Source organism: Pelecanus crispus, chromosome 15 (assembly GCF_030463565.1).
Source record: "Pelecanus crispus isolate bPelCri1 chromosome 15, bPelCri1.pri, whole genome shotgun sequence".
Classification (NCBI taxonomy): domain Eukaryota; kingdom Metazoa; phylum Chordata; class Aves; order Pelecaniformes; family Pelecanidae; genus Pelecanus; species Pelecanus crispus.
In genome coordinates, this window is record NC_134657.1 from 5,349,320 (window position 1) to 5,414,123 (window position 64,804).

The following is a 64,804-nucleotide window of genomic DNA, read 5'->3' on the forward strand; positions in this document are numbered from 1 at the left end:
CCGAACGCTGGAACTGTTCAGGACAGGCAGAAATATTGACCCGTGTGTTTACGGGGTTGCGTGATTATCAGGAACTAAATTTGCTTTTCTGCGTAAAACTTGGAAGGATGCTTGTAAGAATTTTTTTCATATTTAGACTGTGGAAAGGGGAGACCCCCAAGAAAACAATCAACATCTGTTAAGTAATCCAGCTCATCTCTTGTGCTAATGTGATGTCATCTGTGATTTTGCAGTTGCTAGGCTACTCCAGCTGCTCTGGACTTGCATAGCAAAGCCTCCTTGACTTTAAAGGGGGATGCACGTAAAATACAGTGGCATAGGTGGTGCTTTATGTGCACTTGCTTTCTTAATGCTTCTAAGGGTCACTACTCTCTCCTTTTTTTAGTGTAGAAGTGTTTTTCAGAATCCTTGCAAATGAAATCCTTCTTGTAGAGGCTAGTAGTTCTCATGCATTTAAAAAAAAAATCGACATGGCAACTTGTTAATTCAGAGCTGGATAGTGCTATATATCTTTTACATTTTGATCAAGATAAAAACAGTTTGTGGAGGAGATGAAAAGGGAGATGACTGCAGGGCTTCTGAGTGTTGGCAACAGGGTGCATCAGAGCAGTTTTTGATGTAGTTCTGTAAGATAGGAGGCCTGCATATGAAAAACAAACTACTGCTTGGTCCTTAATGTTTCCTCCTTTGAGTACGTGTAATAAATAAATTGTGAAGTGTATAAAAATAAATGTAGTTGCATTTCATAAGCATTGATTTAATTTTTAAGGATATTAGCAAGGGGAATTTACAACCTTCTCTTCTCCCCTGGTTTTTTTTGGCCACTTTTCCTTCTATATTGCAACTAAAGAACAAATTAGATAACTGAGAAATGGAATTCATATAACTATAACAGACGAGCAATTTTTATTAGTCCTCTTTCTCTAACCTTGTATGCAGATGTATAGGCAGAAGTTGCTTCGGGCACAAAGCCGAAATCTGCTGCTTGATGTGCTTCAAGTAAAAGACTAGAGAATTTTACATGCTGATGCTCCGTCCAAGTTGAATCTGAACTTTCCAAACCCCAGTACGAGAATTCTGTAGAGCTGATCAATTACCTGAATGGGACAGGCAGTTGGTGTTGCTTTTGGCATTTCCTACTTTGCTTAATCCTTTAATAAGAAGCTTTGAAGAAAAACTTATTAAGCAAAATTATCCCAAGCAGACTGAATGAATTAACAAAGGCCAAAGTGGTCATTGTAAGTCATCTGTTGCACTTAAACACTTAGGATCATTTGAATGGAGGAAACAATTTTTAGAAATTGTATAGACAGTGACTGGAGGATTCATCATATTTTCTAATCAGATAAATGCTGTTAGAGGATCTACAGATGAAAGAAAGCACTTACTTTTATCTGACTTTCTTGGGGATCAAATTTTTACCAGAAATTAAAAATACTGCACTCAGCCCTTCAGGGTTGTTTTCCAGTTCTTGTCTTGACTAGAGATGTTGATTTAAACCACTGCTTTGACACTTCTGTATGATGTATTTTTATTTCCATATTGTCCTGAAGACATTTCTCTTTAAGTGTCTGTTAGGCCACGCTCTATAGTTAGGAAGTCCAGAGAGTGAATTCTTTTTCCTGAAGATCTCAAGGTGTCTTTTTGAAGAATGAGAGCTTAGCATGGCATGTTCTTTAGAAGCCTTTATCAGACATCGTTCTCAAGCCATTTAGGTCTTTCTACTATAAATGCCCGCTTGAAAGACCACACAAGTTTGCAAAGACATGGATATGGTTATAGGAAGGTAATAACATCTTTCTATCTTTCTGTGCTTAGGGGACATGAGTTTTGATGGTAACTATACACTGTTGATAGCCTCAATTGGGAAAAAAAAAAATCCAGTAACTGAGAAAGTCCACACACTGAATTCTTCTGGAAAAGATTTCTTCAGGCTAGGGATAAAAGCATTACTTAGCAAAGCTGTATCTGTTCCCTGGGCAAATGGAAGCCTTCAGTTTGAAAGAAAATACTGTACTTCCATTAGAGAATGGAACGTTTTAAAGACATGTTAGTTTATAAAGGGTGTTTAAGTGATTTTCAGTGGGAGGGGGAGGCAAAAACCTATCATATGGCCTATTAAAACAATTTTTATTCTTAAAAGCAGGGAGTAATGAATATCTAGATGTAAAGATAAAGTGAAGAATATCTAAATGTCACCTAAAAAGTACAGTGTGATGCATAGAATAGGGCAGTACAAGTTTTATTGAACTGTTGAGTTTCTCATACTTCAGAGAAGTTCAGTAAGTCTCTTATGCAGTGCCAGAGTTCATGGGGGGGGGGGGGGGGGAATATTATCTCTACGTGTCTTTGGTGACAATCCTATGAATTCTTTTTTTTTTTTTTTTTAAGTCTTGCTTCTTAGAAATGTGTGAAAGCAAGGAATCCTTGGTTTTCTTTAAAAAAAAAAAAAACAAAAACAAACAAAAAAAACACCAAAACCCCCAATTTCCTTAGGCTTGCAAAGGAACGTTTTAAATCTACTGTTGAAATGTTTAGGCCACTTCTGGTTCCAGTCCCAGAAAAATAAGAAAACATGGCTTTCTCTCTTTCTATCCTCTTTTTCCTTTCCAATTGATTTTATGTATGCGTAGGATGACAGTTTGGGTACTGCATCTATCCACTGTTCTTTAAAGGAAGTAATTATGGCACACATTTTCCTGTATCCGTTGTTATTACAGGTGCTGAGGATGTTGTGATGGCATTTTCCAGATCAGAGACAGAAGACAGAAGACAGTAACTACAAGGATACCTGAACAACACAGAACTGGAGAGGATAGTGAGATTCCTGAAGATGGAGGAGGATGGCTGAGCATTAATAAGTTCCTTTGCCCACCCTAATTGTTCCTTGGTATTCCTTCTCCTTTGTAATTTTGTTTTCCTTTGCCCAACCCTCAGAATGCATCTCACAGCCATATTCCTGTAAGTTTTTGCTACTCAGCTGGGCTGTGTTAATTAAGGACAAACCTAAAGGTGTATTTTTGATTGGCTCAAAGGGACAGGCTGTGATTGGCTAAAGGAAGACAATTTTTCAAACTTGACCAATGAAAACCTTTTCTCTTGCATTTTATTTTATATTTTAAAGAAAGTCTCTTGACATCCTACTTCTAAAGACGCTTTTCATGCTGTGGTGCTTACTTAGGTCAAACTTGTGAATTTGAAGAGGGTTTGATTTGGCTGCATAGAACTGGAAGCAACTTGTGGTTGGTTGACAATGCAAATGCTTTCTCTTCGGTTGGCTTGCAGGTATTTCGCTGACTTTGACATTTTCATGCAGAAAGCTGATGTTTTGGTGCATTGGTTATTTCTTTATACTTACTGACTTGGGGGAAAAAGACAAACGTGCTTTGCAATATTTATTACATCTACACACATATAATTGCTTGCTTTTTTGGGTTTGTTTTGGTTTTTATTGGCTTTGAAATCATGTTTTTGATTTCCTGTTGGCTGCAGTGTTTCTGATGCAATCAGTTTTTCCATACTCATCTGCTCTGTGGCCTCAAGCTCTTTTGGGAGCATGTGTCAAAAGCATATTTAGTTCAATAAGTCTACCTGTTTAAGCTGGCATATGGAGATCAGCAGCCGTTCTGTGCTACTGTGTGGGCTGTACTACGAACTCCTGGTAGACCTGGCTGTTCAGGTGGCTTCTCTCTTTGCTTCTGACAGAGGAGCTGTAGATATTTTGCAGGAATTGCAAGAATGAGATCTGTGGCTGTGACATGAATTTGCCAAATTTGTATAGAGAATATGTGACCTTGTTTAAAATACTACATATAGTTCCACTTTAACCCTTTAATTGCTGCACAAGACGAGCTCTCACGTAAGGAAAAATTAATGATCATTAACTAAATCCAACTTGCACTGGGCTTTAATAAACTAAGTTTCTAGTCACTTGAAAAATTGTATGTGGTTTGGCTCCTTGCAACCGTTCAGTGATATGGAAATTATCTGGATCCTAAGATAATACCATTTTCTTTAGGCACTGTTCCAAGAGGCAGTAGCGCTGCATTAAGCTGTCTAATACTGAGTGTACAGGTGACACTCTCAGGTTTACTCTATTAGTAGTTGCAGGGACTTAACACACGCACGCGCATTTACAACCTGAAAAACCTGCAGTGAAATTCCCGAAGTGCACTGACTGTTCAGGAATCTGCACATAAAATTTCTAGCACTGCTGTCTAAAACCTAGCACTTCGTTGTCTCTCATATGTGCAGGTCATTTTTACAATACTTCTAGGTTTTCCTGTGGGTTGCACTGACTTTAAGATATTTCAAAATCTATTAAAGCAGAACTCCATTCACTTGTTCCTGGTTCCTTTTGTATGGTTGTTAATTACTTGAAGTAGCAATTCCAGAGTCTGACTGTGACAACGTGACCGTTTTCATGGCAAGAAATTATGATGACAGGATGCTGTTATGGTCTCAAAATGGGGAAGAGGCTTGAGAGAAACCACGGGATGTATGCAAAAGGAAGAACGGACTTGTGAGCACAAGGAGGGAAATTATCTTGAGCAAATAAATACTGTGTAATGAGAACGACTGTACCTGTATTTATGAAAAAGATCTCTTTGATTCAGTTGCAGCTTTGTAAAGTTTAATGTGAAAGTAAATCTTTTACCCCTGTTTTTTGGGGCCAGATAAGAAATTTCTTTATTAAAATAAACCAGGAATGAGCCCAAAAGATTCTTTAAATTTTGAGCTGGTTGCCGAAGAGGCATTTAATTTTAACTTTGGTGCAAAGGGGGGCAGCCCTTAAAGGGTTAATTTAAGGGGATACGTGTGTTTCTGGCTGCTGGCTGGAATGAATGGGCTGGATTGTGGTGGCCTGTCGTTGTCAAGCTAACATGCATCCTCCATGTGTATCTATGGCATTTCTGACCTGTTAAATCTTTTCAAGGAGAAAAGTGAAGTGTTTATGTGGTTTAATCTTTTCACTAAAAATGTAACTGTTGGGGGGGAAATACAGTTTTTAATAGCTACTCTTGTTTCTTATTGATTTATTATACTGTTAAACCGCCAAATGGAAAATACTTGTTTCACCTTTGTGAAAGACTTCCATGTAGACTCCAAGTTTGGAGTAGTATGTTGAGAAGGATATATTGAGAAAAGCAATGTGTTGTATAACAACATGACTGGGGATTCAGAAACCAGAGGGGATGTGTAGTCTCTTGAGAATATTTGTGTTTGCTTTGTCACCTGTGTGCTCTCCCCCTCCCCACTGGTGATTCCTTAACTTTAAATTAGGGCTGCAAGATTTATAGTAAAGAATTCATATATAAATCGGGGAGAAAGTAGTGGAAAAGAGGGTTTTCCAATGTTCTTCTTGAATTATATTTCTAAGTATTTATCTTCTTGCTATGAAAACTAAATCCCTATTACCACTGTGGAGCCTGGATTAATTGGGAGGTAGAGAATCCCGCACAGAGTACGTCAGCATGGTTGACTTGTCTATTGTACGTACAAATTTCTCTAGCTTTACCGTTGTGCTTTTGCCTTCTCAAGCAAACCACTACTAATAAAAATAAGAAATCCAATGTCTTAGAGGTCAAAGGTGAGTATAGAAATAGATTTGTAAATAGAAAAGGCTGTATAGTTCAACTACCAACCAAATAGTGCTTAAGGCATCCAGTAAGGGATCGTAAAAGCTTTAGAGGCATCTTCCGGAAAAGCACGCATCCTTTGGGTGGTCTTTTGGGGAGACGTGTTCCTTTAGATATTCAAAATGTGCTGTTGTACTTCTTCTCTTGCCAAGCTTATCATCTGCCTCTCCTAACACTGTATTTTCCAGAGCTTGAGGAAGAGATTTAGAGCTGAATCAGATACTCCTCTCATCTCTCTCCAGATGGGCAGCAATTGCTGTAACTGTCAGTAGGTCATTGTGTCTGTGATCGTTGCCCATTGTAAATGAAAATGAGATTCCACCATTCACATAGGCCTTTAGATTGATTCTCCCAAATCCTAAAATAAACCCTGGTGTAACAGAACATGTGAGCTTGTGGCACAGCAACACTTTGGAAGGAGCTATTGCCTGAAGGAAGCTGGACCACTAATAAAATAAAATAAGCTCTTCAGATTTTTTTGTTGCTATTCTTATTGAAGGTAAGTAGTTACTATAAGTTGTCGTCTTCTCTTGGCTGTTCGGTGGCCTGTGTGAAAGTTTCTAATGCTTTACCATTAAATGTGTCTCAGTTCCATAAGGTCTGTATTTCTAATTCACCAGCAGCCTAAATAGTTCTGGTGAAGGCTAAAGATTAAATGGCCCATGAAATTCAAAGACCTCTGTCACCTATAGAAGAGATCATCCTAAATAAGACTTCAGGGTCATATGTGGGATAAATTTCTATAGCTATTGAGAATCTGTTACAAAAATAGAGCAGTGCCATGGCTGAAGTTACTGGTGTTTTATAATGCAAGAGGGGGGAAAAAAAAAAAAAAAGGCCAGAATTTGAAAGCTTTGAATCAAATACATATAATGTGTGTTAGAAATTATTTTATGAAAGACATACTGAGTGCCTGGGCAATGAGGGGAATGTATGATTTGGATTACTTTAAGATTAGTCCTTCAGCTTTCTTTTTGATCTCTTGCCTCCTAAAGGACTGTGTGGCAGAGCTGACAGCAAAAAAGGCTGCGGGGCACTGGGACCAGCAGAAACCAACAGTGCAGTAAGAACAATTTCTGGAGGTTTAAGAAATCTTCAGTTGTATTCAGTCTCTACAAAAGAAAGAGTCCTTAGTGAGTAAGCATCTCTCCCTCACTCTTATTCATCAGTAACAAAGTGTTCCAAAGCTTAGCTCTTAATAAAGAGCTTTTAAGAAGCTTTGTTAAAACTGCAGAATAGTTGTTTTAGGTGTAAGAGTAACTGGAGCACGGAAGTGTTGCACAGTTGCTGCCTTGGTGGGATATTTGCTGAATGCAGTTGATTTTTAAATTAACTGACAGCAATATGGTATACATCTAGCCTCAGCATCAACCTATTCAACACTCAAATGAAACTGGACTTATTTGTTACTCAGCACTGCGGTCAGGTGTGCGTTGTATGCAGGGCAAATCCTTTCCTGTTCACAGCATCACCAGGAAATAAAATTTATTGTTTAATTTCTTTTAGATTAAATGTTTTCATTTGTTTTATTTCACCTTGTGCCACAGAGTAGTGCTAAGGGTCCTGTCAGTTAGGCCTGGATTAATTATTTCAATGAACTTAGGCAATATGAATGACCTGGCACAGAACTAGCTTTTAAAGGTGTTAAAATGTGTCAAGTTTTGGTAATCATGAGCCAGGCATAGTGCTGATGGGTGTTGGTGGACAGACTTTCTTTCTTGCAGCCTGAGGTGTAGCATGATCGGTTTGCTATAGTGCTTGCATCCTGCAAAGTTTCTATCCTGCGTACCTGTGACGACTTCAGTGCTGCAGTAAATAGGTCACTGGATTGCTGTGGTTCTTCCAGATCTGCCTTAGACTTGCCGTGTGAATACAGCAAGTCTGTACAGATGCTTTGCACTACAGCTCCCCTTAAACCTACTTGTTACTGGTGCTTTTCAGTTTTACAAATATGAGTGCTGTATAACAGGGAGGAGCGTTTTTATTACTTACCAAGGTAAGAGAGGAGCTTGGGTCTGTTCCCTGTCAGACTGGAGCAGGTTCCCATACAAAGACAAAAAAGAAATCACCTACTGTCTTCTGAGCTCTGCTTTCATTTTCTCTGCAGCTGATTTGCCCTAAGCAGAATTCCTGCAGTATGTTATAAGCAACCTGGCTAGCTTCCTTTGTAGCCTGAAGCACTTCAATTTGGGGGATTGTTTATTTTGGAAAAGAGAAAAAAATTTTTTTAAGTTTTATAACTTGGCCTGCTTACAAGCTGCCTCATGTATCGGCATGAAATAGTTATATACACAGAGCTTTTTGCTGTCTTGACATTTTCCAGGTTAACTCTCCTTGCTACTAAATGCTGCTCTGTGACCAGAGGCATGTGAAACTCGGAAAATAAACTTTCAGCCTTTGTTTAACAATTACAATACTAACTCCAACCCAGATGTGGATGGATGCATCTATACTTTTCTTTAGCTTTTCACCTCTGATGGAGTTAGAGCAATCGCTGCAGGGTCAGAAGGTGATCCTGCCTGTACCCTTGATGGAGCAGCTGGAGACACTTGCTGGATGCCTAGTAAGCACCCTCTCCCCATGTGTTGGGCACCTCATTGCTGCGCAGCACCTGAGCTCTTTAGACCCCCGCAGAGAAAAAGGCCCTTTACCCACTCTGTGAGTAACACAGGTGGTTAATAACTAGTTTTTTCCAAGGTTGTAAAATACTTCTGATTTAAGTGGGTTGAGCTGAATCCTAAGGTTACATCTGCATTCTGAGTTGAGACTTTTACAATATTAGGGACCTGTTTAGCTAGATTTATGCTTGAATGGGTCTTTAATAGTGTTCTTGGCTTAACTGTTAAGGTTTTCACCCCAAGCGAAGAGTTAGTTCCCTGTGTTTTACTTACACTGCACACCACTTTTGTATAGCTAACTTCAAATTTCGGAAGACAGAAATCACTATTAAGTTATTCAGACATGCAGAGTTTGCTGTTTGTTTACACCATAGTCCATGCGTTGTCTTGTAAAACACATTCCCATTTTTCAGTGAGGTACAAGTTATTTTACTACCCAGATATGGCTGTAACTCAGTACTCTCCTGATGCTTGCAATATTCCAACTGATGGAAGAAACAAGGACGGTTGTTCTGGAAATATCTTTCCCCAAATGAGGGGAATGTTGTGAGATAAGCATGGATAATGTAAGTTCACATCAAGACTTAATGTAGAGATACACCAGAATAAGAATGTGGCTCCAAAACCTTGCTCTCTATCTATTCTACTTGTGGGGTTTTGTTTTAAGCTGCCACAAGCGCTCAAAAGTTGGTTTTGTTTCCCGCCCTTAGTCTGTTCCTTCAGAGAAGCTAAATGTGGAATTGTGGTCCAAGACTGCAGAGCAACTTGTGACTTGAACTGAAACATAGCTTAATCATGTCTAGTTTGCAAACGGGAGCCCTGTGTTCAGCTTGAGTAGCAAGGGGGTGTGGCACTGGAGCTAGTCGCTGTCTTTATAGTGTAGGGTAAGACTGTGATGGTCTCACTGCTTTCTCGCTGATGGTTTTGGGGTTTGGTTTGGGTTTTTTTAATTGTGTGAAGGGATAGAAAGTTTCCGTGATCTCAGAAGAAGGATTCTGCTTCAGAAAAGAGCAGCTTTGGACATTATTTGTTATGTACATACATTTGTCCCATGAAGTAGGAGAATGCATGAAGTTACTTGATCATGGAATGACGTAGAAGCTTGTGTTGCTGCTGACTGTGCACTGTAATCCATTTTCAGCTTTACTTGTGACCTCCTAATCAAGGGCATAGTGTAAATTGCATTGAACATGATTGGAATGGACAGTGGTAGCCAAGCATTTTCCTTCAGTCTTTTGTCATGTATCCCAAGCGCCCGGAGCAGACAGAATGTCTGTCTGTGTGTCACCTGATTGATGTCTGCAGTCAATGCCTGAAGTGTGCGCCTGATGCCTGGTCGCAGCTAGGCACGGAGTTTTCTCGTGCAAGTAGAACAGTTCACAACATAGTCTGTACTCTATTTTATAGTTTATTTTTTCATGGCTAGATTCTGCTAAATCTGTGGGGGGTGTGAGGAGGAAGATAGGGGCAGGTCAGGAATGGATGAATTTCTGTAGGTGGAAGCCTAAGAGGAGGATTCTGCCTCACTGTTGTATTCTCATAAGCTTCTTTGAGCCTGGAGAAAGATGGTAATTAAACTAGACAGAATCTTAAGCTTTTGACTTGCCTCGCCAGCAACACGAGACTTCACAGTCTCCCTCTAAAAGGAACTGTGCTGCATGCTGATTCTGTAGCATGCTTAGCTGCTTGTACCATATGGGCATACAGTAGAGCCTTTTGTTTTAGTCTGGCCTTGACCTTGAGGTTAGAGTCTTCTGAAACTAAAGGGGACATTTGGACTTACCCTGGCTAGTGTAGCTACATTGATCATTTTTACTCGATTTCCTCCCTGCCCCCCCAATGTAGCAAAGTCTAGATGTCAAGAGGATTGGAGCAGTGCAGGGACTTAAATGAAATCTTTTCACTTTGAGTGCCATTGTCAAAAGGAGGAGGCAAAACTTTGATAAATGAGAAGTGTTTAGATTAACTACATACCAGTAATAAACAGGAAAAGCTTTCTAAGGGTTCTGCAGACACCAAAACCAGTAGAGCTCAGATAGGTACCTGCGCTAGTAAATAGTACACTAGCATGGTAATACTGCTATGTATGTGAAGACTCACAGCTCGTATCCTACTATAGAGAACGCCCTTTCCTCTGTCCTTAGAGGTTTAAATAGAGAATTTGTCAGAAAAAGCACTGTGGCTTAAGTACTGGTGAGATGGATCACAGAGTATGAGGTCTTTGATATAGCAAGATCCTAGACCTGGTAGTGCCTACAGCTTAAAGTCAACACCTTGAATTCCGCTCAGAAGGAACATTAAACTCAACTGTGTCAGGCTGCTGTAGAGCAAAGCCACCGAAATACCTCTGAAAGAAGTACTATTAGATAGATATCACTCGGGGATCATAAGCAACATTCAGTCTGCAGGATTGGGTAGTGACTTAGTTGAGCGTCAGCCACAATTAAATTGGTTCTGTAATTCTAAAATGAGACATACTGACATCTTTGCAGGAGAGGCCACGCTGCTTTTGTGATCTGTTGTTCTGCCACCTGGGTAGAAAGAAGAGGTCGTGTGTTGTTTCTTTAGTTCTCTATCTTGACAGAGTGCAGAGAGTTGGCTCCTGTCTGGGCCTGAATAAATCTTTATGAAGGTTGTTAGCACCATTCTTGCTTAAAGCTACTAAAAAGAGAGGGCGAGCAGTAAGTGGAGGGGGGGAAGAGAGATTAAAGGGGAAAACCCAGTAGGTTATAAATGCATTTTCCTCTGTGCTGGAGGTTAAATAATATTTTATGCATGTGACAGAGATACTGTGATTAAGGAGTTGTCAGGCAGAATGAGAGCTGGGCAGCAAAGGGAGGAGAGATGCTTGAGGGAGAAGGGTATGAAGATGTTCTAATGCTGAACTCTCTTGTGCCTATCTAGTGTATGATGTGTGGCTTTGTGTGCCTTTCACTGAGGAAAAAATGGCTATTCTACAGGGTGTTTTTTCCCCTTCATTGCTCAAGTATCTTTTCTGTCTGTCACTGGTTACTAGTGACATTACTTTAGAAAATGGTCAAAAACTCTAATCTGCGTTGTTACTTCAGGGTCTAGGATTAGGACTGTAGAATGGCATATGATAATCTTGTACCTAAATCATGGCTTTAACAGATGGAAAAGATGTCACATTGTTCCATTTATCCTGTTTACTCTGTTGCAGAAAGACTAGGTCCTCTGCATCTTGCTCAGTTTGAGGACTCCTCAGTCATTCCAGAGCCTCTGGAATTTTAGCTGTCATCATATACCTCCTGTTCAAATTGGCGAAAACTGGGCACTTATTTCTAGATCAGGTCAATAAATACTTGACCTATCCTGAGTTGTATTTTCATGTAATGTTACACAGACACCAGCCATTCCCAGAGGCTCTTCCTCACGCTGCACGAAGCTGCCTGTGTAAGCTGAGCTTCAGACAGGATGATACGCCTGTCTTATCTCATAAGCTTTTTATTTACACTCAGTGAACAATGTATCATTGAAGCAGCAGTAAACATGAAGAAACGTGTGCTGTTAGAATGCAGTGCAAGCACTGTGCTTCAGTCATTTAACACGACATGGGATTTACAGCCCCCCACCCTGCTTCCTTTGCAGAAGACAGTGTGTCATTCCACTTACTCAGCTGGTCCACTTTTGACAGACACAGAAGAACAGTGGATAGACCAAGAAGGAGAAAAGCTAGGAAATCTTACATCAGAGGCTCATAGTCCATGCTGAAAACAAGAGAAAACCTGAAATGTTAAAAGGTACAGGTGGAATAGAAATTCGTGGCTGCTGACTGTTTGTCTAGGCAGTAGGATGGTCCTTGAGCTCATGTTGGGTCCAGCAGAAGTTGATCCCACAGAAGAAGTGGGCACATAACCTTTACAAAACAACTCACTAGAAATGTTTTATCTCCCCTCACTGAGTAGAGGAAAACATAGAGTTAACAATCTAATGGATACATTAAAGCAGCGCGTGTTGGGATGGGGTAATTATTCTAAATCACTCAGATTCACTTACATATATTAGGTTGCTTGCGGGTGGGAGGGACATCCTTCGTGCTGAGTACAAACCATGGCGATGTTGGTTCTGCTGGGTACATGAGCCTTAGCTCTGAATGTTTATTTGTTTCCTCCTTTGTTAAGACCATACAGCTCTTTGGTTCCTTTTTAAGGTCAGTATGTCCATAACACCTGTACAAAAGCCACTGAATAGAATTCTGCTCTTTTCCTACTGGTGGTAGGTCAGTGGCTGAGTCAGTGATAGAACCAAACCTCTGTTTATCCTTGGTTCTTTTCCCAGAACAGTATTCCACTTCTTTAACACAACCTTCCCACCTCAGGACAGTTTGCTGTCAGCATTTAACCTCCTTTCTAGTGCAGAGTAGCAATGGAAAATGGCATCTAGCTTTAAAAACAGAAGACAGACGTGTCCTTGTAGGGAGACTGTCTGCCTTGGAGCTCCCTACGGGGAGGCAATCAGCCCCTGCTGTTGGCAAGGAGCTCTCACTCACTCACAGCATTAATCAGGGCTGACTGTTCCTCTTAATCCTCTGATCCCTTCCATACGGACGAGAACACAAGCATCGCATTTGCGGGTTATGCTCTTCTTCACTGAAAATAGGGCTGGCTCTGCAGCTTGCAGCAGGCAGCGATTAGATGGGTGGGTGATCAAAACATTATTAGCAAATCTGCAATTACAGTGAAGGCCAGGAGGGCAGTGGCTTACTGCAAGGAAGGGTCATAACCGGTATCTGTCAGAATAGAAATAAATAAGTGAAATGACAAAGGATTTAGCTGCACTCTTGTCTGATGAGGCTGTAACTTAAGTAGCCAAGGCACTGCTAGGAACAAGCTAGGCCTTTTGAAAGCACCAGAGATAGTTTATGTAGCTAAAACACAGCCTCAGAAATTGGGATGTCTGCATCAATTCTAAACTTTGTCCCAGACGCTTTTTGTGACTGATATCCAGGAAACTGTTCATTTTCTTCAGCAGCTAGACAGTAAAGGTATTGACCATGTCTTGCAGAGGTTTGTGAAGCTTTTAGTATACCAGTGTGTGAAATGCTTTGAGACTATGTGGAAAATGTCTGGCAAAGCTGCAGACTGTTACTGCCAGCTGTGATGACTTTGAGCAGGCCAGGAGTGGAGAGGAGTTCCTGTCGGATACTACAAGTAGAGGAAGAACAACAGTTTGCTTGAAGCCAATTGCAAGACAAACAGTAGCATGTTTTTAGCTTATTTTTGTTGTCTTTAAAAAACCTATGCGATGTGGAAAATATGGCAACCAGAACTCTGTCTCAGAAGAACTAGTTAGTAAAATTGATCCTGTTTTTCCACATCTAAATAATAGTATTCACATCAGCTTCAGAGACAGCAAGGTTGGGCCCATTTACAGCACTATGCAGTTCACTGTTTTCTCAGGAGTAGGAGGCACTTGCGTGTAATGATATGAAATCTAATATTGCATGATGAAAATTCAAATTACACTTTCAAGGTCCAGGGAGATCTGGGAAACTTATAATCCATGGTCCAGATCCTGGAAATCAATTCAGTGATACCAACTAATTTAACTGGGGTCTGTGCAAGCAGAGGGACTTTTCTCAGGACTCTGGCTGCAGCATCGGCACCTATTATATGGTCCCACTGAGCATCCATTCAGCACACTGCGTAATTAAGGGGAAGAAGTAGGTTGTTTGACTAGGGAGATTATGCACACTTGTGAAGAAAATTATGGACAGCTGTTTTTAAAGTCCAATCACAACCAAAAGGACTTCAGTACTTAGAGCATATACAAGCTAGGTGACCTATGAACTAACCTTAGTAGTCTGGTATTTGTATGTTACAGAAGGATAAACAACAGAGTTAAGCTTGTGACAATTCAGAACTGTTTCCAGTAGGTTGGGAATTTGAACCTAGGTTCTTACGCCGTAAATTGGTCCCTCTGCCTGAAACGCCGACCCAGCAAGCCAGCCTCAGATAGATATACGTGATTCTTTTTACAGGCCTATTACATGACATGCATTGCCACAGCAGGATCTTGTGTAATATTCTTGGTTCTGAATATTTCTTATTGCATAGTGTATTTAAAATAGTATCATATTTTGTGCTTCTCAAGATTTGTTTGGAAATTGGGGCTGACTTTATGATATATATGGTCATTTAGTAGCAGGGAATTTATAAATGCTGCCTCTTTAATTAAAATAATAATACTCTGAATTTCTAGAGAGGCTTTCATCCTAGGATCTTAAAGTACTTTACAAACAGTTAATGAAGTCGTACTACCTCCTTGTGGAATAGGCAAGTTGCATTAAATTGAGAGGATAAATGAGGCATGGAGAGATTAAGGGACTTGTCTGTGGGTAGAACGTCAGTGGTGTCATCAGGAAGAGAACATAGCAGCCCCGTCCTGTCTCAGAGTCTTACATTTGCAAATGCTTAGGACAAGAGCTCTCTGCTCTCTGAATAGGGTCAGTACAATTGGGTTCTAAGATCAGTTTTGGGGGGTTGTTGTGGTTTTTGGACTCTATTGGAAATAATTAAAAAAACCTGTCTTCAGAGAGCCCTTAGATAATTTTGGTCTACTAGTCAACCATTCAAAATAAAAAAATATTCCAGATGGTGTTTTCAGGAAAGGCAGAGCAAGCTTTTTCATCACGAATACTTGCCTGCTGAGGTTTTATTTCTCCTCTTCTCTGAGGGACTTGAAGGCAGTGCAGTACAGTTGGGGGTGGGGGAGTCCCCAGCAATGGAGGCAGGCACAGTTAAAGGCAATTTGCCGTCAGAAACAAGCCTCAGGTTTCCTTACTGGTAGAACGTGTACCAGATAGCGGTAAGTAATGAATGTCCCCTGCTGTCTCTGGGAAGGAGCGAGTGACATTCATTTTGTTGGGTGACACCCCTGTCTCCTGCACACACAGCTGTATTGCAGCCGGACCCGCCGGAGATCTGGACACAGGGATTTGGGAGACAGCGCTGAACAACCTGCTGCTGAGTTTCTGCCCTGTTGCAGGAAGGCATAGTATTCTGCTCGCTCTTTTCTTCCTTTCCCAAACCACCGCTGGATATCTTTCTTTCCACAGTGCGGCTTTTTTAGCCATAGCAGCGTATGAGACCTAGTGGAGGTTCAGATACGCTTTTAGAGAAAACTGTAGGGAAACAGTAACTTGTTTTCAGAGGAACAGTAAGTTGTCCTGGAGGGGAAAAAAAATTCAAATCTTTGAGGTGTCTGTGGAGTACATCTATATCTACTTAATTTAGTCAAATCTACCCACCTTACTGTCTTACAGTAGTAAGAGTGCTTTTTTTTGTTTTGTTCCTTAATATTTCTTTGGAATGTCTGGTAAGTGTTCAAGTGTTCATTTGTGGATGATCTGTGCAATTGTAAACCATCTTGATTGACCCTTTAGCGCTTTTTTTTTTTTTTTTTTTTTTTTTGCTAAAAGTCACTGAGTTTCATGGAAGTCAGTGGGAGATTAAAGATCTTGGTAACAGCGAGCCTTTGAACAGCATCGATGACATTCCTGGAAGAGCTGTGTGTGGCAGTACTAGTGTAGTCCTTATGGGCCTGCTGCTTCAGCCAGTGATTGTAATGCTGAATACACAACTGGAGGCTTGTAATTTGGTTTCCTTTTAGAAGTCTCCGAGAACGACTGCAGACCAACAGGAGAGCGTCTGCTTTTCTTTTTGCTGGAGAACACTGCTGGAACTTCTCTGCATAAGCTCACTTAAAACCCGTTGCTTCATTTTATTAGTACGTAATAATTTGGCTCCTTTTACCTACAGAAAATTACTTATCTGAACAAAATGCAAGAATATTGTCTAACGAAAGGGGAAAATAAAGAGTATAATTGTGTTAATTATCAGAATACCAGACATGTAATTAATATGCCACGGGAACAAAGAGCAAATGTACTAATAACACATAATTGGACTTAAACTACACCCTTGGTAGAAGTCTCTGCAATGGAACTGTTGTGTTTGTGCTCCTTTTCAAATTAGCAATAAGGAATAAATTAACATCCATTTTCTTGCCCGTACAAAGACGGAATCATATTGTGGGGCAGGGTAATGAATTCAGAGAATGCCTTTACATTCCCATATGGCTCTGAGGGAGGGGAATACTCGTGCACATGGCTCTTCTCCCTTGCAGGAAGGCAGGCAGAGAGAAGAGGAAAACCTCATTGTATGACCAGATGTTCGTGGAATACCACAATCCTAAAGAATACAAAAAAAATCTGTAAGCTGTGTAATTTAAACATTATTACCAGTACCTGGTGCAAATATTTGAGTTGGTTTATCCATCCATCCTTTTATACATCGTATGTTACTGTATTATGTTGCCAGATAAGGAAGGAGGTAGGGTAGGGGCTAGTCACTGACCAAAAGGGACATCTGTGATAGAACTGGAAATAAACCCCATAATTATTCATTCTTTTTTTTTTTTCCTCTTCCCCCCCCCAGCATAAATCACTAGTTTGGTTTTCTACATAAAATAGGGAGTTAAAGCAGTTGTTAATGTGGGCATGTCCCACTATGGTGCTTTTCAGAACAGGTTAGTACAGTACATGAAGAAACAACATAGAACCACTGGAGTCCTTGGGGTTTGTGGACACACATTGTAGAAAGGCTCATCCAGAGCACCTGACTGTAATTCTTATTTTATTGAGTTAGAGGATGATTAATGAAATAACTTATTACTGATGCTGTTTCACTTTCTGTACTCTCTCCCCCTTTGTCTCTAGTGGTGTCTTACTAAGCTTTACAAATAATTTATTTAATGCTCTTCAGAGGCCACAGTGGTTTCAGGGACTTAGGAGACCTCAGTACCCCTTCAAGTAAGGAAATAATTTTTTAAGAAACAGAAGTCTGAATGAAACTGGACGTATTTATATAACACAACTTAATATAGCCATTGTGGTATTAGATGCAAAGACTTATGTTAATAAAGCCTAAATTTAATTGCGGTCCTTAAGTCAAGTATTGCTTTTTAGCTAAGCGCTTGAGAGCCAGTCTGTTCAAGGTATTTCAAGGTATTACAGTGTTTCTTAATTCAAGGTATTTCAAGGTATTGCAGTACTTCTTAATTTCACCTACCCTCTTTGTGCCCTGCTTTCCTAAATATGCAAACAAAAAGCCTAGAAATTCTGTCTTATTCAATTGTAATGCACCTGTCATCACAATATCTAGACACCTGCCTTTCTACTTCACAGAAGTATTGTGAGAGTGCATTAATTAACGCTTGTAAAATGCTTGGAGATCCTAGGATGGAAAGTGCTAATGAGTTGTAAAATATTATAAAGATGTTGCAGAATATTCAGTCTCCTTCTCTTTGTAAGGAAAGACTTGCATCTTTCCTTCATTGCTTTCATGTGTTTAGATGCCTATTTTGCAATAGAAGGTAAGTCTAAACAGGAAAAAAAGGATTAAACAAGGTAGAAAGATTGCTAATGCTGCTAGTTTTCTTGTGAGGAAGGTAGTTGTTTTATGTACTACTTTGCTTATTGAATTTTTTTGTGTGTGTCTCTGATGAACCTATACTTCAATGGCTTGTTGAGAATTCTCTGAACGTTCAGAAATGTCAGGGGAGAAGATTTTCTTCTTCAGATTGCCAAAGCCTTCATTTGCATCCCCTAAATCAATTCTCACACATGATCAAAGCAGTTCTGGAAATTTTCAAGTGTGGGGAAAACCAGTCCTCTTTCTCCTCTAATATATATGCAGTCAGGTTCCAAGGCATTTAAAAAAAAAAAAAAAGTCCTCATCCACCAAATCTAAAAACACATGAATTTTATGCCTCTTTATGTTCAGAGGATTGCAACTGTGTATATTAGGGACAGCAAGGCTAGAAAAGATGTAACAGGTCATCCATGTATGTTTTCTCTTCAAGCTGGTAGGGTCATGGGTCTAGAATTTTTGTTGTGGAGTTTTCTTTTGAATGACCCGAAAGATGACATTTCTGCCTGTTGCCTTACAAGAGCACTCTGTGGTTTTATAGATTTCATTGTGAAGAATTAATTTTTTATATTCACCTTGATTTATCTTTTTCCTAGGGTCATTATTATTCATTCTTCCTGCTTGGCTTAGACTGATAAGGCTATATAGGAACCAAAAAATACTAGAATTCACTTTTCCCAAAATACTTGGGATTCTCCTGTTGCTTTCTCTAGTGGGAATTGGAGGAGCTAGAGTAGAGCTGTAACGCAGCTTCTCAGAAACTGGTCTGTTGTTGCCTTCATTTAATATTTTGCTTGGCTGTGCATGCAACTCTCTCATGAGCTTAATTACTGCATAGTCTCTATGGCAATTGGTCCCCTTTCAGAAGTGGTTTCAGGGCAGCTGTGATAAACCAAATGTTCAGTAAGGAGATAAAGCTAGGTTCTGAGTTCTAACTTCCCGTTAAAAGCAGTCATAATCTGGAAACAAACTAGTATGCAGACACTAATTGTACTGAGATGAAAATAAGCCCACACCCAGTTCTAGCCTCTTTAAATAAAGACTGGACCATTTTCTCAACCCAGTTCTAGACTATTTGAAGTTTGGACCCTTTTCCCATACCTCCCCTGTTGAACAAGGGTCCAAGTCTATTATCTAGAAGTAACGGTGCCTGTTCTGCGTGTATTCAAAACCATTTACGATCCTGAGCTCTAACAATCAGATCCAGATCTGCTGTTGACTTAACTGAGCATGTCTCGCTTCTCTATCTTATGGTATGCACTGACTTCCTTTAAGTAGCAAGCAAAGGCATTCATTTTTACCTATCACCTTATCTTCTCATTTCTGGCTGCTCAGCTCCATTCTGACAAGTGCAATAAATGTGTCCTCCTGGGTCCTTGCAAGCTGGGCATTAGTCACGCTGTGCATTTCAAGGACATCAGTCCGATAGTTTTTCAGCTGTAACGGAAAACATGTTCTGCCAGGAGCCGTTTGTTCCAGTTTTGTTGCTTACTAATAAAATAAAACCCAATGTTTTTTTGGAGCTTGAGAAGCGGGTCAGGAGTAGGAGGGAGATAGGTGGTAAAAATGAAGGTGCTGAAGTTAGTTCTCTGGGTTTCTCTGAAATAATGGCATGTGGCATTTCGGATAAAGTGAGAATCTCTGTCAACTTGTGAAATGCAGTTACCTCTGGCAAACAGGGCAGCTATTGTTCAACAGCAAATAGGACTGGTGCATAGCAGGTCTCACACTGGGCTATTCAAATCAAATTCAGTTTTGTGAAACAAAAGATATTTGAGAGGATGTTGCATTTGCCATACTTCTAGAGTAAGTGCCAACGGAACATGAGTGGTGATACGGATCAGAATTCCATTTTGCTGTTTCTACCACAGGTGGAGTACCCATACTATCTGTATCCTCAACCACTAAACTGCCAGTTCAAACCACTTAGTCATCTAACTAAACAAAATCATCTAACTGATCTTCAAATACAGACTAAAGAATTATTGGCTTTACTGAATCAGTGCCTTAGTCACAACTGACTCGGAGGAGTTTTGCTTGGAGTAAAATGCAATCAATGCCTTCTCCTTCCTTGGAAATTTCCCAGTTTAATCATGACTGATTCAGCTGATTAATTAATGTGAGCTGTAGTGCCATTGTGCAATAAATAAGGTTTACCTGGACGTAGCATTTCTTCTCTTAAAAATGTCTCTCCTTCCTAATTCTGCAGAATCAGAATGATTTAAATGAGTCCTGATCATAACACTGAAGTCCCCTTCACTGTGGTCAATGGTAGTGTGCTTTCCGCCGCTATAATGCATGATACAGCCCAGGTGGACTGCAGAGCAAATTCTGCTCTTTAAACTGTGTTTTCTGCCATGCCTAATGAACCTAGGTTGTTCTCCACTTTAAAGGTAATAATAATTTATTTTGCAGAAAATGTTTTAGAGTATGTGTATATACTTACATGCCAGCTGGCCACTGACTTACAAGCCCACTTCAGGTACTTCTGTATTGACATTCAACCTCTGCACATAGTTATATTCCTAATCAAAATCCAGTGTTTGGGCATATAGATTTGTGTTATATCATGTGTTCATCAGTGGGCAATTGTCTTTTAACTGATGATATCTTGCCCTGCAAATCTTTACTAACGGGGTGGTTCTTAATCATGCATTAAGTTAGTAAGACTAGTTTGAGGGTCATACTGAGCTGGACAGTCCTTCTCTCCATACAAAAGAAAAATACATAATGTAGCATACTGTCAGCTGAAGCTGCGTTGGCAGAATGTAAAGACTCAGCTATCTGGCAACAGATGGGCTACAGGCTTCTTCTGACATGATCTGCCATCCAGCATATGTTAGACAGGCTGAGAAATCAAGGGGTTTTAGACTGAGGCTTTAGCTTTATTTAAAGAAAGAAAGATGTCTTAGCTCTTGATAGAGCAGGTGGCCTACAGCATGCAGTCAATGAAATAAATGTGGACTAACTTGGTTGCTTGGTTAAGTGATACCTCCGTAGCACAGGATAGTAATTGGGATATTGTTCATTGTATTGGACCACAGTGTATTTCTCTTCACATTCCTTTTCTGCTCTGCACACGTTCGTATTAGCAAATATGCTTAAGGTACAGCAAGTAAAGATGGTTGGTCTTGAGGATGGAAGAAGCTGTTGGGTGGGCAGAACAGCTTGCCTTTGGATACCCAAATGCGCTGGCTTGCTGCAGACCAGATTCTGTCAACTTGCTGAGACCTTAGTGGCCGATCAAGGGCAGTGGGTAAGTTGGTTTCTCATCTTTGGTCGGCTGGTCCCCCCATCTTGAATTTGGGGTAAACAGATAGTCAGCAGGGAGGGTGACAGTATTGGGCTTGCCTTGGGAGGGAGGGGGAGGCTTTTCCAGAACAGATCAATCTTGGTATTTAAATTGCATACTGTTTTAAAATAAAGAAATACCACCTCTCTAGGATCTTGAACATTCTGGACTTTATTTTTATTTCAGTGTGGGAGTGAAATGGCTAATAGGTACAAAGCATGAGTAGTCCTATCTAATTATAAAATAAGTTGTTGCATTTTAGTTGTCAAAACTCTGATCATGGTAATGTATTTTTTCTTCTGTTGAAGCATTTTCTAATTGAAATTCTTGACCAAAGAGCAAATAGCTTTTCTACTACAGGACAGGTTCCATGCAACTTAATCAAGAAGTTTCATAGGAATAATTTAGGTAGTACTTGTGAATTTTTTTCAAATGGAAATAATAGACTTTTGCCTTGATAAAAAGTCGGTAAAATACACTAAAAAAGGTTTCTCACTATGCAGAGTATTTGTCTGAACTGTGAAAGCTGCTGTTCCTCCATTTGGGCAGGGTTACTGCTACGTCACGGGACAGCCATCCCGGCAGCACGTGTACCTGGGGGTGAGCACCAAGGAAACCCCCCGAGTCGACGCGCGTTAACTCCGAGAGGCATGACCGTGCTCTACGGTGTGTTGATGTTTGAAGCGGGCACATTTCCACAGGACTGCAGTTTCAGAGCTGTGAAAACATAGCAAGAAAGCACCGTATTTGTTTCACGGTGCTTGTTGCAGGCAGGTGTGGGCGGTTTGTTCCTTCCTGGGGTGCCCAGGATTTGTGCATCCTACCACCGGCGCGGGGCTTGCTGCTGGGGGCCTTGCTGTCTTTGGCATCAGGGTAGGTAAAAAACAGCGCTTTTTTTTCTGAAAAGATCTGTGAAGGGTCAGGGGAAAGCATTTAAATAGCTTTATACAGGTCTTAACTCTCCAAGGTTGGGGTTTTAATCAGCGTGCGCTTCAGTCCGGGGTGCGAGGTTTGAGCGGGGCATCACCTCAGCCCTCATCGCCACTCACCGCAGCTGCAGCCGCACACGCACGTTCAGCTCGTGCAAAAAAAAACCCCAAAACCACCAAAAAACCCAAACACAAACCCCCACCCCCCACCCCACCCCCCCCCACACACCCCACCCGTGTGGGTCGGAGGCGGAAGGGCCGCACACGGCGCCGGTGCGGGGCCGCAGCGGCCGGGGCCCCCCCCGCCGCCTCTGGGGCCGGCCCTGAGGCCGAGCGGCCGCCGAGAGGCGTTTCCTTCCCGGCCGGTGCCCCCGCCCCGCCGCCCAGATGGGCTCTCCCGCATCCCCCGCGCCGTTGGTTCGTTCGCTCCCTTCCCCCGCCTGGTAACCGGCGCGGGGGGCCCGGCCGCCATTTTAGGTGCCGCTGGCGGGGCGCCGCGCTGCCGGGCGGGGGAGGGAGGGGAGGAGGAGAGCCAAGGCGAGCGGAGCGGGGCAGCGCAGCGCTTCTCCTCCCTCCTCCTCCTCCTCCTCCTCCTCCTCCTCCTCGGGGCCGAGCCGAGCCCTCCGCCCGGCGCAGAGCGGAGCCCGCACCAGCGGGGGCGCCACAGCCGCCCCGCCAGCCGGGGCTGCGCGCTGCCCTGCACCGCTCCGCGCTGCCATGCCGCCGCCGCGCCGCCCGGGCATGCCGCGCTCGCCGCCGGCCCCCGCCTGCTGCCTGCTGCTGGCCGCGCTGCTCTGCGGAGGGGCAGGGGCCGCCCGAGGTAAGGAGAGCCGGGGCGGGCGGGGGGAGGCTGCCCGGCACCGGGGGAAGGGCAGGGCGGCGGGTCCGGGTCGCGTGTCCCCCCTTCCCGGGCGCCCCGTGGGGCTGTGCCGCGGGCGGACGGAGCTGCTGGGCGCGGGGACGGCGCCCTTGGCTCTCTTCGCCCTTCGGGAGGGCGGGGGGGGCGCAGGGGAGGACATCTCGGCGCTGCGCTCGGGGAGGGCGGGAGGAGGGCGCTGGCCGCCGCTCCCCGGGGCGACCCCGCCGCGGCCGGTGCACCTGCGGCGCCGGGGGGCAGCGAAGCGGCGGCGGCTCCTCGGCCTCCGCGCTCACCTGCGCCGGGCGGCTCCCCCCGAGACCTTCGTGCGGCGAGGGTCGGGCCTCAGCTGCGCGGCCGCGGGGCCCGGCCCGGCTGCGGCGGCGGGGGATGCGCGGCGGCGGCCCGGCCGTTGCATAAGCGCCGGCGGGCCCGGGGGGCGGAGGCCGTCACTTGTTGCCGGGGGCGGGCGGGGGGGGGGGGGGCGATATGCGGCGGGGGGCGCCGGCTGCCCGGTGCGGAGCGGGCTGCGCGCTGCGGGGGCCGCGCTCCCGCGTCCGCCGGGAGAGCCGTGCTGGGGCTGGGGCTCCTGCGGGAGCCTCGGTGGCCAGCGGAGCGGGGAAGGGGCCGTCAGGCCCCTCGGCGAGCCCCGGGGAGCCCCGGGGAGCCCGGCCGGCGGGCGCAGGGCAGGAATGCGCCTTTGGTCGCTAGCGAGCAGAGGGCGCTTTGCCGAGCCTCCGGCGGTACGGCCTTCGAAACGTTGGCCTTGTGGCTATTGATTGATCCTGTGGAGTAAAAGTATACGCATTGCAGGTCTCCTTCTGAGCAGCTTTCAGTAAGAGGCTTGCACGCGCTTCCTTACCTGAAGGTTACCCCTTGAATTGAGAATGCCATTTCTGCAAGGTTTAGCCCATCGCATGGTGAGATTTGACATCCTGCATTTAATTTGAATGTAGATTAGAAGCGTGGCTTTAAAATGGCTTGCAAATGCAGTGAAGGGAAGTTCTTGATCTTAAAACCAACTCATTAAGGACGCATCTTGCTGCAATTTCCCTAGATAGGATCAAGAAGCTGCCGCTGTTAGTAAAGTCATCTGCCAGCTGTTTAGATAGTAGCCATAATTTACCTGTTACAAGATCTCTCAAGTACAACCTATCCGCTAGTATTCTTGGAACCATGACATTTAATGCCTACCACATCAATACAGAAGCACAATTTCGTTGCATTGCTAGGCTTTTCCATCATTTGAAATTATGAATGAAAATGAAGATCCAAAACCCTTTTCAAAGAAAGCTAATACGTACTTGGAAATGAATAGCAAATTTAGCTAGCATTACAGAGGACGGCTCTGTCAGTCAGCTCTTCTGCAGTTTGTTAGAGGCTGTACTTGTTTTCCATCTAATCTGCAGAGCTGCTGGACTGCAGGTCCTGCTCTGTTAAACTTCATCACACGTAACTGAGTTACAGTATGAGGTCTGGTTTGGCTTAGTACGTGCAGTTGCCTTCCTCCTCATGATATTTTGGCTACTCTAGGTAGGCCTGTTAATAATGTTACACAAAGGTAACATTTAACGGCAGGGTAAGCTCTGGAGAACGCCTGGAAAGCTGCTAGGGCAACTCTCTTCCATTTCCCTGTCATTAGGAGAAATGTTTGTTTGGAAGCATTTATGGTAAACTTTCAGTTTTGTGCTGTATTGTCAGTTCCATTTTTTTCAAGTACAGCTTCATTTTTATTCATCTGTGACTTTGTAAGTCCTTGCTACTGAGGTCGCTAAGATTTATTGTAAGTGGTGAAAACTGAATTGTGCTTGGTTCAGTAACGTGCGGAACCGGACTGGAAAGGCTACACCAGAGTGGTGGGTTCCATTCTCCAGTCCTTCATATTCCTGGGGTTGGAACAAGGGAATGAAAAGTGGTTTCTTTTGCAATGATGGAAAGGAACTGAAATAGCTTTTGGGGGATGTGATCTTACACAAAAGTTAGGTGTGAGCTAGCTGACCTACCATCTTCCCTGTAGTTCTTTTAAGGGGTGCAAAGAGTGGTTTCAGGTTCTAAAGAGGCGTATTCCTGTCCACCTGACGCAAAACTCTTAATTTAACTGAATTTATCTTGTAATTGGTCAAGTTGACCCAGATATTTCTAAGCTTGTTGGACTAGTGTTGCAGTGGAAAAGCAGTAGTTAGCCGTGCATTCAAATAGTGTTTGTCAGAGTGAAGCAACTGGATATTTTTCGACAGAGCTGAATGGGGGGTGGAGTGGAGTGACTTTTCAGACAAGAAGGCAGCGCGTCTGATGGCTGCTTCTTCCAGGGTTACTGACCAGGTAGAGTGATAGACCTCTGTTGCCTTGGGCCCTTTCCAACTTATTGTCATTTAGGAAGGGTATTGATCAAAATACTGCTATCTTGAGGGAGCTTTGCTGATCTGTGATTATTTCAGGAAGTTATCTGGCGCTGTGAATGTCTTAGATCCAAACCACAAACCACTTTCTCACTGCCACAGTCTTACTGCAGATGTTTCTTTGACACAGTAACAGCCTTTATAGTATAGGGCTGGTGGTTAGGTTTCTCTCTCCTTTTTAGAGGCAAGGAAATTTAAGACTACCCTAAAGGATTATGAAGAGACAATTTGGCTATTTATGAGGGCTGTTGTTTTTTTTCCTCTAAGGATTTATAAAAGTAAGAGACTACTGAGAAGAGACAGAATTAACCAGTGCTAGACCTTTCTATGATGCATAATGCTTGGGAAAGCATAATATACAGCCATCTGTTCAGATGCAAACAATTTTCATCTCTTTTTCAATGTATGTTATATAAAATAATACACTGCTGTGGGAATTGAAATGGAAGAGAGATGGTCTGGGCAGGCATAGTTTACTCTGTATTTGGAATACTGTTGTGCCAGTTGCCTTCTCCTGTATTATTAGACTGCAGGTCGTGCTGTCTGTGCCAAGTTATCGGGAAAATTTATCAATAGAAACTTTTTCTAGACTTCTTAATGTATCTTTGGTTTGAGATCTTAATGTTTCTGCAGACTTGAAATCGCCAGTTTCAGGTTATTACAAAGACTTTTTTTTAAGGAGGACAGAAGCTAGGCTTACAGACTTCTGTTTCTCATGGAAGTTAGAAGGCTTGAAGTTAAACCTAGGTCAGGCCACAGGACAGCACGATGTGAACATCTCATCTCAAACAGATTAAATTAGAATTCTGGCATTCTGGGTAAAGCGGCATTTGCTGCCGTGAAAATGTAAGTTTCTAATAGCTTAGTGGCTCGTGGCTATGAAAATGTTCTGCAGCGGAGAAGAAAACTTCTCTAGTCATTGCCATTTTCTGAACAAAAGCACTTTTACCATTTTTCTGAGCCTTATCTCTTATTCTATTTAGTTGTATTCAGAGAAGTCTCTCTGAAATTTTGTTTATGATATTAAGGGGTATACATCTTGTATCATTATCATTATTGTCAAAGACAGAAGCGATACCTCAAAACGTGGGGGAGTAAAGTTGGAAGGCTTGGTCTTTAAATCTTGTTTTGCACTCTAATTTATTTGATTTGTACTGATTGACTCACATTGGCTTCAGTGGGGACTAAACCTCCTTAGAAGCCTTTAGAAAGGATTATTAGAAACCTCAGTGCCTTTGAAGAACTCTCTGTCCTTTGTTTATGGTGGTAGGTCTCATCTCACTTGCTTTGTATTCACATTGAAAACAAGTTGCTGCTGCTGCTCCCAGTTGGTTTCCCTGTTTTTAAATGGAGTCAACAAGTAGAGCCAGAAGTGCTGGCTATACTGAGATGATGTTTGCTGTATTTGTAAATAAGATTCCCTTTCAAAGAGTGAAGTTTATAAATATGATAACAGTTAGAAAGTAAGCGATTTCCACTCTTGCCCTATAATTAGCAACATTAAGGGAATGTTTATTAAATGAATGTTTACAGTTAGAGGCTTATGTTTTCTGTTTTAGTGTTCTGTTTAGTTTCAAACATTTTAAATTTCACTTCAAAAATTAAGGCTTTGTTGCCTTAATCCTATTTAGACTGTCTTGTGATGGGATATTTTTGTTTGCTGTTCTCCCTGCCACGCTTTTATCCAAATTGAGATTTGGTCAGTGTATCCTCTAAGGTCTTTGGCGCTCTGACCATTTCTTCTGCTGTAGTTGTGGGTAATAAAAATTGCAACTAGTTTCTAATCAATCAGTTGCATGTACCTGAGTTTCAGGCTTATAGCAAAACTTCCATGTATCTTTGTACAACTAAAACCAGATTTAGGCAACTGGTTCAGCGTAGAACAGGAAACTCCCTGTAAGTGGTGATAAACCAGAAATTTTTCCCTAGGTAGAATATAATTTAATAAAACCTGTTGAATTCCTACAGCCATTAGTTTGAATATGGTGTTTGGAGAACTAGTGTTACTTGTACAGGCTCAAACTGTAGGCACCTGAAAATTTGTAAACACTACCTTGTGCTCCCAATGTATGGCAGTTGAGCTTCCAGAACACAAATGACAAGTGCTCTTGAACTGTGGCAATGAATCCAAGGCAGAGATCTGAACTTGTGGGATGAATTTCAACCACCTGAAACCACCTTTTCCTTCCACTAGGAACCATAGAAGCTTATGTTAGTGGACGCCCATGCCCTTACCCGGTCCCTCTCCTAGTGCAGATTCACCCCCCTATATTTTGTTACTGCCTATAGTTTTCATGTCCCAGTAATGGAAATTGTCGTTTGTCTTGGAAACCCATACTATAGATAAGAAAAGTTCCATGATACCAAGAAACTCAGCATTTGAACAAAACTTATGTTCAGTTTTACCTCGTTGTTTGCACCTGGTTGCAAGACAATGATTTTTGCTAAAAGTCTACATAGGAGAAGACCCAAATAAATAAACAAATAAATATTTTCATTACTACTGATGCATTTCAAGTTGTTTATATACAAAGTTAATCCTCACCCTTTTCTAATAGAAAACAGAGGCACAGCTCTGAATTGCAGGCCAGTGAGCCTAGGGCAGGAACAGAACACACATTATAATCAGGCCATGCTACACCCTTTCTTATTAAACTTTGCTTTCAGGGTGGAGAAGGCATATTTTATTGCGTAGATCTTTACTCCTTGGTTGAGCTATATTTTTCCGTGGTTATGTACTACACAAACCTGTTCTTTTAATGACATTGCTCGAAATTTCATCAGAACAGTACTAAATTATGAATCTTCAAGGTAAGACATGCTTTAGAGTTTTTATTGTAGCACTGGAAGGCATGCTTGTATTCTCTTACATCCAGAGAAAGACAAACAAAAGGTGTACAGTAATCAAAATTTTTGTCAGACCTTCAGGACAGGAATAAAGGACTGTTTACTCAGCTCATTGAGTGCAGTTCATTTGAATTGACAGCGACTGTAATTCTCTTCTTATTCAGTCTCTGGATTTTTCATGAGGTCTCAAAGGTGTAGTTTAGAAATGAGTATTTTCTGTTTATCTGCTGTCACTAGATTGATCATCTAGCTTTCCAACTCTAGTACTTGTTATTGAGTTCGTTCAATGTGTTTTACCAGTTAATCCTTAAGAATTTGTTTTGACGTAAATCATCTTGCTTTAGTTCTAAAGGTACGTAGCATGGCTAACAACAGTGTATATTAGAAGCAGTTATCCAGAAGAAAAATATTTTCAGCTACAGTCCGTTCTGATTGAGGTGCGTCTAAATCTTCAGTTATGTAGGTGCCAGATCCCATTTAAGTCAAGTTAACTTCGGGCCGCTTGTAAGAGCGTAACAGAAGTCTTCAGAAAGGACTCTGATAAGTACATTTAATTTGAATATGTTTGCATTCAAATACTAGAACCGAATTAATTCTGATTGTCCTCCAAGATTATAGCTATTGATTAAAGTTTCCATACTCGCCCTAAACCCCACTGCCTTGTCTACATACTCATGTACATTCATTCATTCTTTTAAACAGCAGGAAAAAGTTGCTGCTAGTTAATCGGATGGCTTGCATGCTGCAGCATCGGCCATTGCTCTTGGTGAAGCATCCGTTCTTTAAGGTACATTCCTTTTCTGCAGAACAGTCAATAGTTGCTCCAGTCCTTATTAGTAAAAGCTGGTCTCTTCGGTTTCATGAGAAACCGAGCACATTCACTTAGAACGAACGGTATTTTAAAAACCAGCGTTCAAGGCACACATGACATCAGGCACCAGTTCCCTTGCCCCTGTAGCTCAGCAGCAGTTACCTTTAGATAAACCAGGTGAGACAGGTGGCTTGTGCTCACCTTGCAGATGCACGTTCAGTCACTGCTTGGCAGCAGTAAAGGCTCTAGCATGAGCTTTACGGTTCAATTTGCTACCTGGAAAAAGAGGTGTACTTAGCTTTTTCTTTTAAATTTTTTTTGGCTGCTAAAAGCTAAGTAGAAGTCAGCTTGGTGTGTCGTGCCAGCGTAGCTTCCCCCACTTGACTAGATTAAATGCTAGTTGGGATTTACAACAGATTCCAGTTGAGGCTCTCACAAATAGTGTGAATATTGTATTTCAAGGAAACCAGTGTAGTTTATCCCAGTTAAATGGCAGGAGATTAACAGCTCAGGGCACTTTGTTAGTGTCAAGCTTGGAATAGGCCAACTGTTTTGGTTTGAAATTAGCAGTCTGGCTTTGAACAACTTTCTCTGTAGATTTCAGGAGTTTTGTAACAATTAAGGAGGAAAAAAAGTGAAAGGATAGTTTTCAGTCCAATGTTTAATAATATTTAAACCAACTGAGATCAGAATAATACTTGGCTCAATTTCGCAGTGGGTTCAAGGGAAGCGGTAATGTATTGCTCATAAGCTGTGCCTCATATTTCAAATGCTAGTTTGAGAATTTCTTACAGTATGTGGTTATGCTTGAGTCAGTAGATCACAAATATGGATAACAGGCCTTTCCTGGATATTCAGCAGCAAGTCTGGTGTTTTAAAATCCAGTGATGTTTAGCCTCCATAAACACAAAGGGATTTAAGCTTTATGTTTTAAAATCTAGTGATGTTTTAGCCTTCCTAAACACAAAGGGGTTTAAGCTTTATGATTTTATTGTCTACAGCACAATAAAAGGACATGACTTTGCTTTTAACTGGGCCTGTTGTTTGAAGGCTCACTAGACTCTGCAGATGCTTAGCATACTCATAATTCTGTTCATATGTGGATACACTGCGTCAAGCTTTTATAGAACTCTCTGCCCTGCAGTAGTGGGATTTACTGTAAGTTGCTAAAATAGGAGAGGGTTTCTCAGTGCTGGCAGAAAAATTGTCATTACGTTCAGAAGCGTTAGAACGGAGATGGAGTTTTTTCTGGCAGAGATCTGTTCTAGTAATTTATACTAGGTCCTTGTAAAGACTAAGATGAATGGATGAAAGGACTCTGAAATGTTCAGTTGAGGTGTAACTATTAGTGAAACACTTTTCTTTGGATCAGATTTTAATTGAGAGACATGTTTCGATCGGAGACTCACACTTCAGCAGTTATTGGCACCTTCCCTCCGAGGGAGGAATGATGTGTTAGTCCCGTTGAGCGTGACAAAGTTTGTTTTAAAACGCCAAGTTCCTTGGAGGGTGCTGCGGCAGCGTACTTCTCTGGGTAAATAGAACAATGGGGCTGACATTTAGCTGGCGATTTGGTATGCTGAATATTGAAAGCACGCCCATGTGAGTGTGTTGAGGCAATAAAGATAGTGTTGCCATATTGAGTAAAACCACACGGCGGTAATTAAACACGGTTTGCATTAAAGTAGTTTGTTGTGAGTTCTCTCTTGCTGCATTATTATGTATGAAGACACTATATCCTGTCTAGCAGTTTGTTGCTACTAACCAGTAAAAGATTGCAGATGATAGCATATTGGGAGAGTATTATGGTTTCCTGGATGAGTTCTCTACCTCTAGGTTTAATCATTTAAGTGTCCTTTCATCACCTTTTATTTTTTTAATTCCCCTGGGTAAGCATATGACAGACATCATGAATCCATTTTAGTTTGGTGGAGAGGCAGGGTCCAAAAGTCTAGGCTAGCCTTACATCTCTGCCTCTTTTGACAGTCTGCTTATACAATTCTTTAGAGAGGTGAAACAGCAGGACTCAACTGTGTAATAGTGTTCTAGGTGTAGCGTATGCTTTGCTGTGATTGCACAGGCATTTATTTCAGAAGTTGCAAGTACTTGATCTCATGAAGACCAAAATCTGGGTGATGTCATCTATTGAACGCTATTTGGTGTTTGTTATAACTTCTAGCAAAGCATTTCTTATATTTGACTATACATCATTTGCTGAAGATGACTTGGGTTTCTATGGTAAGGAGCAGTTTTCAGGCCCTCTAGATGAATGTTTTCCATAGGTTCTAAGCAGCTAGACGTGTTCAACCTTCCAGAATTATATCTGGGAAAATAGTACTAATTTAAGAAGCAAAAGTATGTGGTAACCTGAGAGGTTTTTGGAAGTAGCAGATATACATTGCCCAAAACAATTTAGGTGAAACTGGTGCATGTAGAACCTCGGCACGAAGAGGGCTAGAGCAAGAGAAACAATATATGCAACTATCAAGAAGAATTAGTTGTTACTCCACATATACTGGTTCTGTGGACTACGAGCTGTACTTACCTTTGGAGAACATAACATAAATACTTAATAATCAGGGCCCTCTCACATTGGTTTGTCACGTAGTATGGTAGACGATAACCTAGTAGATAACGTATGATTTTGTCATGCATCTTTCATGATGTACTAGAAAAAACTATTTTTGCAAGCCAACAAGGAAAGATACTGCATTTTTTCACAGCACAGGAAGACGACCAGTCATCTTAAAACATGCTCAAGTGATCGGTTTACAGATTCTTCTGTGCAGAGTTGAAGAATGCTTTTATGGGCAGTCTTTTAGTGGAGTTTCCCAGTCTCTTAAAGCAACTGCTAAATAAGTGATATAAAAAGTAGTCAGTATTTTACCGGGATTTCAAGGCATCCTACTAGATGACAGGAAAGGCCTGAGATTTTGGTCCCTTCTTGCAGTAGTGTTTGAAATCTGCATTAGGTATATGTTGGATTAAAGAGTACGAAGTACAAGTCCTCTGAACCCAGAAGGGCCTGGAGCGCTTGTGTTGCGTCCCTGCAGCTGAGGTGAAGCTGGTGTCTTGCCCTTTTCGATTGCCTCTCCTCTCTCTCCCTTCCTTGCATTTTGGCTAGTTTCCCAGCTTCAGCAGAACTTCTGGAGTCCTCCTTTGCCTGGGATGCCATATGAATGGCTGGTAAAACTGGTAATAAAGGTTCTAGGTATAGATCTTGTATTGGGACAGAAATGGCTGTCCCTCCCTGTTTGGTTCCTCAGCAAGTGTCCTTAGGCCTTGTGTAGAAATCAGTTAAGTTTGATCTCTTTTCCTCCTGTTCTCTAATGAAAAACCCCATACAAGACAAAATGCTGAAACTAGAAAAAGCCTTCATGTTCTGAAGAATAGTCCGCCAACGGGGTCCCAAGTTCTCCAAGTTGGAGAGAAGTAGTGGCAGCAAACCCTTGTGTTCCATGTTGGCCAGTCTTCTTTCGTCTGGTGCCGAGTACAGGTTTTTCTGCCGTCACGCTTGGCGCTGATGACAGCGGCTCCCCATCACTGTTAGAAGGTTTTTGAATTGCACTTCAGGGGCATCTTAAATCCCAGCATAGTTAAGAGACTAATTTAGATTCTCTGAGTTACTTTTGGAAAGCCTACAGGGACGCTGAACTCTTCTGAACATACTTAGCCAGGATTTTGTATCAAATTTTTTCGTTTAGTAAAACACTGATTCAGAATTATAAAACTGAAAGAGGAAAATACTGAAATCAGTATTACCAAGCATTTTTTAAATCAGTTGTCAGTTTCAAACCTTTTGACTTTGTACTTTGTTTTCCTTTCAGTTAACAAGCATAAGCCATGGATTGAAACGACCTATCATGGTATAGTTACAGAAAATGACAACACGGTGCTCTTGGACCCCCCTTTAATAGCCCTGGACAAAGATGCGCCTCTGCGTTTTGCAGGTAAAGAATTCATCTGCATTGCTTTTTGAAGAAGCGGAAATGCTTTCTCGATGACAAATGCTGTGTGTTATTTAGTGTGTTTTCCCTAACAGTAGCATAATGTTTCAAAGCTTTTAGACTCTAGGAAATGTTTGTGCATGGACCGCAGTTTTATTTCATTTTTACAGCTGTATCCAAATATCCAAACCATCTATATTGCAGATATTCCATGCTTCTTTCGATTTCATGTGTATATGTTAATTTTTCTGGTGGTGTGGTTTTTGGGGGGTTTGGTGTCGTGTCATCATCCCCCTCCTAGTGTCTAACCTTTTCCTCAGTCCTCTGGATTCCACATTTCAGTCAGTCTGGGAGTTCTGAAACGGTTACTTTCTTACCGTTCTGAAGAAAGTTTTTGGTTTTCTTAGTGGTTTTGATTTGTGTCTTAATAGATTGAAAACAGTAATAAGTAGAATTAAGATTGCATTTCTTCTGTGCAGTATTTGGACTGAGAATTCCTATAGAAATCTAGACTTTCTGTGATAAGCTTGCTTAACAGTTTGAGGTATTCTAAAAAATGCACGGCCTCTTCTACCTGAAGAAAAGACTTTTTGTCTTTTAACAGAGAATAGAGAGAATGATACACAAGCCATTTGCAAAACGTAGGCTAATTCTTCACTTTCAACATAGGACTGACAGATGACAGCTTTCTTACAAACTTCCGCTGTAGTTTTTTTATGGAAACTACTGTTTAAGAATACTGTGTGCATTAATTGGATGCAGTATTATGGAAAGTACATTTTTGGTTTGACAAAATATTAGAAAACTCTGTCTGAAGAATACCATCAGGCATCTGCAGATATTTAAATTAGTTGTAGTGGATAACACAAGCTTAAATTAGATACTTGCAGAAGTGTACCTGGTTAAGTAAAATTTTAGAGTTAAGAATCCTAGTAAAATACCTAGAGGATGTGACTTTAGCTGTTTTTGGGAACATTGCTTAGCCTGGCTTCAAAGAGGAAGTGATAGAAAGAGTGATTAAAGTAATAGCCATCTGAAGTGTTGAGCATGCTAACTGCATTGTGTGCTACAGTATTATGGCAACTCGGTCACAGTTTCTTAAAGTGGTACTTCAAATAACAGTTTTGTTACATTATCATAAGGCTGTAATTATCTGCCTTACAAATTCAGGAAGTTCAGAGATGATGGTAAACCTCTGAAATTCAGACTTTCTCATGTATTGGATACACATGGCAGAGGCTCTTAAGTGATCTTAACTAGAAATAAAACTGCTGTCTATGAAGAAAAAACCCTTTTCATTTCCAGATGAAGATGCTTGTGTTGGGATACACAAAATCTGTTAAGTAAAAAGAAGTATAGGAAGGCTGGCTTGCATGCTTGGTGATTAGGAGAATATGAATCATCTTCTGCAGTTCTTGAGTGCTTTAAATGTAGGCACTGGTAGTTTGACAGCATTGAACAGATTTTGAAAATGGCAGCTTTATACCTCTTGGTGGATAGTAAAGTTTTCTTGAGTGCTGGATATCATGAAGCATTAAAAAAGTACTGGCAGAATATTTTCAAATATATTGTCAAATTTGCAGAGGAAAATCCAGTGTCAAAGCATCACTTCAAATGAGACTGCTTTTCCATTGTGTTGATCTAAATTGTATAAACCTGCTTTCATTTCATGAACATTTTTGCCGAGAGGTTGGGTTTATTAAACATTTGTATAAATATTATGTATTTTGGCTTTCAAAAAACAGCAATTCTTAAGCAGCGGCAGGCAATGGATTTAAAAGAGTTGTCTTAAATTCTGAGTATAGCACGCTAACGTTGTAAAGAAACTTTCCTCTGTATGACTTTTGAATTTGAATTGCGTAAATTTTGAATGACTGTGCTATGGGAATCTATAAAAGTATTTGTCTACCATTAAATGGAACAATACTTGAATCTGTCTTTGAGGAGACCAAATGTGGGAGTGGTGTTGAATCAGCGTTACCAATTCTAGTTGGTGGTGCTGTAGTCATGTCCTAGAACGGAGAATAGCGTTGTTATTGTCCAGCAGCATCTATGGGGGTGTTTAAGTGTGAGAAGCCCATTAGATCAGTGACATGTTTTCACAGCAAAACAAAGTGTTTTCAGGATTAAATGGCTGTTTCAGCCCTAACTAGTATATTCCTACTTATAAATCAAATTTATTCATCCTTCAAAAGGTTGGATGTTTTAATTAACTGTGCCCCCTAGCTGAGCTGTGAAACTTCTGAACTGTCTGCAGGTTTAAAATATTTGAAATGGAGCTTTTTGATTTATTTCAATTTTGAGCACGTTGAAACATCTTGAAACTAGTTCATTTAAATGCTTTGTAGTACATGAACTGTGGGGCAAGTAAAAGTAGTATTTTATTGCTTTGCTCACTCAATGCTGTGGGTAGGATCCTAAGAGTCAGGTGTGCAAAAATAAGTAGGGTTATATAGACATTTATTTCTAGGGTAATTTCTGTGGCTTTACATCTGAAACAACACACTTTTGAAAACAGAGTTTGAATATAGTCATGCCAGGTTGCCTTGTCATACTGCCCGATGTGTAGTGACCCTGTGGAATTGGTCTTCTGCTCGAGAAGACAACGACCATTCTCCTTCCTCAATGAAACTTTTCTGCGTTACAAATTGAGTCACGTTGGAGTTTGATCCTGAATGGTTTTGCTGAAAAAAATAAAGGACAGGTACATTTTCTATTGTACTCTCATTAGAGTAATTCATGTCTAAAGTCAGTTTAATGTCTGAAGCTCTCAGTATGGATTTCCCCTTTACTATGCAAAAAAGAGCTGAATTTTTATTGCATTTGAAACAAACAATGTTATATCTGGATGCCTCCACATAGCTGAACGTGTTATGAGAGTATAACGCAGGGTCTCGCTAGCAAGATGTTTGAAATGTTTCCCCTGTGGAAGGAAATATTTCCTTGTTTTTTTGATGTGTCTGTAGTAGGGTTTTAATCCATCTTCCCCCACCCCATCCCTAAAGAAAACCACTTCTCAGCCACAATACTTTATTTTCCCCTTACTAATCTGGGATGCAAGAAATATTTTTGTGGGGGTTAGGAATTTTTTGACTTAGAGCATGAATATGCATAGAGCTTTGAAAATGATCTTGCAGAATCTCAATTCTTTCTCAAAAAAAACCCCCCGAAATCCACCGAGCGTTTCTGTCAGCCTCTCCCCGGAGGTGCGGGGGGTTCCCGTGTTCCGGGGGTGAGTGCTGATGCCACGTTTCCGCGCTGTGCCGCCGGCCGTGTTTGTCCAGGGCAGGGAGCTGTGCTGACGTCCTGTCTGCAGTAGGCTTGCGTGCAGCGCAGCGCTCGGCTGGGTGATGGGTGTGAAGGAATGATGGGGTGGGAAGATGAATGACACCGTGTAATCAAACAGATAAAGATTTTGATCTTGTCGCATCCAATGAGTGTACAACAAATATGTTGCACAGCCGGTTGGCAAAGCTAAGAGGAATTTTTGCTGTGATAGTATTTCAGCCATTTTTGCATCAAATTTAAGGCATGCATGAAGTGACATTTTGTTTTGTACCTGTCACGCATACAAATACAAACTGAAATGGAGTTATCGCTAATTGTGACATTTAAAATTGGTTCGCTTTTTAACAGTTTTGTATGGTACTGAGAAATACTTGTTAGGAGACATTCTAAACGTATTGAAGTGGGAGGCTTCCCATGGTCCTCGTGTAGACTGCTTGGTTAGAGCTGGGAGAATGTACTGCCTCTCCTCCTGTGGAATGGAAGTGTAGAGGGATAGCCGACTCCAAAGTTTGCAGAGTGTCTAGTCAAACGCTGTATGTCCAGTTTAAATATATTATTAACCTTTTTTGTAACTATATAATGTAATTACATATTTTACATCATTGTATCATAACAGTACAGAAAGAGATAAAACAGTGAAAATCAACAAAACCTTAAAATTGTACCAAATCCTCATTGTCATTTGATTGTGTTACACTAGAAAGGAGAAATACAGAATGCCTTTAGGATACAGGATTACTGTATGTTTTCTGGCTAACATTAAGTTCCACAAACGTGTTATCTGTAAAATGAAATGTTTTTTCAACTGTAATTACAGCAGAGTGAAACACTCTAAAGTTCTATCCTGGTTACAGCTTACTTAGCTGAACAGTTTCCAACATATAAAATATAAACTAATTTACAGATTGATTATCATTCTGTTCTAAGATTAAGAGAGGTAGAAATTTATTTCAGTAATGTATCTCAACTTCAGAATGAAATGAGAAAAAGCATTAAGCACATACGACGTAGCAGGAAACCTTAGGGAGCATGGTATGGGACTAAGCTTAATGACAATTAAAAAAATTCACTGCCAAGAATTCTATAATCACAGAAGGGCCTTGCCTGTACTATATAAATAGATGCATTTCATAACTGAGATGAAAATTAGTGTCATCCGTGTATGGGAATATTAATCTGTAAATTGTCTTACTTGTCTTGGAAGAGCTCTGTAACAGTCTGTAATATATTTTTGAGAAAGGCGGGGGAGCTTTAATTTTTTAAATATTTTGTACTTCAGAGAATTATTCCTTTTTGTTTCTTTTTATTGCAGAGACACTTTGAAGAAGGGAGCTTAAAAAGCCTGTTAGGTTGGGAGCTCTGCATTTGCTTATTTAGAGCACTTATAAGTAACACTAGTTTTTATGCATTATAACTTTTTCAGTCACAAGAACCTTGTCTAGTAATAAAAGGGCTTTTTATTAATCTTACTAGTGTGTGAAGTGGAAAATAGGATTTTATCGGGTCAGTTATTGTTCTGAGAAACATCTGGCAGGAATCGAGCTATCGTACACCTTGAACTGAAGCTTTACACCTTGAAAAGCATCTGGAGACACACGGATATTTACTGGCGAGCTGATTTATGTCTTATGCTCAGGAGCCAAAAATACAATGCCTGAACTTCCTAGCAGCCAGGTCGGTGTTGGTGCCAGAGTTAAAGGTCACTTCAGGTGATAAAGAGCTGACCGGTTTTAAACAGCCTCCCCTTCTCCCAGATAGGTAATTGCCGTATTAATCTACTTCTTCCTTTGCTCTCCATTAGCAGGCTTGCTGCTTTAATGTTCCCTTCCATACATTTTTTTCCTGTAATCATAACGTTTCACGCACGGTACTCGACTCCCAAGGTTAGAGTTACTGGAAGGGGGCAGGGAGGAGGGTGTACAGGAGTAAGAGGTGTGGAATATTTAAAGGCTTGCAGTTGGAATGTCGCTTCTGGCTAATCACTGGTGTCAGCCATGAATTTAAGCAGCGTAGAATTTTCTTGAATGATCCTATTGCCAAAACACATTACAATCCAGGATTATATTTATATCCTGTGTAAGAATAGACTGAAATAAATCATGTGGGTGCCACAAGAGGCAGCATACTTGGTGCATTAAAATAAAGAGCTGATTATAAGTCTAGGGATTACCTGAAGTGAATTTTGGGGAGAACCTGATGAGAGCTATTTCAGGAACTGTCTCCTTTTAAAATGAAAGACTACAAATCAGGATACATTATAAGGTATTTTCCCTTAATTATATTTCTGCTTCAATATTTAAACTGTAAATTTGCTTTTTGAAGAAAAAGTATTTCTGTGTAATTATAGTGCCTCATCTCTTTTTAAGGCCGCTCTAGAATGGAGACTTGAATAACTGTGTTTGCTGCAAGTTGTTTGAAACGTGAGAATTAACAGGAGATCTGCTAGAAGTGATCTGCTAGAAGTGATTTACAGGTCTGCTTTGTTGTACTGGAATTCAGGTCAAAGATGATGGTAATCAGGAAAAAAGAATTGATACGTGGGCTGACCTGTGAAAGGTGGTAGCTTGGGCTTTTAGCAATCAGGGTTTCCAGGGGAGTGAAGAACAGGATTAACTGTCTTTTCATTAAAGCTGTGAAACCATTCCAGGTGCCTGTCGCAGCCATCTAATACCGTTGTAAGACTCGGTTACATCCGAGATCTCCGCATAAGCGTGGAAGGCGCAGACGCGGGGGAAGCCTGTGCTTTCCTGGAGTGGCTGGGGGGGCAAGGCAGGCTGCTCTCGGGCATCCTCGGAACCAGCAGGTGAATATATTTGAGTACCTGAACCTCTTCTGCCCAGCGTTACGGTACTTCAGCAGTGGAATAACATGACAGGAGCTGTTGGTTGCTTCTTTAACCTGGAAAAGCAATATGCTGCTAGGAAAATGTATAGCTTTGCCCTCCCTTACACCGAAGCTTTTATGTTTGTTAGGATCACAATTTAATGTGGATATTTTTTAATCATGAATTATGGCGATATTGTCAAGTTGAGTTTGATTTAGAATTTAATTTTTGCAAGTGCTAGGTGTTATACAATCTAGACTGATAAAAATTTATGCGGAAACACAAAAATCCCATGACTACTTAATTCTTCCCCCCCGCCCAAACTCAAAAAGGGAATATGAAGTTTTTTAATTGCAGAAACTCAGTGGTTTCAGTGTAATAGATAAAAGCTTGTTTAGATTATGTAACATGTCTTCTTTGAATAGAATAGTACAAATAAATTCTGATGAAAGTTCTACTTTACGGATAGTTCTTCATCAACATGGAATTTTGAAAATACCTTTTGTTTAGCAGTTGTTTAAAAAAAAATGAAAAAAAGAAAAAAGCCTTTTGATAAACTTACTAAATACTTCAAAATTCTACAAATGACAACCTGGAGTTAAAAGATTAAATTGTATTTAACATCACTAAAACTCTAAAATTGTAACAGTTACAGCAAATCACCACTGGAATTTTAAAATACAATTTTTCCAAAGCTTTTCTGTGTAATGTGTGCATCTTTGCCTTTTCCTTATTTGCTCCCTTTCAACCTTTTCTGTTACTGACTTGGGTTTATCTTTTCTCCCTTTAGAGAGTTTTGAGGTGACAGTCACCAAAGAAGGTGATAAAGGGTTCTTTCTATCCCTTTTATGAATATTAACCTACTAACTTTGGTTATGAAATGGGGAATCAGCACTTAAACAGAAGATCCTGTCATGCTCTCTTGTCCCATTTATTCTCCCAGTTTTTTTCTATTTTGAAATATATTGATAAAACTGTTATGTAACGAAACCCCTGGTTAGAAATATCTGTAAATCAGACATCCATTTGAACCATTTGGGATTATTGTACCTCGTATGGGCACTGAAGGTTTTGGGGAAATGAGCATTTTCTGATATTTTCACCGATAGCTTACTTCTTTGGGACATCTTAAGTTTTTTCATATGCTTTGTAAAGTAATATTTAACTGCCAAAGCATTGTATCACCTTCCCTGCAGTACACTTCCTTCAGTACATCATTCACTAGTTCAGAATCTGAATCGAATACCTTTTTTTGAATACCTCTAGACGTGTTTACAGTAGGAGTGCATTCTTGGTACTACGATACCACTGCAACTGTAACAGCAAAATAGTGTTTTATCTTGGTGTAAGAAAATCACCTTCAAAATGTGACAAGTTACCCAGGTAAAAACACAGCGTAGGTGATCAAACTGTTCATTGAGCGGCTTTTGTTAGCACAGCTAGGCGTGCTAGGCTCACTCTGCGTAACCAGCTGACGGGCTGACCTAGCTGTGCCAGCAAGAGGTCTTGTAGCGTAATCTTGTGCTCAGATGTGTTTTTAAAAAGATGTACTAGGGACTTCTCTTGCAAGTGTGTTAGGATGAAGAGTTTGAATAGAAAGGAAAGCCTGCTAAATGGTTCCATGCCAGAGCTTCCTTGACTGACATACTTGGTCTGTGTTAGTAGATAGCTGTTGAAATGGATGCCTGAGAAGTTGGTATTTCTACCTTTCTCATTCAGTAGTTTATTTTGATTCCCTAATTTTAGCCAGGTACATTGCACAGGAAGACTTTGTTCTTTGATCTGTTGGCAGAATTTCTGTAATTATGGTGCTGAACCTGTACTTTAAGCTTTTTCATCCCTTGACTTGTAACTGTGCATTTTAACCTTTTGCTCTGGTCAAAATAAACAAGCTGCCCAGCTATTCCCAGTAGCTTGGCATAGAAGATATTACCAGTGGCCTTGGCTGTATGCTTTCATAAGATCTACTCTTACCCTAGAGCTATCTCAAGTACTCCTGTGAAATGCCTGTCTACATTTCTCTTTTTCTCTTTTGTATTCCTGCATGAATGGATGCAAAGTAAACAAGTTGCTTGGAAGGCAGACGTATGCTTCTTTTTACTAAAGTTCCCAGAAATCACCCATTTTAAAGCACAGTGCTCTTGCTTTGTCCACAGACCCTCACAAACCCTTGGCTGCAAATTATTTCATCATTTATTTTCAAAATGTGTCATAATTTTGACAGGTTCTAACCTCTCTTACTTTGAATCTGTAGGTGAGATTTGTGGATTTAAAATTCACGGGCAAAATGTTCCCTTTGAAGCAGTGGTAGTGGATAAATCCACTGGTGAGGGAATAATACGCTCTAAAGAAAAGCTTGACTGTGAACTACAGAAGGACTACACATTCACCATCCAGGCCTATGACTGTGGAAAGGGACCAGATGGAGCGAATGCAAAAAAATCCCACAAGTAAGTAAATCTGTGGTGGGCTGAGGGGAAGTTTGGTTTCAAGCAGTCTCCTGCTCATGGTGATTTATGGTCTGTGTATTTAGAGTAAATGTAAACCAAGTGTTAATACTGGAAGACTTTCAGATAATGGTAATATAAATAGCAGCAAAATGGAAGTGAACTGTTTTGACATCTCTTTAGCTCTATTCTAGATGATCCTGCTTTATCCCTTGACGTCTCTGAATTTCGATTAGAAAATAGCGTGGGGATAGAAGCAGGAAAACTGTTGATGTAGTTAAAATCTGGCTTGAGTTGATATCAAGAGTTTGCATGGGATACCAAGCCTGGACATTGTTTCAGAATTCAGTTTCTAAAACCGAAAAACTGGTTCAAGAAGTCTATCTAGATTAAAATTGACAAAACGGAAAAGAATACATGTTGCTGTCATTTCCAGACAGCCTCACCAAAAAAGCAAGATCAACAGGATAAGGTTCATCTCTGCCTAGATTAAAGAATGGGAACAAGGCAATCCAGCTAATCTTTATCTAAAGAGAAAACCACAATGTAAAATGCTCTCTAGCAAATCCACTTGAGAATAACCGTTTAACACCCTGGTGTAAACATCTGCAGAGCATGTGGAAGATGACTGTGAAGCGAAGAAGGGCCTAAATAAGATGAGGAATAGACTAGCAGCAGTCACCTTGGTGACAAATACAACCTTGTTACTCTATAGCTGTATGCTTCAAATAAGCAGCAGAAAGTTATCTCCTTAAGGATTACACTTATGGAAGATAGGTATGCCCTTAAACTCTATTTGATATTCAGTTTGTCTTTTGAAGAAAGATTTGAAAGAGAAAGATGGCAACAAATGTTTTGTTGGGTTGGCTGGAATTCTTTGTTCAGTTTGATAGTGTACAGTTCCTTCTCCGCACTATAGAACTTACCTGTATTTTTCTCTGTGTGTTGGCTAATTGATTTTGGTTATCCAAATTCATGGCTGTGTAATGAACCAGTACAGGTCTAGCAGCATGCTCTGCAACTCTCTTTTCCCACAGTAGAATGATAGGTTTCCAAGACCTGCACCTACAAACCACTGTTGAAATTTCCCAGCCCCATGGCTGTATGTGTTTATGGGTTTTGTGGCTATTAACGATCTTGGAGTTTTGCTCTTCAAGTCAGGAATATAAAGTGTGTTTGGTACCGAAAGCCATTTTTTGTGGCATTTATTTAGCACATAGGTTAAAATAAAACCTTAAAGTTTTCTTTTTTTTTTTTAGCATAAGCATTAGAAAGCTTTTGCTTTTATGGAAGGACCGTAGTGATTGAATTCTTCATTAGTTTACATTCCAGATACTTTTTATTACTCACCTTTTCTCCTTGGTCATTGGCAGAAACTGCATTATTTTCCTATTCTCTGTATAGCAGCAATCAGTGACAAGCATGAAAGGATGGAATCTGTTCCATCCAGATCCAATCTGTGTAGAATTATCTAGCTAGCGATATGATGTGTTAAAGTGTATCTTCCACTTCTGTGATGCTTCCATTTAAATTGCCTGATCTTCCATTCCTACATCTAAGTAGTAAGCCAGTTTTCACTGACTTGCACAGCTCAGTACCTCATTACCAAAAGAAAGCTAATCAAATGCACTTGACTGAGCTCTTAGTCTAAGACCAGTCTTAACTGTCATTCTTGTTCACATGAAATAAAAATTGGGCGTTTATATCAAATACTCTGACAGCAGGAAAGAGCTTGAAGGATTGTACTGTGTTAACAGAAGTAAAAGCCTATTTTGTCACAGCTGTATTTTGTTGTATTTATGTAAAATGGTGGCAATTTAATAGTTGCAATACAAGGATTTGAATTTTATTTGCAAAGAAACAGTAATGGCAAGCAGTAACCTAAAACTACATTGAATTATATAGCAACACACTGGAAAAATATCCACTGCTTCCCTAGTTAGGGTAGTTGAGACTGTTAGTTTTATTAGCCAGGGGTCACTTCTTTCAGGGAGCGTAAATTCTGAAGGATAGCTTCATCTGTAAAAGAGGGAGCTGTTCCTTCAGATTCCTTGCGTGAATAGGAGTTTTGCAATACATAGGAAACACCTTTCTGTTTTATTTCCAGAGCAACAGTACATATCCAGGTGAACGACGTTAATGAGTATGCTCCTGTGTTCAAAGAGAAGTCATACAAGGCCACAGTTATTGAAGGGAAGAGGTATGACAACATCCTGAAAGTGGAAGCCGTGGATGCAGACTGTTCGCCTCAGTTCAGCCAGATTTGCAATTATGAAATTGTAACTCCGGATGTACCTTTTGCCATTGACAAAGACGGTAAGAATATGATGCAAGGTGGAGTGGGAATTTCTATAATTTGCTGCCCTAAGAATAGGACTTCAAACTGGTCGGCATAAAACTACAGCAACCCTGTTTTAACCCTTTCCTACAACATAGTTAAACGGAGGTGTTCACTTTAGCACTTTGAATTGATAATGAAGTGTGTGATGTCTTTCAATGCCAATACCACGTGCTATCTACTGATGTAAGGAGCAGATGGTGTGTTGCCTGTGTGTTGTTTCTTGTAAAATGCTTTTCAAAATAAAGGAAATATGGGGCTGTATTATGTTCTAAACCAGCTCTTAGTAGGCTTTTTTTTTTTTGCCTGTAGTTCTGTATTAGGATAGCTTTTGCTAATTAGCTTTCAAAAATGGGATTCCATGTGTATGCTCTTCATATTTGAGATGTTCATATGTGGCTCTGGAGATTACAGTATCATGGTTATTGGTTTTTAGGTATAGTGATTTGTTTAGGTCATTTCCTTTCTGCCAGTGATCTGTGGACCCTTCAAAATCTACAGAACTTCTAGGGGTTCAAGTGAGCTGATTAAGCAAAGCGAAACAGTTTTTAGTGGGCTTCAGTTCGAGTTTTGGGGGATCCATATTGCCAATGGATAACTTTCATGGGTGTGCAAATTTAAAAAAAGTTAGAGAATCCTGGCACATGCCAAACAATTTATGTACCAGTTACCACCTATGAACAGTTTCATTTTGAGTAATGTAATATACTGCTAACAGCCTGATAAGTATACACCTGCTCTTCTGTGTATGTGTGCTCATCTCTGGTTTTATGTACTTTTTAAGGATCTGGGCCTTCTGTCTGGCATTGAAAAGTCAAAACAGTGAAGGGCTAATTCACTGTAGGTGTGTCTGTTAAAGTCTTGGTACCTGTATGAAGTACATAGGTGGTACCTGGATGCATTTAATGTGGCAGTGACCCTGAGAAATGAGTAGATACTGATGCCTGCTTATTGCTTTTTTTGTGTGTGTGTCAGGTTATATAAAAAACACAGAAAAGTTAAACTATGGTAAAGAACATCAGTATAAACTGACAGTAACAGCGTATGACTGTGGGAAGAAGAGAGCTGCTGAGGATGTGTTGGTTAAAATTAGCATTAAGCCTACATGCAAGCCTGGCTGGCAAGGTTAGTTTGATCTCCTTCCTATCTGCTTTTAGCGTTTGCCAGTACCTACAGTTAAACATGAGAGATTTTTAATATTGTTTCTTTGGATAAATATGCAGGTTGGAGCAAAAGAATAGAATATGAGCCTGGTACTGGTTCGTTAGCTCTCTTCCCCGGTATGCGTTTGGAGACATGTGATGAGCCAATAACCTCAATTCAAGCAACGGTTGAACTAGAAACCAACCATATTGGTAAAGGCTGTGATAGAGACACTTACTCTGAGAAATCCATTCACAGACTCTGTGGTAAGAATGCTTTTGTTAAAATAAAGTGGTCTCTCTTGCGTTTAGTTGCTCTTAGTTTTTCTTTGAACGTTATGTTAGACCACAAATCAATGAGTGGAGATGGTCTTCATTTGCATGTAGTTTCCTCCAACTTTTTGCTCGTGGGCAATGAAAAGCATAAAATTGGCTGAAGGTGACTTTAAAAATAATTCTCAAATGCAGTAAAGAATCCCTTTCTTCTGCCTTTCCACTAGTTTATATAGACTAAAAATTTCCCTCAAATGAGATTCGTGTTCACAAGCTGAAAGGATGTTATATATGCAGAAGGGTATAGCCATTAAAACCTCTCCATTTTTCTGAGGCATGATGGATGTGAAGGATGCATAGTGAAAAAGTAGATGTGAAAACCAAGAAAGTGTGGTTTGGAAAAAAACAGTTTACTCGGATCAGTTAAATTTATACTGTGCTCGCCCTAGGAAAAAAGGGCACATTGGCATCCACGTATGCTGCAGTTAAAGATCTTATGAAAAGTTTATGAACCCTTTGTAACCAATATGGAAGAACTGAGATTACAGGACAAATTATCACCGATGACTTACGTCTTCAACTTCAGTTGAAGTTAGTGAAAAGCGTGAATACGGTGTAACCCTAGAGACCTAGGCAATTCATAAGCTATTCCCTGATTAGGTCACTGTGACATTAATGACGTAGGCTTGAAGTGGGGAAAAACCAGCAAGCCGAGTACCTGCTGGGTGTCATTGCTCCTGACTGTGTTATTAGACAGTGACCTGGGAGGGGATGCTTATGCAGCCCTCTTCAACGGGATGGATATTAGTCTTACAACTAGTCTAGTGTCAAGAGAAAGGCATCATGTTCATGGGCCTGAGGGACAAGTGGTATTAATGTAATGGTGCCTGGGATAGAGGCAAAATAAGGTTCTGCAGTTGCAGAGATAGTAAGCAAAGCAATTTCAACAAGATTAGTCGTCTACCCAGAAGTTATATTTGTGGAAGTCATCGTGATACTAGGTATGTATTATTAGTGCCTCGTTATTTAAAGGGAGAATTGCTTGATGTGTGGTGGTACTGCATAATCCTGACGGTTGGTGCTGCAAAATTAGTGCTCAGGAAGACAGCTTGGTTTGAAATGAGTGGTGATCTTTTTAGTTTCTATGGTTTTTCATTTGAGCGTTTTTATTGTAGGTGTTTCTTCTGGCACAGCTGAGCTACTTCCGCCTCCAAGTAGCGCTGCTAACTGGACAATAGGACTTCCTACTGATAATGGTCACGACAGTGACCAAGTTTTTGAATTTAATGGCACACAAGCTGTGAAGATTCCAGATGGCGTTGTCACAGTCAATCTGAAAGAGCCCTTCATGATTTCAGTATGGATGAGGCATGGACCTGGAACCAAAGAGAAAGAGACAATTCTGTGCAATTCAGACAAGACAGGTTTGTCAGTACTTCAAATATAAACAGACTCATTGTTGGGGTTGGTTGGTTTGTTTTTAGATGCTGTGGCAGCATATGTGAGAACCTGAAGTTGTTTCTCTAGGTTAGGTTTTCCTTGGAAGTGAAATGGACTGCAAAAGTCGCTCTTTATTGTGCTTACCTATAGAGGCATGGCCTTAGATTATCTAGCTTCAGTTTCAGATTAGGCAGCCTTGTTTTTCTAATTCTATTTAAATTTATATTATGCATTTCTTTTTGCCATGGTAGGTGACTTACTCTGGCAATGCAGTCTCGATTTTGCATCTCCAAAGATAGCCTTGTTCTTGACGCTGCCTAAAATCGTTCAGATACATCTATCGGGTTTAGTGACAGCATTTGCTACATCTTTTTTTCCCAGGAGGAGATAATTTCTCTTTCTGCAGTGATGAAGTTTTTTTTCCACCCTGTGCATAATTTCAGTCTCTGTGAATGCTACAGACACAATCATTTTGAAGATGCTATTAATAAGAAAGAAGTCTGATAACCTTGTTTCCATAATTGCTGTCTAATGGGGGTAAAAGAATTCTTGTCTTTGTTAGCTGGAGCAGTGGACTTGTTCAGTGTATTAGAAAGATATTTTATTCAAAAAGCTGCTAGGTTTTTCAAAGGAAACTACGCTGAATATATTTAAAATTTTATTTGAAAATAAAGATTTAACAGTAGTTGTAATATGCTAAAAGCATGTATTTGAACAGGAGGAAAGTGACTGTCATTCAGAACCAGGTACAAATATTCTCTTTTCCCTACCTTCACCCATTCCTGTTAATCAAATCCCAAAACTTTGGATTCATAGAAGTAAGTGAACTGGAGAAAAAAGGCAAATTTAAATACAGTTTTTCCTGTTTTAAAGTACACGGGAAGCAGACCTTCAAAACAAGTTTTCCGTTTTTATTCCTTGGTTTGACCTAACCATGTAATTTTTGCGACAAATAGTTTCTGGTAGTATAAATATCATTTGGCCTTCATTTCAATAGTGTATTATGCAGTATTGAAAGACTGGAACTGGGTTTGTTGGAGGGAGGCAATTTTGACTATATCGCACTGGAGTGATACAGTCAGATGTGATGCTGTCAGGCTGGAAGATTGACACGATTTTGGTATTTTTTCACTCCCTCCTTTCTTGACTCATCCTTGTGATGGAATGGATGATGTAGCGAAAATGTTTCTTTCCCTGGTTCTTGCCTGTTTCTCTAGCATCTCACCTTTGTATTTATTTTAAATGATCAATTCTTTAGAGCTGTGACTATGTAGTTTTCTCTTAGCAAAGCATGTCCACCTGCCATCCTGTGTGCCTGTTCCAAAACAGTAATTAAATGCAGTAGAAGCAACTCATTTGTAACAAAAAAGCTCTTCTGTTTGCAAATAGAGCTCTCTTTTTTTTCTCCTGCTGACAGGTTTCTCTTTGTGAGTCTCCAGTCCTGTGCCTTGGTTGAGGTTGGATTTGGAGATAGACATGTCTGTCTGTCGTACGGTGTATTACTCATGGGTGTTCATGAGTGTTTGCCCTCACGGTTACAAAGGGTTTTCATTCCTCTTAATGTGCCTGATTTACTTCTACATTTGTGTTTTCCTGTCAGTTACTTGGGAATTTATGTATGAAACTACAGAACAGGTGAATTTTGTGGAGTTCTTAAGGTTTGCAGAAAATAATAACGTTAATTAAAACTCTTGCGCAGATATGAACCGGCACCACTACACACTCTATGTACACAACTGCAGACTTGTTTTCCTCTTCCGCCAAGATCCTTCAGAGGGCAAAACATACAAACCTGCTGAATTTCACTGGAAACTAAATCAGGTAAGTTTGGAAGGACAGTTGGTAGGATGTTAGCATGCAGTGAAAACCATCAGAGACTAAACTCCCTGATAGTATAATTAGTAATAAATACTTCTTGCGACTCCAGACTCCTGATGTCATGTTTTATAGAACCCAAGAATACTTACTTTATTTGACTGTATTTGTGATGGCGTGTCAGAGAGAGATTCAGCTATACCTTTTCCTCTTGATTATAAAATACCGCTTTAGTGGTTTCATTAAACCCAGAGGGATACTCATGAAATAAAGTACAAGTCACTGTCCTGAAAGGTAGTAAAATGTGGATTTATATGTGAAAAGGCAATGTCAGTCTTGTAGCTGTGATGTCGGTTACCTTCACTAAATACATTGTAAGGTAGCGCGCATGAGCGACCAGGAAGTACTCCAGTTTGTACCATTAAAGTACTTCTGAGCCTGCGACGTTTTTGCAGGTCAAAGTGTTAATAGGATAACAGAAGAACTTATCTTCTTAATCCTTTTCCGCACTGAAATAAAATTTGTGACTTTTTACACATTGCGAGCAGTAGCTACAAATCAGTTTTCTTAATTAGATTTTACTCCACAAAACCAGAGGTAATAGGCCTCTGAGGGATGCAGGTAGCTTCTGCTTCCGATTTAGAGAGAATTGTCTGTTTGTATTCTCTCAGCATGTATTCTTAATTATTTTAGATTTGACAGTGAACGCTATAATAACTAGTCTTTACTTTGATCTGCAGAACTTATTTCTGTGAATCCGTGATGTTTATGATCATGAAGAATGAAACAGAAGGGACTAAATATTTTGTGTGCTTTTCCAGCCCTATGGATCTGAGTGATAAAATAACCCTGTATATCTGTACATTTATAAAGGTTCTTTTAGGTGCTTTAGGTTACTATTACAGGTCTGTTTTGCCCGTTACCTAAACAATGAGTTACTTTCTAACATAGCTAACTATATCCTATTTTCTATGCAGGGCAATGTATACTGTTTTAATGGTAAAATGCCCATATATGTCCTTATGGGAAGATGGTTACTTTCCAAAACCTAATCAACTTTCACTATAAATAATTCTGTCATGGAAGACTTCTTTATATTCAAAACGGTCACATTTTTCTCTAAACAGTCCCTCTCAGCAAATACAGGTCCTTTGTCAAGTAATGGTGTATTGTAACAGTATTTCAGAATGTGTTTGCATGTAGATATGTATTTTAAATTTAAATATGCTGTTATTAGATATTATAAAAATGAAAGGAATGGAAATAGATGCAGCTTCCTATATTGGTAATAGAAGAGAAGAAACTATTTATAAACATTTGGCAATTGGTTTGCTTTTTTCAGATGCCTGCCCTGTGTGTGAAACATAAAGTATGTCTATACGGGCTTATAGGTTGTCAGAATGTCCACGTGTATGTATATACAAAATGTGCATCGGATCAGTTATTGAGCTGTAATTCAAAAAAAAAAAACCAAAACCTAAGGTAGAATTTTTAAAACTTTCTTTACTCAGGTGTGTGACAAAGAGTGGCATCATTATGTCCTCAGCGTTGAATTTCCTGCGGTAACTCTTTATGTAGACGGTGTTTCATACGATCCTTTCCCAGTGACTGAAGATTACCCACTTCATCCTTCAAAGATAGAAACACAGCTAGTAGTTGGAGCATGTTGGCAAGGTAACTATTTACAATTGTTAATACTTTTCATTAACTTTTTTTTTTTAATTAAATCCTTATGGTTAGCCTAGAAGTACATAGCAGATCTTTTTAGTGCATGAAAGATAACTTGTTTTGTCTTTTGCAGATTATTTTTGCTCCTAGCTAGTATCACATATTTCTTCTTTTAGTCATTTTTTCTGTGAGTGTTCTTTGCTCGTTGGCCACAGGTGCATATGAAATACGAAGCTACTCACCAAGCAGATTCCATCAAAGTGATTTTTGTGGTAACCATGGGAATATAGATAGCTTATTTTTAATAACTGTTGTAAGAGTACATCATATACTTCAGATTATGAAGCGGAACACTTAATTCCAAGTAGGTTGAAAAGCGTATTGTAGAAAAAGTGTTCTCATAAATGGAAGCACGACCAGCAAACAATTCAGCTAAGCAACACAGTGATGCTGTCTCTTGGGTATTTTACCACTTCTGCTTCTAAAAATAAACATAGGGAGCATCTGCTTTATTGTATGCAGACTGTGGCTTAAATCATGATATTCTGCAAGCTGTAAAATGCTGATTCATGTGCTTTAATACTTGCAAAACCTACTCTTCAAAGCTTGAGAAAAAGGAGAAGAATGCGTCTGAACATGGAGGCCGATTACCAGAGATCTTTGTAACAAAGCTCTTGCTTCACAGTCCTGAACTGAAATGTTTGCTTGCTGATTAAATTACACCCTAGCTGGTATAAAGCTGATCTTTTTGGTCAGAGATAGAAGAGTGTTCAATCATTCAAGTTTTACTGTAGTTCACACTATAGCCTGTATTTGCAGTCTGCAGTAATGCATAAAAGTAGCTTGTGAATGAATGACAAATGGAAAGCTTTGTGATATTTTAATCAAATTAACGGTCTTCTGTCTTATAATGTCTCTTTTCTCTTTAAGTTTTAAGGCTTTGAAGTGTGACTGAGGGTTAAATTATCAAAATATCTTCTCCATCAAATTTACTATTTTGTGACAAGTTCACTATCTTTCAGTATTAATGTTATTCCAGTGCTAAATTCATTCTGTTGTCCCTTCCTTTGAGTCAATTAATTATTTTCTCCATAATTCATCTCATTCTGTTTGTGACTTTCCAACTATCTCTTCTAGCACAAAGGGAAGCTATAGTGGCTGGTTTTCAAGAAACTGGAGCTTGGAAACTCTGTTCCAGCTAAGTGTATGGATTGTATAATGGCTTCCATACATGTTCTGCATCCTAACAAGAGCATATACATTTAGTTTAAAAACTCCCGTGCTTTCATATTGGCACCATTATATGATTATTTAATTTCTTCTGACATGAATTTTCTTTTTAATGACAACAGACTGAAACGGGAGCACTAAAAGTCTGGAATACAAGAACTTGAGGTGCTACCTTTTAAAAATTCCACCAAATTTTAAGGGATTAGAACACAGGGGGGAAAAAAGTATGCCAAAGGAGTGGAGTTGGTGCTTAAGGCTGTCCTCCTTGTCTTACCAAGATTTTAAAATATATCAGGCTGCTCTAAGTTATATATACAGCTCGCCTCTAAGGCGAGAGAAATTTTATGCTTTTGAAAAAGTTCTTTTAACATTTCTTTTAAAAGATTAAAAGCTGGTTTTCATTTTTGGTGCTTCCCCCCCACCCTTCCCAAACTCTTTCATCTGATAAATTGACTGCTTAATACATATGATACTGTTGTTATGATAAAAAGTCTGTCAGTATTGGCTCCTTTTGATCAGCATTTAATACCTTTTGCTGATTTGCTGGTATAGGCTGGATCTCACCTTAATTTCCCCTTTAGTAGTTGGGAGAGGAGAAAATAAATTGAGCAAGTTGATAGACCTGTGTGTCGTTACTAATAGTGGTTTGTGTGAGGTGGGGTATCTGTGGTTGAAGTGTTCTCCAGCGTGACTGGTTTTACCGCAGCTTGCGTATGGGGCTCTTCAGGTTGTCTTGTCCTGAATGTGATGTTCTTGTAGCAGCACAGTGATGCTTCTTCCCTGCATTGCAGCTACTAGTGTTTCAAAGAGCTCGTAAGCCTTGAGAAGCTGGGTCGAGTGTAAGCAGACTTTTTGGGGGAAGCGCTGCTGTGTATTTTCTGTGATAAGAGAGTTTGCCAAATTGTAACTACTTGGTCCTTTCCCTATTGTCCTATTCTTTGTCTTGCTTTTCTACAGAATATACAGGAAATGAAAATGACAATGAAACTGTGCCCGAGACCTCTGCAGGTTGCTGGAGTTTTTTCCCTACTGTTTTATTTCATTTTTAAGCCAAGACATTGCTTCATCTCGCACACAGCATGAAATGCAGGCATTGCATTCGGGCCATTGACCTTCACATAATCCTCTCCTAGGCTTGTTTCTTCATTGTGCTTCTATTTCCAGAGCTTCATCAGCTGATTTTTTTGCTTTCTTTTTCTTTTGGGGTTTTTTTTTTTGGTGGTTTTTTGGTTGCACCCGAATGCACATCCAGGTACAAATCTGCAACCATTGTGATCGATTGCAGTGAAGTGGTGTAAAATAAGTTGCTGATGTAAAATATCAGCTATAATTTCTTTCATCCAGTTCTGTTAAAACATAAATGCACCTCATCCTATATAAATATATGTATGTAGGTATGTGTGTGTATCATAGAATTATTCAGTAGGTTGGGAAGGACCTCTGGAAGTCAGGTAGCTCTGCTCCCCACTCAAAGCAAGACCGATTTCCTGTTTAGATCGGGTTGCCCATATATAACTCAAAGACAGACCTTTAGTTTGCAGTGGATACTCACTTGATCAGAAATTAATACAAAGTTCTAATTATAGTGAATGGGCATAAAGGCTTTGGCTACCAGGTATTTCAGGTTGGCTACAGGATTTTATTTTCTTAAAAATTTTTAGTAATAGTTCAGTGGATTTTGTGTCTTGAGTTGAGACACTTAAAATTAATGTGTATTTCTAAAAGCGTATTCAAGATACGTACTCTTTCTGTAAAGTTTAAGAATTCCTGGAATGGTCTAGGTATAATTGACAAGAGGTTTCTAGCTGTGCATCACATTTTAATTTGGCAAGGATGAAACAGAGTCCAGGGGCTAGAAGCTGGAGCAGTACAAATCTAAAATGGAAATTATATAATTTGCAACAGGATAATTCACTACTGAAAATTTTATTGAGCTATGCCAGGGATTTTTTATCACTTAGAATCTTTAAGACAAGCTTAGACATCTTTCTAAGAATCTGGTAGCTTAGTAAGTGATGACCTTGAAATACAAATTTCCAGGTGGTGTTTTCTGGCTCCCATTATTTAGCAAGAGATGGGCTAGGTGATAATCGTGATAATCCTCAAAAAATCTAAGTGATAAGAGGCTTACTGGGTTGCAATTCATCGGACTTAACTCAGATATCTAAAAATGAGTTACCTGAGTTTAAACTGCTCACTCGAGTCCATACAGAGAAGGCGGCACCTTTAGAGGGGAGCAGTTAACTCTTAGACACCTTTTTCAAAATGAGCTGAATCACTTCGTGAAGTTTCTTTCTATCCTTCGAGTGTAAAGAGAGCCTGTAATAATCGGTTTAGATGTAGATAACTAACATCGAGAGGAACGATGCTGTCGTCTTCTATCCTGACGGGCATTGCCCGTTTTGTAGAGAACCGACTAGTAGGAGGCATTGCCTCAGCATGAAGATTGAGGTTTCATAGTTCATCTCCTTGGTTCTGTCTTTCATTTCTCAAGAACACCACCTCGCTGTATGGGCGATTTCTTTTGAAATGTTTGTTACAGAAATATTAGCCTTAGTTCCACAGTTCAAGATGGCCGCACCTGTTCTGAAGGCCATATGCATGGTGAACTGTTTAATTTTTTTCTTTACGCTTGAACATAATCACAAGGTTAACACCCAGAATGGATTAAAAACTAACCCGCATGTATATAATACTTTGTGGTACCAGAAGGCATATTTGTTGTTTTACAAAAGAAAAAAAAACTGAAAAGAGTCAAAACATATAAAGATTTTTCCGTCCTCCCTTTATGAAGGTGGTGAACTCCACATGGCTCAGTTTTTCCGAGGCAATCTGGCAGGTTTGATGATTCGTTCTGGTAAACTGGAAAACAAGAAGGTGATAGATTGCCTATATACTTGCAAAGAGGGACTGGATTTGCGAATGGCTGATGGCGTTGGCAAAGGCGTGAAGGTAAAGTTGCATACGAATAAAGGGGAGCATGTGTATTGCTTTGCTGGTAATACAAGTTTTGCTGGCAGAGTTAGTAGGGGTGTCCCAAATAAAACAAGCTCATCTATTGTGGCATTTTGCATTAAAATTACATGCAAACTAGGAAATCTTTCTTGTATAGACATGGTCTTAGTGAAATTTAAGAATGAGAGTTACTGTGTTCTCTTTAATTCTCGAAAAGAAATTCCATATTTGTAAGCCTCTCTGTTTTACCAGTTATACCGGGTTGTCTAATAAAAGATAGAGATTCTTGACAAGCAGCATAGTAGAATGAGACTAACTTGCATGCCTTTTTTTAGTAGCAAGGTTGTGTGGACAGAGCTAAATTTCTTCTTTGTATTAGCTGTCTCTCGTCCATATTACTAGAATCTTCACATCAGAACTACGATAAGTGCCTAGAATTTTTCTTAAAGAATGAAACGCTAAACGTATTCCACTGCAATAGGGAAGTGAATAGGGAAGTTAGACTGTGTACTACAGGGCCAGTAAATAATGGCCTTACTGCTTTTGTAATTATCCTAGCATTTAGGTGCTGAACTTCCAGTTTTAATTACCAGATCATGTTACTGTTTGGGTATTCTCTTTTTTTTTTTTTTTTTTTTTTTTCCTTTGTTTCAGATCCACATAAACCCAAGTCAGTCAACACTGACCTTAGAAGGGGATGATATCGAGAGAGTTGATAAAGCCATGCAACACATTTCCTACCTGAATTCCCGCCAATTCCCAACACCTGGGATTCGGAGGCTTAAAATCACCAGTGTTGTCAAGTACGTCCTAGTGCTGAAATAACGCGTCCCTGTACGGTGATACTGAAGCCTGGCACAATGTTCATGTATCTCAGTTGTGATAAACAAAGGAGTCTTGCTGTATGTAACCATCACACATTTGAATAGGGCAAATGTTTCCTACACCAGCACTGTTCTCTTCCTGAGAATGTAGTAAGGAGTGTGTAAGAGAGGGAGGAACTTACCACAAGGGTATGCTGTGAGTATGTCTCCAGTATCACAGCCTTCATTAAAGGTGTTATCTGTGGCTGTTAGTCATAGCATAGAAAATGGGGCCAAATGTTAACTGTAAGTAAAAATTAATTGTAAGATTGCTCCCTTGGTGGGGAATTCTTACTTTCCAATGCAGTTGATGAATTTGTCTAAGACTCTTGGGTCTGAGACAGAGCTTTTTAAAAATTTATAAAGCAATTACTCTGCATAATTGTGCCTCCCTCTCAAACAGCCTCCTTGACTGTGCAAAACTGCTTCTGTATCTCCTAGGTGTTTCAATGAAGAGGCCTGTGTCTCCATTCCTTCTGTGGAGGGATATGTAATGGTCTTGCAACCAGAGGAACCGAAAATCAGCCTTAGTGGCATCAACCATTTTGCCCGCTCTGCTTCAGAGTTTGAGAGTTCTGAGGGTGTTTCCCTCTTTCCTGAGCTTCGCATAATAAGCACCATTACACGGGAGGTGGAGCCAGAGGGGGATGGAGATGAAGATCCTACAGGTAACATCCTTTTCTGCTTAGGACTGTTGCCTGCCCTCGCCCCATTCAGTGCTCATGTTGGAGCATCTTCCTCTTGCAGAGAGGCGTGGAGTTCTCATTTAATACAGAATCTAGTAGGGGAAAAGAAGTCGTATATCTCTTGTGAGAAAGCATAGATACTCTGCTCAGGGCTAACAGAAATTTACCTGGAAATGGTAGTAAGCCCAGGCCATTATCTTCATGTAAATATCCTTTCTATTTTTTTTTAATCATTATTTCACAAATACTTGCTCTCTTTACTTCAGGCCCAGATCTTATTTGTCCTGGAAGAAGAGTTGAGTTTGCATGTGACATTTTATAGCTCCTGGGCTCTTGTCTACTTCACTTTTGTTTCTGCCTTACCTCTTGGCTTTTTCTCTGCTTTTTAGTACAAGAGTCTTTGGTATCTGAAGAGATCATGCATAACCTGGATACGTGTGAGGTGACAGTGCTGGGAGAGGAACTAAATCAGGAACAAGAAAGCCTGGAGATTGACATGACACGATTACAGCAGAAAGGCATCGAGATGAGTAGTTCCAACCTGGGCATGATAATCACAGGTAGGGGTCACTACTTCTTTTTGTTGGAAGGGTCTGAAGACAGTGATAACAGGAACAGTGTGCTAGAGAGATGGTTTGTAACACCTTACTCCAAATACTTTCTTTTTAACTAGAATTTCAAGCTCAGAGGTGTTACAGCTATTTTGTGGAAAGCTGTGGTTCTAGAAAGTGCGCCGTTCTCCTTTCTGTTCTCTCATGTCCCAAATTGCAGGTTACGTCTGGACTGTGGAAATGAAGTGCACTTTGCGCAGAAAAGGCTTGTTCACTGCTCAGATAACCCAGTGCCTGGGAGCATGCATCATTCCTTTCTATTTTATATGCAGAATATGTTGTGTATTCAAAAGAAAGGCTTCCAGAATCCCTTTAAAGACTAACTGGGTCTAGGATTTTATCACAAAATCAATCCACGGAATTTCAGTGGAGCCACATACGTGTGTGTCTATCTTTACGGTGTTACCTTTTTTCTACTAACTGAAAAGCCATCAGCCAAGAAAACCTGCTTGAAGGGAGTAATACTTGTCGAGTACATAATGTTGCACTCTCTTTTGCAAAGTAATTGCTTTACGTGTTTATTTCTCTCCATAGGGGTTGATACTATGGCCAGTTATGAAGAAGTTTTGCATTTGATACACTACAGAAACTGGCACACTACTTCTCTCTTTGACAGAAAGTTCAAATTGGTCTGTTCTGAGCTTAATGGCCGCTATGTCAGCAATGAGTTTAAAGTGGAGGTATGTAAGCTAATCTGATCGCTCTGAGAGGTCGTGGAGCATGGATGGCTAGGAGGATGGAAGTTGTTGCCCTAATGGATAGATAATCGATCATTCATTGATTTAGATTTTTGTCCTGTGAATAAATATTAGTAAATGTGTGCATTGCAGGCTCAGGCTGTATTTTATATATAAATGTGTTCTTAATCCTACATTTCAGCTTTAAGGCTGTCTAAACAGAGGTGAAACTGTTGTGTTGTAGAAGAAATAGTATGGCTAATGGAAGTGTGAAGGCAAAAAGGTTGAGCTGGAAAGACAGCATATTAATTTAGCAAAAACCCAGCAAACAGAGTAAGAGTAATGCTGCCAGACACTTGAGTGGCCTTCACGTATAACTTCTAGAATTCTGCAAATGAACTTGCTGGGCCCTTTACTGTTTTGCTTGTGTGATGCTTACAACACTGATGCTAAGGGCTTATGTCAGAGCACAGACAGGCTAAAGTTGCATTTCCTCTGCAGTAGAGTACAGGTTAATTACTACTTAGTAGATATATATCGAATATATGGAAATACAGCAGAAGATATAACATAAAAGGCACTAAAATTTCAGGTGCTGGAACATAAAGTTATTTATATTGAGAGGCATTGTCACGTAGCTCTGCATCTTTCAGCTATGAGCTTGCATTTCTACATTTTAAAGCTAACCAAAGGGATGACAGTACAGTTAATTGTGTTTACCACTGGCTGGGTGGTTATGGCGGGCTGGGGAGCCTCTTGTGTTGCAGAATAGAATTATTAAGTAATGTGGTTTTGTTTCCTGAGGAAATTCTGTGAGCTTGAGTTGGGATCTTACCAGAGTGTTGAGCTGCAGATGCTTTCCTTGTTCTTTAGTAAACGCTCTCTTCCTGTTGTGCAGCTGGTCAGGTACCGTGCATCAGTGTTCCCGCACAGGAGGGTATATTTAGCTCTGCTCGTTTGGCAAGGAAACATGAAATACGCGTGAGCTTGCAGTTGTGCCTAAAAGCCAGCTATGCTAAGTGTGGGTTAAACTGTAAAGAATAGGGGTTTTTTCTTAACCCTTTGACTGTAATGTGGATTTTTTTTCTTTGGTGTTAGCTGAAGACATATAGCAGAATAAGAAAAGACGGGAATGAAGAAAATGTAATTAAGGTGTTATACATCTTTGTATAGTGTTATTTCAGGATTAAAATGGCTGGCTACCAAATTTGATAATAAGCTGGCTTTATCTGTTTTATTCTGAAATGCTGGTGTCTCTGCACAAACTTGCCAGACTAACTAAAACAGATTTGAGAGCTGTGAAACCAAAGGGTTTTGTGACAAGGAACTGTAACACACAAGGAGCTACTGACTGGGAGGGTTGTCCCCTGAGACGAGCCATCGCTGTGTTGCAGGAGAATTTGGATGCCTGCTCTGGGAAATATTTTTTTCCTTTTTTTTTTTTTTTTTCCCCCTTCCCTTTTTCTTTCTTTCTAGCTCTTCAGAAGTCAACTGTTGCATTTCTGGAGTTTAACATTTTCCTTTTGTTCCTAGGTGAATGTTATCCACACAGCTAACCCAGTTGAACACGCTAATCACATAGCTGCACAGCCACAATTTGTTCATCCAGTGCATCACACATTTGTTGATCTCTCTGGTCACAACCTGGCTAACCCTCATCCATTTTCAGGTAAGAATTCTCAGTCACTCAAGTTCAGCTGTTTTTTTTCTGGTGTTAAACTGTCACAGAGGCTTCTTGCTGCAGAGAGATGTTTTTCCCAGAGTTTAAACCAGCGTGTTGGACTAATTATCTCAGTAGCTACTCGGTCCAGTTCTGCTGTTGCCTAGCCAGGGAGGAGTGGATTACTAGAGATCTGTGAAATATCTTTTCCTGCCAGCAGGAGAGCTTTCTGTTGGTGCGCGTACATTGGAAAACGGGAGGTGTACTAGGCTTGGAAGGGACTGTGAGACCTAGATAAAGGACTGTGAGGAACTGGGACAGTTTTTCTGCTGAATGGCGTGAGGAAAGCACTGCAGCGTTATTCCCTTGATGAGTTGTGGTATCTGTCCTTTCTGTTTTAATTACATTAATTTGGCATGGATGTAGGATGTGAGAGGAAGAAAACCAGGCATTTTAGAGAGGAGTCTCTGTGTGGTGGAATCTGCTTTCCATGTGTTGTCAGTCCTGCAGATTGATATAATTATACTTAGGGAACTAAGTTTTAGTTCTTATTCTCCAACTGACTTTTTTAGTGGCCTTAAACTGCCTCTTGCGTAGCTACATAGACTGTACAATGCCACGTCCCTCTTGCAGGTGATGGGAACAGAGTACTAGTTAGTAGCATTGTGTGAGTTACTTATCAGCATCATCTAAGAAACTCCTTTTATTTTCTTGTTGCAGTTGTTCCCAGTACAGCCACTGTTGTGATTGTGGTTTGTGTCAGTTTCCTGGTTTTTATGATTATTCTGGGAGTGTTCCGAATCCGAGCTGCGCATCAGAGAACGATGCGTGACCAGGACACTGGAAAGGAAAATGAGATGGACTGGGATGACTCTGCTTTGACCATCACTGTGAACCCCATGGAGGTAAAGCTGCCGTCTCAGCGCTTAACAAAAAAATGCCCTTTTCCAGCTGTAATGGATATGATTGTACATGGACAGAGTAGAGCAAAACCAAGCCCTGAACGCAGAGTAGAGACGTTAACTGTGAATTTTTAGGGAATGTGCCAAAGTGACAAATGCCAAGAGCAGTTACGTTTGGGATCTTGCCATGGGTGTTGGCTTCACGATAGGTAATTGGATTTTACAGGTCAGTGTCCAACACTAGTGTTTGTCATGCTGCATCCTACCTTGCCTGTGGTCTGCTTTTTTCCAAAGTTGCAAGAATTTATTCCCAAAACATCTGTGTTTATGGTTTCCTTCTCCTGTGGTTGACATCTGAATTTTTAGAAAATTGGGAACAAGAAAGATGTGCAGCCTTAATGTGTGACCCTACGGAAAGATCCTTTTCCAGTAGAATTTGAAGTACTGGATCACACTTCAGAATTAGTTTACTTAGAGTGACAGGATTGATAGCAACGTTACAAAGCTGTTGTAAAGAGCGCTGCTTCCTTTTTCTTTTCTGGTTGCCTAATTACTGCTGAACTTCTAAAACCAGTAAGGAATCTGTGACAGCTTTTTCTCAATATGGTGCCTTGTGCCTGAATTCAAAAGAATGAAAAGAATTTCAGCTGGTATGATATCAACTGCAAATTTCTGTCTTAACAGACTTATGAGGATCAACATAGCAGTGAAGAGGAAGAGGAGGAAGAAGAAGAAGAAAGTGAGGATGGAGAAGAAGACGACATCACTAGTGCCGAGTCGGAAAGCAGTGAGGAGGAAGAGGGCGAGCAGGAGGAGGACCAACAGAATGTTAACAGACAGCAGCAGCTGGAATGGGATGACTCTACCCTCAGTTATTGATTCTAGCTGGTCCCTTTGTCTTTATGTTTCTGCTCTAGAAGACTCCACTGTAATACACTCCATTGTTACCAAGGATTCATGGTGTTTTAAAAAAAAAAAAAAAAAAATCATTCTGGCCAGTAGATTCAACCCACACGCATCCCAGTGTTTGTGTTATGTCAGCTAGTTCCTGATGCTGTTCCTAGAATTGTAGTTAGCACCTCTTCCTTCAGCCACGCCTCGGTGACTGGATTTTTTTTACGCGATGTGAGGAACCACCTTGCACTTTTTTCTTCGTGTCATCTCAGCTAAGTGACTCTACAGATCTGTAGCCATTGCACATGAATTTCTGAACTGTCTTTTTTTGCTCAGTGAAACAAACTTGGCTTTGTTCCTTTTTCTCTTTCTAAAAGATGCAAAGATTGCTTGTTGACAAAGGGTAAAGCTGCTCATTTCAGCCTGTTGATTTCTTTTTAATTTTTTCCCTAAATTTAGTGCATGTGTAAAGTGGCAGAATGAGGTTAATACGTAGAAGATTAACAGACTTTTTAATATTTTGTAAATATATTGGAATTATGTAATTATGTCATTTGTGGTAGTGAAAACAGGGATTGGGGTTTAAAACATGCTAAAGTAAAAAATCATGAAGCATGAAATACTGCAAGTCTCATACTACTGCAGCAGGAGCACGGGCACAGTTATCTAGTGTAGATGCTTCAGTAATACAGCGTCATCGGCCTTGACTGCCGTGTTCGCTCATGCCCCGCTCTGGTTTTATCTTTCATTTTTCTTTCCTTTTCTTTAATCTCTTTTACTTTTGCAGAGGGAACAGACAAGCTTGTGAGAAATTGTAAAGGCTTTAGGAACCTCTGCAGAGGTTCAGCTGCCCTGTGCAATACAGTTGTTTTTTCTTCTTTTCTCCCCCCGCCAATTAAGTCTTGGCATAAGAGCTTTTAAGTTATTGGGAAAAAACACTACTTGGATGGCGGGCAGATGAGTGTGCTGTGCTGTGGTGTGTCGCCACAGCTCCTGTTAACTGCGGTGAGGCTGCCTGCAGCGCGGTGACGGGCTGTTCGCACTGCGGACGGGGCATTGCTCAGCTGCTTGATTGTTACATTGGTAACTGAAGCTGGAAAGCCGGAGACCTGTGTGTCTGTGCACCTTGGCTACCAGTCTACAGAGCTAGGTAGACTGTTTTGGCTGTTCAGTTTTTCTAATTTGGTAGTGGGAGGGTTTGGGGCATAGCTGGTCTCCTTCCTATTAAACACGCTCCTGCTCATTCCCTGTGGCCCCTTGTACAGTAACTTGGCCTGGTGGTGTATTAAGCCTTTGTTTACACTTAGTAATTGTGTTTTCCTGCTGGTGAAAAACTATAGCATAAATGATCCAACCAGAAAAACCTTGGGGATCGCGTTAATATCATTCCAAGTCCAGATGATTTTGGTTGTTGCCGATCAAAGTTCTAACTTGGACTTGCAAAGGACTTTTCTAAAGAAATAGCTGAAAGGTACGAAAAGGAAGTTATGACCCCCATGGTGGAGAGTGCTAGGTTTTTTGTAAGGCAGCTCGTATTTATTTAACTCCATTTGGTCGTATGCAGAGCCTTGAATAATGAATATCTGCTTACTTGATTTTTTACGTTTGGAGGTGGATTAAAAAGCATAACTTGTTTTGCTTGTAACAGGAGACTAGGACTCCGTTCACTCCTCAGCACGGTAAGCGACGTTCCAGTTTTTGCTCTTGTACATAGTCTGCCTACGGTCTGGGTGCGCGGGCCACGCGTCTCCGCGCAGGCTGGTTAGCGGCTGACAGCGCGCAGCGCTAGAGGAGCAACGAGCAAGCCAGAGGGTGGGGCACAAAGGGTCATAATTCAAAGAGAGACAAGATCAAGATTGATCCAAGTGTTTCTGTAGTTTTGATTTTTCGGAGCAGATGTATTCTCACCTAGCGATGTGTGTCATGGGAGCTAACGGTGGGTTTTATCTGGGGTAACACTTGACTGTGGAGTGCCTTTTACAATAGTAGATGGACCTGCAAGCAGGGAAGAGAACCCACACAACTAGCTTACTGTTTTTTGGGGTTGGTTTGTTGGTTTGGTTTTTTTTTTTTTTAAATGTAAAATTTTAGATTTCTAAAATGGGGAAATGGTTTTGACTACTTACGTGGTAATATAACTGCTAGTTTTAAGTAAACTGGGAAACTTTTAACTTATGTCTGACAGTTGTCCTGTGTTAATGTGTAGAAGACTTAACCCTTCCATATACTGTTGCTGTAGCTGCTGTATTTTAGACCAAAACTGATCATGACTTAATGGTAATACTGAAAGGTTGTAAATGTCCTGACGCAGTTTGTAGCCACTGTGGGTATAACTTTTCAGATGTGTATATTGGTAACAGGTCAGTTTGGAAAGTCTATAAGCTACAATAAATTTCTGGTTCTAAAGGTTGTTTGCATTTATTTCTTGCTGAACGGCACAGTGTCGAATCGAGTTACGTTAACTGTGCGTTAATTTGCCTCTGCTGGTGGCAGTAGAAGAGTTTTGGTTTGTTTGCGTTGATCTCTCAAGCATCAAAAGACTTCGGCCGCGTGTGTGTAAAGTTTATCAGTCTTTCTTTTATTTTTTGACTTTTACAAAACGTGCTTAAAGCAACTAAAAAGTTAAACATGTAAACATTCTCTTCTTACAGAACCAAGGTTTGGCTTAAAAAAATACTTCATTTTTTCAAAGGCAACAGAATAAGCACAATCAGTTTGTACAGAGTTAAAAAAAATAATCACAGAAACGTCTCTAAATAAATAGAAATGGGTATCACTTTGAGCATATTTATAAAATCAGTACTTATTTATAGTGAAATGTAATATTTTTGAAAGTGGTTTAAGTTTCAATCTTTAGTACAACTCAACTTGATGAAGCCTACCAGGTGAGCTGCCGCTTTGTAAGTTTTGCTTCAAAGGCTCTTTGCGGACCCGATAGAGCCAGCCATCCGACTTCCATTCAAGATGCTATTCCAGTGGTGTGCAAGGAGGACGGTCCACTTGAGGACTCATTGATATTTTTACTTCGTGTAGGTAAGTCAATTTTTTAGACTGAGAAAACTCTCTGGAAAATTGTGCTGGATTGAGAAACACCTTTGGAATTGCTCAGTTCTTGCAGTTTACGCCGATACAATTCTGGTTTATTGCACTTCTAAAAATTGAAGGACGGATGACTTGAGCCACTGCTGCTTTGTACTTCTGTAAAACTATATTAGGGCCCGAGTTTCCTGGAAACGCTACCAGAACAGCGGCTGAAGGTAGGAATGCTGCCAGCCTGCAGCCCAAGCACCTAAGAGGGACTAAGGAAACTACTCGGTAAGGCTGCCTTGCTGCACTCTGACAGGCAGCATCCTGGATTACCAGTTGGTGGCAATGTAAGAGAACTGCTTTTACGTTTAGAGAACTGGCGTACGTTTCTTCCCTTCCACAAGAACGTACAAACCACTGACTAAGTTGTGGTTTTAGTGCATCTCAGCTTGCACGTGGCCTGATATTTTTGCATACTTTTTGCTCTGTAAATTAATAAGGCAGGCAATAGCGATATTTATCTGTTTTCTAAAATGGAGCAAAGTTGTGTGGCCACGGGGAACCCTGCAAGCAAACAGTCTGGGCATAGCACCCCACGGGAGGGAGCAGAAAGGGGTCCTAGGTGTCTGCCTCTCCCTACTGAGGGGCAGTGATTTAGATGGGTGCAGTACTGTTTTCCCACTGATGAGTGTGCAAAGAGCTCTAAATCCTGCAGTATTTTCTTCTAGTATCAAAACAACTGTTAGAAATTGAGTGTTGGGCTCCTGTTTTCCTTTTTGCATTTCCTATTCAGTATTTCAGCAGGATCCCTACCAACCTTACTTTATTCCATGATTGTGGCAAATTTTCTATGTATCCCATTAAGCTTGGGTGCAGAATGCTTGGTCTCCACAAATCTGGCTCTTAAAAAAAAAAAAAAAAAACAACTCAAAGAATTACAAAAGATGGCATCAAATTGTTAGAGGACAGTGGTGGAACCTTGTAAAAGCCCCATCCTAGAGGGCAGGTGACACGAAGGTTTGACGCACAAACAAGGTGCTCACCAGCGCCACTGTGTGCATCGGTCCTGCCTATTAACTGGGAAGTAGCATCGCGTGACCTGGTTTTCTGAGGGGAAAAAAACAAGGTAAGCGACCCGGTCCTCTGGTGGTGGACAGCAGTATCTTGCTGTGAAAGCACAGAGAGTGTCAGTTGTGGTGGAGCAGCCGACACGTGGTAATCTGCTGCCCCATGGAAACTTGGATTTGTCCAAGTCCTTATGCTAATGTTGTTTT

At 40.5% G+C, this 64,804-nt stretch overlaps 2 protein-coding genes across 2 annotated transcripts in view; both read left to right on the plus strand.

The window, feature by feature from the left end:
* The window catches only part of CTNNBIP1 (catenin beta interacting protein 1), a 14,537-nt gene extending 11,719 nt beyond the window's left edge, over positions 1-2,818 (plus strand). The window contains exon 4 of the mRNA XM_009492451.2: positions 2,721-2,818. Within this exon, the coding sequence (XP_009490726.1) occupies positions 2,721-2,779 (59 nt within the window). The 3' untranslated portion in view covers positions 2,780-2,818. The remainder of the gene's footprint in view (positions 1-2,720) is intronic.
* A 19,853-nt stretch (positions 2,819-22,671) lies between these two features.
* Positions 22,672-60,488, plus strand: CLSTN1 (calsyntenin 1). Its single transcript, XM_075721538.1, has 19 exons — positions 22,672-22,750; positions 32,671-32,793; positions 39,693-39,722; positions 41,157-41,352; positions 43,457-43,665; positions 44,663-44,812; positions 44,911-45,096; positions 46,278-46,526; positions 48,242-48,363; positions 49,869-50,031; positions 52,213-52,263; positions 54,050-54,207; positions 54,865-55,013; positions 55,515-55,741; positions 56,149-56,319; positions 56,905-57,050; positions 58,581-58,716; positions 59,428-59,612; positions 60,294-60,488. The coding sequence occupies exons 1-19, from the start codon at positions 22,672-22,674 to the stop codon at positions 60,486-60,488; spliced, it is 2,925 nt and encodes a 974-aa protein (XP_075577653.1).
* The last annotated feature ends 4,316 nt before the right edge of the window (positions 60,489-64,804 follow it).

Coding starts and splice junctions, on each gene's coding strand:
- CLSTN1 (XM_075721538.1), top strand. CDS start 22,672: ATGCCGCGCTCGCCGCCGGCCCCCGCCTGCTGCCTGCTGCTGGCCGCG. Junction 50,032..52,212: donor AGTTGGAGCATGTTGGCAAG/GTAACTATTTAC, acceptor GCTTTTCTACAG/AATATACAGGAAATGAAAAT. Junction 54,208..54,864: donor GCGTTGGCAAAGGCGTGAAG/GTAAAGTTGCAT, acceptor CCTTTGTTTCAG/ATCCACATAAACCCAAGTCA.